Below are 72089 nucleotides of genomic sequence, written 5' to 3' on the forward strand. Positions count from 1 at the left end.
CCAACCCGAACCTAACTCGACCATAACCTAACCTACCCTAACCCAACCTAACCTAACCTTACCTAGCCCTAACCTAACCTAACCCGTCTCTTATCCGGATCCATGTCGTTGGGGGGCCTCGCTCCCCCCGGCCCCCTCCCACAGACCTTCTGGGTGGACACTGAGTTGTTCCCAGTGGATGGGAGGATGGAAGGGGGGGTTGAGGAAATCACAAGCCTTTCACTCACCGTTTGGTTTGCTTTAGGAAAAGATTCTGGTCTGGTTTTACATACAGAGCTTCATTACATGAGTTCAGTCTGTCGGATAATTATGCAGAGGAAAACCTTTCACTACATCTGCCCGATACTGACACCTCGCTGCATTTAAACCGACAACCTTCTGCATTGATTTGTTGTCACGAAAGATTGTGATGAAACAGCAGCAGATGAAGGTGCAGGAAATAAAACAGATGGAAATTATGGCTCATACCACTGACCTGCTGTGAAGAAATAAGCCTCATTGCTCAGAAAACAAACAGAGCTTCTTCCCAGGAAAGGCGCTCTCCGCCCTGTAATGGACACGGTTATTAGGGGAGCGGTGGCATCTTTCTGCAGCCTTCAGCCGAGCGCTCCGGAGGGAACTCGTCCCAGTCTGAGGGATGAGGAATGGCCTTAATGAAGTCAGACAAGCCGGAATACATGCATAAGAAAGATTTTAAATATTGATACGATGTCAGTACGCAGCTGCATAAACGGGTTACAGTGGATCAGTTAGCTCTTGATGGCCCTCGTCTAATACAGCAACACAAGGGGGATGATTAGGCTCATCAGAGGTGATTGTGTATTCTGTGGGAGGCGCAAACACACCATTTAAATCAAAGAGGCCTCCTGTCTTCCTGTGCAGCTCCAGTGGGCTGCACCGCCACCGGTTTAAATTCACACTTTAAATTATTCACGGGCACATGTAATTAATGGCTTGTGGATTTATATCATTCAGCTAAGCAAAGTATTAATGGGGATTTTATTAAAGGTCTTCATCAAGGTACAGGAGGCCTTTCAGAGGGGCTGGAATAAATGTTGCTGTGATTACTCAAAGAAGATGTGAACAATGTGGAGGGATGTTCTTTCAGCGATGCCGCGGGAGGCTCAGGCAGCACAGAAAAAAAAAAAATTGCATAAAACAGGCAACAAAAACACAGAAACAAAGTGTGAAAAGTGTCAGCGGTCCATCAGAGCAGATCTGAGATGATGGCGAGTCGCAAGAGGCAAGGAAAGGAGGTTATGTTCAACATTACATAAACATGAGGGGCACACTCAGCGTTTACTTTGAGCCCGCACAGTTAAAACAAATCTTAAAGGTCAAACTTCAGGCCCGTCCGCTCAAACGCGGGTCACTGTTAAATTATTCAGCCGGCGAGGGATGCAGAGACAGACCAGATCAAGCAAGTCGAGTGATGCGAGTAATCCGCCAGAGACCCGGCGTATACCCACTCCTCCACACTGTAAACACCATCCACTTCCAGGCCACAGACACTTGTTTATTCATTTACCAGCGACCAGCACAGAAAATATTTCTGCGCTACATGTTGACACGAGCGCGAAGAAGAGTGAAGCGTCTGAGCTCCACTTTGATCGCGCTGATCAGTCAGTCGGTTTGAATTTGATGGACGTCAGAGGTTCTGCGCGCCGGGTTGCTTGAGGAAACCATGCTGCTGCACGCTCAACTTTCAGCGCCGCGGCACAGAAACAAACATCTGTCTGACGTTAACGGGTCACGGGATCCGACTGCAGTTCTGGGACTTTAAGCTGTAAAGTGAAACAAAGACTTCAGACCTTTCACTTCTTGCATTTTTAAAGAGAAACATATTTATTTCCTGTTCATAGCTCGTAGATGAACCTCGAATACTAGTTTCAGGCATTTTGCTGAATTTATTCTCCCCTTAATTCTAACAGAGATCTGGCTTCTCCCCAAGAGGTGCTCCCATCACATGGTGCTGCCACCGCCGTGCTTTACTGTTGGTAGGCAACAATCATTTTCCTCATGTAACCAAGCAACCCGTCATGTGATCTGGACTCAGACTGGCTATCAACCATATGGAGCACACAGGCCTGCCGGACGTTAACATGGTCCTAGTATTAGCTGCAATTTTACACCCAAAGCAGCATGTTTTTTTTTACACCTGCTAAAACAAGCAGATTAAAGCCTGTTGAGGAAGTCCAGTACAACTCTACAGGTGACAGACGTACCACAGTGGCCGTAGATATCGTGGACATCGTCCCCAAACACCAGGACAGAGAGTCCGTTTTCTGCTAAGAAATAAATCAATCTCATCTGTTTTTGTTACTTTACAGTTAGCGTTCTTCACCTTTATGCTCAGTTTAGGATTGTCGTTCTTTACCCTCTATGCTTACTTTAGGGTTGTCGTTCTTTACCCTTTATGCTTACTTTAGGGTTGTCGTTCTTTACCCTTTATGCTTACTTTAGGGTTGTCGTTCTTTACCCTTTATGCTTACTTTAGGGTTGTCGTTCTTTTCCCTTTATGCTTACTTTAGGGTTGCCGTTCTTTGCCTTTTATGCTAAGTTTAGGGTTGTCGTTCTTCACCTTTATGCTAAGTTTAGGGTTGCCGTTCTTTACCTTTATGCTAAGTTTAGGGTTGCTGTTCTTTACCCTTTATGCTAAGTTTAGGGTTGCTGTTCTTTACGCTTTATGGTAAGTTTAGGGTTGTCGTTCTTCACCTTTATGCTAAGTTTAGGGTTGCTGTTCTTTACCTTTATGCTAAGTTTAGGGTTGCTGTTCTTTACCCTTTATGCTAAGTTTAGGGTTGCCGTTCTTCACCTTTATGCTAAGTTTAGGGTTGTTGTTCTTTACCTTTACTGTTGGTAGGCAACAATCATTTTCCTCATGTAACCAAGCAACCCGTCATGTGATCTAGACTGGCTGTCACCAATATGGAGCACGCAGGCCTGCCGGACGTTAACATGGTCCTCGTTCGTTTTTATGTGACTTCTGAACCTCTGTAGCTTCATTTTTACACCCAAAGCAGCATGTTTTTTTTTTTTACACCTGCTAAAACAAGCAGATTAAAGCCTGTTGAGGAAGTCCAGTACAACTCTACAGGTGACTGACGTGCCACTGTGGCACCGTTTACCGTTTCCAATAAGCATGGGTTTCTGAGATAATGAGCTAGTTTATTATTTTTTGACGAGACCGTGGACATTGTCCCCAAACACCAGGACAGAGAGTCCGTTTTCAGTGAAGAAATTAATCAATCTCATCCGTTTTTGTTGCTGCTGTGGGTTTATGTGAGATATTACAGTCGGTAGACATGTTCGTCTGTAGAGAAAGTCTGATCTTCGGCCACTCTGGTTGCCTAAACCACAGTGAAAATGAATGTTTGCACCCTGGGTTAGGGTCTAACCCTTCCTCAGCCAAGCTTCAGCCTACACTGCATAGGGATTTGCAAAAAGAGGCTTAAATGACAGTTGGATCATAAGTGTTCTGGCCTTTCACTCATTTCTTTTTAGGGCCAAAACTCTCTCCACAGTGTTGGGAACTCTGTAGCACCGATGGGAAAACGGCAGTTGTTGACTTATACTGTCAGATTGGCTCCTTATGACCTTGTAGTGTGCACAGTTTATTTGTAAGCCAATGGCAGACATTGCTTTAAAGACTTTAACAAACTTGTTTGCACATTTGTTTGCTCCGGGAATGGGTCAGAGTGAACAGTGGAGGCTCCACGAGTCCAAACAATGTGGAAGGAGATTTGACAGACAGCACTGTGTGAGCAGGAATTTCTTACCGTTTACTTATCTAAAAGGGAGAAAAACTCTGTGTGTGGACCAGGCATGAATTTCCATCTCATAGATCCTTTGGCTTCTGTGCTGTTTTCATGGGAATTATTTTATTCTCTTTATTCTGGAGGTTTGCAAAGAGAGTTCCTCAAACTTCATGACTCCTGTCGTTCAGTGTGAGCCAAGACTTACAGAATACAGAATTAAATGCAGGACAAGATCCATTTCACTCAAGTTATAGATACATCTCAAATACCTTTTCTTAAAAGATTAGATTAGATTAAAAGATAGATTGATGATCAGACAGAATTCGTCAGGTTTACCTTTATGTTTACTTTAGGGTTGCCGTTCTTTACCCTTTATGCTAAGTTTAGGGTTGCCGTTCTTTACCTTTATGCTAAGTTTAGGGTTGCCGTTCTTTACCTTTATGTTTACTTTAGGGTTGCCTTTCTTTAGCTTTATGCTTACTTTAGGGTTGCCTTTCTTTACCCTTTATGCTTACTTTAGGGTTGCCATTCTTTACCTTTATGCTAAGTTTAGGGTTGCCATTCTTTACCTTTATGCTTACTTTAGGGTTGCCATTCTTTACCTTTATGCTAAGTTTAGGGTTGCCATTCTTTACCTTTATGCTAAGTTTAGGGTTGCCGTTCTTTACCTTTATGTTTACTTTAGGGTTGCCTTTCTTTACCTTTATGCTTACTTTAGGGTTGCCTTTCTTTACCCTTTATGCTTACTTTAGGGTTGCCATTCTTTACCTTTATGCTAAGTTTAGGGTTGCCATTCTTTACCTTTATGCTTACTTTAGGGTTGCCATTCTTTACCTTTATGCTAAGTTTAGGGTTGCCATTCTTTACCTTTATGCTAAGTTTAGGGTTGCCTTTCTTTACCTTTATGCTTACTTTAGGGTTGCCGTTCTTTACCTTTATGCTTACTTTAGGGTTGCCGTTCTTTACCTTTATGCTTACTTTAGGGTTGCCGTTCTTTACCTTTATGCTTACTTTAGGGTTGCCGTTCTTCACCTTTATGCTAAGTTTAGGGTTGCCGTTCTTCACCTTTATGCTTACTTTAGGGTTGCCGTTCTTCACCTTTATGCTAAGTTTAGGGTTGCCGTTCTTTACCCTTTATGCTAAGTTTAGGGTTGCCGTTCTTTACCTTTCACAATAAATCTGTAAAGACTATAAAGTACAATGTGTGTCTTTATGGATTAGTTGATGTGGACTGAAACAGAAATGAATTTGAAACCAGATTTAGGACCCATTAGTTCACACAAAGCTCCGAACACTTGTCCAAACGGGACCAAAGGCCTCACAGTGTAGCCTGAATCCTTAACATCCATCCAGTTTCTGTGCCCGCTTCATCCAACTCGGGGTCGCAGGAGGCCGGAGCCTATCCCAGCATTCATTGGGCTAAAGGAGGAGGGGAACACCCGGACAGGTCATGCATGTTTTCGAACAAACAGCTAAATATTCTTTGGTTGCTTCTGCTGTTGCACCAACAAGAGCTTTTAATCAAACTTTAAAGTTCCTGAGAGGTACATGTTTTCTGGGAGATGGTTATTTACGCTGTTATACACGTCAGCTGAGTTAGCGAACAGACCGTTTTCAGTGTTCCAAAGTCTCCATATCAGTCGTGATATTCCTGGGCCGTGGTGAAGGCTGAGATCATTACATGCACTGAGAGATGGATGAATATTAACATACTTACAGAGCACATGTATGTGCAGTACTTATGGGATGCCAGGTCCATTTCCTGGCTCCCATAGCTGCTCGCCTCCTTGCATCAGTCCGCCTCATTAATCCCGACTGAGGAGTCCATTTCAATGAATACATCTTCCACGGCTTCTCCTTTTCACTGCAGTCACCCCTCCTGTTTCCAGGCACAGTCAGGGTTAACATGCTAATTCTATTTTATGAGCTCTGACTGAGCCCACTCTCCTACACTTACATGTGTTCAACAATTATTACATCGCTTTTTTGCCATAAAAAATTCAGCACCCCGAGTGTCATGCAGGCGAAAGCCGAAAATTTATGCAGTGAATAGAATGGTTAATTTCTCAAAGGGAAAAGGGAATGACCTAAAAATAGAGATTTGCTTTGAGATTCTGTATTTAAATGAGACGTACCTTGGTGATGTCCTGGCTGGGTAAAATAATGGACTGAGAAATCCATTTGAACATGAAGAAAAAGGTAAAATAATCTTCTGACACCGAAGATTATCCTAAAATAAATCATGAAACACTGTCACATATATCTTCAGAGCTCTTTTACGGAAACGTCGATCCATTTTGATACTGATGTTAGAAACTTAAACCATAAGAAAGAGCAGCAGTAGATCGTCTACAATGTGTTTTCTATCATTTACTGAGGTGCAACTAAAAGTTTAGTAAAAAGACTCATTTTGCTTCTCCTCAGAGTCATGGCTTCATCCAGCTGAGACTGATGAAGAAAGATGTGTGATGGTGGATTTCTCTGATGGACCTCTGTGACCCTGTAACATGTAAAAACTGCTTGTGAATCCATCAGATCTCATATTCTCCACTTGTCTTATACTGATGTTTGGCCATGAAACCATGAAACTGATCATTCCTCATGTTGGATGAGGACAAATATAGATAAGCTAATCCACAGTTGGAGGTTAAAGGGGTTAAAGGTGCAATCATCCAGAAATCGGGGGGCCTGTTCAGTGTGGGACTCTTGTTAAATTGAATTTATGTCACATTTTTTATTCAGTTGATTAACCAAACTTGTGATTGATGATCAGACAGAATTTGTCAGCTTTACCTTTATGCTTACTTTAGGGTTGCCGTTCTTCACCTTTATGCTTACTTTAGGGTTGCCGTTCTTTACCTTTATGCTTACTTTAGGGTTGCCGTTCTTTACCTTTATGCTAAGTTTAGGGTTGCCGTTCTTTACCTTTATGCTTACTTTAGGGTTGCCGTTCTTTACCTTTATGCTAAGTTTAGGGTTGCCGTTCTTCACCTTTATGCTTACTTTAGGGTTGCCGTTCTTCACCTTTATGCTTACTTTAGGGTTGCCGTTCTTTACCTTTATGCTAAGTTTAGGGTTGCCGTTCTTCACCTTTATGCTTACTTTAGGGTTGCCGTTCTTCACCTTTATGCTTACTTTAGGGTTGCCATTCTTTACCCTTTATGCTTACTTTAGGGTTGCCGTTCTTCACCTTTATGCTAAGTTTAGGGTTGCCGTTCTTTACCTTTATGCTAAGTTTAGGGTTGCCGTTCTTTACCTTTATGCTAAGTTTAGGGTTGCCGTTCTTTACCTTTATGCTAAGTTTAGGGTTGCCGTTCTTTACCTTTATGCTAAGTTTAGGGTTGCCGTTCTTTACCTTTATGCTAAGTTTAGGGTTGCCGTTCTTTACCTTTATGCTAAGTTTAGGGTTGCCGTTCTTCACCTTTATGCTAAGTTTAGGGTTGCCGTTCTTCACCTTTATGCTTACTTTAGGGTTGCCGTTCTTTACTCTTCATGCCTACTTTACGGTTGCTGTTCTCTGACAGAATCATGATGGTTTCTAACTTTTATCAACCAATGTTATTGTCTTAACCCAGAAAGGAAGTAATCAGTGTTTTAGTGGAGTGTTGTTGTGTTACTGCGAGCGTAATGTGTGAGGATCTCTAACTGACGTCACAGTTCAAAGTGCACCCTGAGCTACTCCATCCACCCCCTGGTCGGTCTCAATAACCCCACCCCCAGACTGACGTCAGTGGTTGTTTGCATCAAATATTGCTTGTCAGGTAAATTGAGAAGTTGTGCAGTAATAATGTCCTTTTATGTGGGACTATGACAGTGTTGACATCCCAACCCTCCACTTTGTCAGCCATAAACCCAGTTTTAGGCACCTCTGTTATTCTTTCCAGCGCTGATGGATCGTCCTCACACTTGGTTGAAGGCTCTGTGCGTCTTCCCTTTAAAAAGGGATTGGAGGGCAAATCTGAACAAGTGAATCTACTGAGGAGCATGGAGAGTTTGGTATATAAGTGGAAACGAGAAGCCACTAAACAGAAGAAATTTGTGCGATAAATCCTGTATAATGGTACGTTTAGCATGACCTGCACTGAGCGGTACAGATGGGTCATGCAGGTTTACTTTAACAGTCTCTAGTCTCTGATCTATTCATATTTATGGGTGCCGTGTCCATATGAAGTGTAAACAGCACTGCAGCTGCAGAGGATATAGAGACCAGGGTTTCAGCTGTTTTCAGCGGGGCGGCGAGCCCTGCCTGAGCCTCCTCATTAACATATACCTCAGTGTGAAAAATGTGTGAAATAATATGAAAGAAAATGTAAAGGCAGTCTAATATCCCTCCAAATGCAATTGCTGAGGTTTAATTGATGAATCTACTTTGTCATGTCCACGCAGGGAGACTGGCAGAGGAGCCACGATGACAGATATCTTTAATAAAGTTGCTCTTCACGTGTCACGATATATGATCATAATGGCCTGCCTGGGAATCATTTTCAAATCAGTATCTCCTGAGAAAGACGGGGTGGGGGGAGTAAAGACTTCCAGGATGTGGCTGGAAAGGGTGAAATATGAATATTATAATAGACCAAACGCAGTCCTAATCACAACAAACAGAAAAAGCCATCATCAAACTGGGTGAGAAATTGTTCTGTACTTTCAGATTTAATCAAATGAGCGTCCCACTGATGGGGGGAGGACACCTCGTCTGTATATACTGATCAGGATAATGGTCAGGGAGGAGGTCATGAATATCTGCCCACGGCCTAATGGGGGCTTTATTCAGATGAGGGCCACCTCATACCTACCCCCAACCTCTGAAAAAGAAATTCTCCTGAGTCCCTTCGCCTCCCCCCAAACTCCGCACACACCACCTCAACCTGACAGGCTGGAGGGATGACCCTGAGAATCGCATTATGTATATTTCCTTAGCGGTCGCCATGGATTTGCATGTAGAAGACAGTTAAAATAAGGCCATAAATCAGCGGGCAAACATAAAAATGGATTTGTAGTGAGATTGAAACCGCCGATGAGTCTCCTGAGCAAATATTTCAAGCCTTCCTCGTCACCGGGCTCAGAGATGTTGGGTGTCATTAACCAGCCCAGGCCTCTCTGACCACTCGCCTGGTATATTCGCTTCATTACATGACCGGGCTACGACTGCACGGCTGGCTGCCCCCAATAAATCTACCTGCATATTCTGATATGCGCTTTGACATCGGGGAAAAGTGAAGCTTTATCTTCTATCGCCAGTGGGTTGTTTGTGGAATGTTTGTTTGTAGGGTTGCCGTTCTTTACCCTTTATGCTAAGTTTAGGTTGCCGTTCTTTACCCTTTATGGTAAGTTTAGGGTTGCCGTTCTTTACCCTTTATGCTAAGTTTAGGTTGCCGTTCTTTACCTTTATGCTTACTTTAGGGTTGCCGTTCTTTACCCTTTATGCTAAGTTTAGGTTGCCGTTCTTTACCTTTATGCTTACTTTAGGGTTGCCGTTCTTTACCCTTTATGGTAAGTTTAGGGTTGCCGTTCTTTACCCTTTATGCTAAGTTTAGGGTTGCCGTTCTTCACTTTTTATGCTAAGTTTAGGGTTGCCGTTCTTCACCTTTTATGCTAAGGTTAGGGTTGCCGTTCTTTACCCTTTATGCTAAGTTTAGGGTTGCCGTTCTTTACCCTTTATGCTAAGTTTAGGGTTGCCGTTCTTTACCCTTTATGCTAAGGTTAGGGTTGCCGTTCTTCACCTTTTATGCTAAGTTTAGGGTTGCCGTTCTTCACCTTTTATGCTAAGGTTAGGGTTGCCGTTCTTTACCCTTTATGCTAAGTTTAGGGTTGCCGTTCTTTACCCTTTATGCTAAGTTTAGGGTTGCCGTTCTTTACCCTTTATGCTAAGGTTAGGGTTGCCGTTCTTCACCTTTTATGCTAAGGTTAGGGTTGCCGTTCTTAACTTTTTATGCTAAGTTTAGGGATGCCGTTCTTTACCCTTTATGCTAAGTTTAGGGTTGCCGTTCTTTACCCTTTATGCTAAGGTTAGGGTTGCCGTTCTTTACCCTTTATGGTTAGTTTATGGTTGCCGTTCTCCACCTTTTATGCTAAGTTTAGGGTTGCCGTTCTTTACCCTTTATGCTAAGTTTAGGGTTGCCGTTCTTTACCCTTTATGCTAAATTTAGGGTTGCCGTTCTTTACCCTTTATGTCAAGTTTAGGGTTGCCGTTCTTTACCCTTTATGCTAAGGTTAGGGTTGCCGTTCTTCACCTTTTATGCTAAGGTTAGGGTTGCCGTTCTTAACTTTTTATGCTAAGTTTAGGGTTGCCGTTCTTTACCCTTTATGCTAAGTTTAGGGTTGCCGTTCTTTACCCTTTATGCTAAGGTTAGGGTTGCCGTTCTTTACCCTTTATGGTAAGTTTATGGTTGCCGTTCTTTACCCTTTATGCTAAGGTTAGGGTTGCCGTTCTTTACCCTTTATGGTTAGTTTATGGTTGCCGTTCTCCACCTTTTATGCTAAGTTTAGGGTTGCCGTTCTTTACCCTTTATGCTAAGTTTAGGGTTGCCGTTCTTTACCCTTTATGCTAAATTTAGGGTTGCCGTTCTTTACCCTTTATGTCAAGTTTAGGGTTGCCGTTCTTTACCCTTTATGCTAAGGTTAGGGTTGCCGTTCTTCACCTTTTATGCTAAGGTTAGGGTTGCCGTTCTTAACTTTTTATGCTAAGTTTAGGGTTGCCGTTCTTTACCCTTTATGCTAAGTTTAGGGTTGCCGTTCTTTACCCTTTATGCTAAGGTTAGGGTTGCCGTTCTTTACCCTTTATGGTAAGTTTATGGTTGCCGTTCTTTACCCTTTATGCTAAGGTTAGGGTTGCCGTTCTTTACCCTTTATGGTAAGTTTATGGTTGCCGTTCTCCACCTTTTATGCTAAGTTTAGGGTTGCCGTTCTTTACCCTTTATGCTAAGTTTAGGGTTGCCGTTCTTTACCCTTTATGCTAAATTTAGGGTTGCCGTTCTTTACCCTTTATGTCAAGTTTAGGGTTGCCGTTCTTTACCCTAGATAGTCTCCTGAGCAAATATTTCAAGCCTTCCTCGTCACCGGGCTCAGAGACGTTGGGTGTCATTTACCAGCCCAGGCCTCTCTGACCACTCGCCTGGTATATTCGCTTCATTACATGACCGGGCTACGACTGCACGGCTGGCTGCCCCCAATAAATCTACCTGCATATTCTGATATGCGCTTTGACATCGGGGAAAAGTGAAGCTTTATCTTCTATCGCCAGTGGGTTGTTTGTGGAATGCAAAGGAGGCAGCGTGTCATCTGAACTCCACTCTCTGACCACGGACCAGCTGATTTAATTTGTGCGTGCTGTATATTCATCATCATCAGAGAATGTGAGCATGGCTACACTGGAGCTGCTCTGATATTTTCATCCCACACACCTCGTCCGTAAATCCCCGCGCTGCACTTTAAACTTGTCTATCGTCTCATATATATCATGTTTCATGCGTTTACCTTCATTTTATGCAGAATATATAAGTTTAACTGTTGTCTAAACTGTTCAGCGACACACAGCAAACATCGCTGAGCAGATGCAACATCCTGTCAGGCTCTGGTGAAGGTGCAGCTTCCACAGCTGAGCTGCAGAACACTGAAAATCAGGTTAATGAGCCTGACAAGTGCCCAACATGAGCGTACACAGTCATGACTGACAGCCGTGATCGACAGCAGATCTAAATAAAGTCGCTGTTCAGGCACCTCAGATCGAGACGGTTCTGAACCGTGTGATTCATCTATTTCAGAGCACAAAGAGTTCATCTGCAGCAAATGTTACAAACTGAGATCTGAAGGACCTTTGCGTCACGATTCTGCTCAAATAATCATGAGAAGAGGCGGTCAGAGTCTGTTTAATCCACATTAAGTCCTTTAGCAAAATATTCGCAGAAGCACCCTTAAAGAAAGAAAAGACAGAAAACCGTCCCATCCATGTAGAAGTCTGAACAGCCTTTGTTAATGTCTCTGTAACATATGTGTTTGCACCTTTTTATTGTTTTACATGATCAATATCAGTCGTCCACTTTTATTCTGCCTGAATGAAGCAATCCTAGAAGTCTGCACTGGAAAGTAAGAAAAACAACAAATAAAAGACGTTTTTTGCTTGAAATAAGCAAAAAAAATCTGCCAATGGAACTAGTGAAAATCGGCTTGTCAAGATTTCTTGAAATAAGATGTGATATGTAGGACTTTTGAGATAAAAGTGATCTTGAAATTAGCTTAAAAACCTCTTCAAATGAAAAAAAAAAGCTTATAATCAGAGAGACAGGAAGCAGGGAGCAGAGAGAGGGGGAACAACACGCAGCACAGGGCCGTCCGATGCGGGACTCGAACCAGGGCCAGCTACAGCGAGGACTATAGCCTCTGTACGTCAACCCACTTTATTATTGTAAAAGTCTGTTGCTCACAGGCTTTTATTTTGTTAAAGTCTGCTGCTCACAGGCTTTTATTTTGTAAAAGTCTGCTGCTCACAGGCTTTTATTCTGTAAAAGTCTGCTGCTCACAGGCTTTTATTTTGTAAAAGTCTGCTGCTGTCTGCTGTGGAACAGGAAAAGAAAGTAATCGGCGGATCCACCAAACATGGAGAAGGGTACGGAACTTTTACTCGGCCATTTTCATGTTAAAGTTCTTCCAGACGGCGGAGTCGACAGAACCAAAGTCATCTGTAAACTCTGCCAAGTTGAATTGTCTTCTCAGCGTAGTAGTTCCAGTCTAAAATATCACTTAAAGGCAAAACACACAACTGATAGCAGCAAGTCATTCAAGGAAACAGACAGTGGAGCGAGGCTTCTACATAAAAACTACAGAAAGATGCTGATGTTAAAAGTGTGTTTGCACAACAAATGTTATGGCACTTTCATTCATATGGCAGCACATTTAAAATAAAACTAAATGCTAAAAGCTATACGCTACTTTTGGATTCTGCGTACAAATGCGATTAATCGTGATTAATCAGGGAAATCATGTGATTAATTAGATTAAACATTTTAATCGTTGCCCAGCCCTAGTTTATTAGCAAACTCAGGAACATAAAGCAGCAGAAAGACAAATGTGATGAAGGAGTCTGAGAACAACGGGGAGAAAACTACATGCAACAGTGTGGCTCTGAACAAAGGAAAACCTGGAGGATATATGCTGAGGGAGGTGATAACAAACAGGGATCAGGTGTGGCAGTCAGTAACCGAAAAGCAGGTGTGAAACAGGAAGTAATCACCAGAGAATACGGGCGGAGGCAGAAAGAAAAGTGATGACCAGAAGGAAAAGCAGAACAGAGACAGAGAACATGATATAAAAACAGTTAAACACTTAAAATGAAGGTCAAAGACATTAAGGAACAGCTCATTTTGTGCTTGAAATAAAAAAAAAGATATGAGCTCTTCCCAACTTAAAGTTTTGTTAAATGACTTAATTGAATAAAATACAGCCACATCCTAAGGAAAGCTTAATCTCATTACCTTCATTTAACACCGCCCACACCCAGCGTTCATCACACTGAGCTCTGTGGAGCTGCAGAAACTCAGAGGATCAAACCTTTCAGAGCTGTTCCCAGCAGAAAATAAAAGTTAAGTAAATAAAGTCTTATATAAATCTGCATCTTAGAACTCCAGTTTAGGGATGCAAATTATCGATTCATTCATTAATCATTGAGTTGATTGACCTTATCGATCGATTAACGATTAACTGATGAGCGGCTTTTTTCCTGAGAATGTAAATTTCTCACGGTATCAATATTGTCTTTAACATAAAAAGCAAAATATTGCTTATTTACTGAATAAAAATGCATGTTTATATTGCACAATTGATGTTTTATTGTACCAGTTAGGATACTGTGCAGAAAATGGCGTTTATGTAGTTTAACAAAATAAATTATGAGCAGAAAGTTAAAATAGATAAAAAATAATTGTGCACTGGCTCACCTGTTGCATGTGAAACATTAAGCGAAATAAAATTAATTTTGACACCAGCAGCGAATCCGTCATTGACGGCCAGATTTAAAGTATGAGCAAAAACTGGGAAAAATCTAAATCTTACCAAGTATATTTGTCTCATTGAGTATCTCATTACACTTAATATCAGACACAACTGCCTAACAAGTTCTATTTCAGCCAGATATAGGGACGTGTTTTAATACAATACATCTGGAATATCTTGGTAAATGAAAAAGTCTTGAAAACAAATTGTTTTGAGTCATATTTCATATGAAACAAGCTTTTTTTTTTTACATTTGAAGAGGTTTTTAAGCTAATTTCAAGATCACTTTTAACTCAAAAGTCCCAAATATCACATTTTATTTCAAGAAATCTTGACAAGCCGATTTTCACTAGTTCCATTGGCAGATTTTTTTGGCTCATTTCAAGCAAAAACATCTTTTATTTGTTGTTTTTTACTTATTTTTGGAGGGGCATTTTTTACAGTGTACTCGCCTTCCCACCACAGCAGCGTTGTAGGTTGTGAAGGCGACAGAATGGCTACATGCGAGTTGTTCAGGTGGTGTCTTAATGAACTTGTAGAGCTGTTGAATTTCAATGTAGCGCCGCAGAGTTTGCATTGTGCGTCGTTTTCATCGTTAATTAATCTAAAATTGTTTTGAGTCGGATTTCATATGAAACAAGCTTTTTTTTTTACATTTGAAGAGGTTTTTAAGCTAATTTCAAGATCACTTTTATCTCAAAAGTCCTAAATATCACATCTTATTTCAAGAAATCTTGACAAGCCGATTTTCACTACTTCCATTGGCAGATTTTTTGCTTATTTCAAGCAAAAACGTCTTTTATTTGTTGTTTTTTTACTTATTTTTGCTGGGGCATTTTTTCCAGTGCAATCAGTCGACAATTAAATTAATTTGGACAATTCATCGATAGTCGATTAACCGTTTACATCCCTACTCGAGTTTCCTATTTTTAAACTTATTTATTTGACATTTTCTGCCTTTTTGTTACCCGTTTCTCGTCTTCAGTCAGTAACACGATGAGTGTGTGGATCAGAGCTTCTTCTGGGACTCAAACACTGCTCAAAACTTCCAGTTTTAGCACAACGCGGTGGATTGAAAGCTGCAGCGTGAAACTCCTGATGTCGGGATTGAGAGGAATCCGTGTCAGCTGAACCCGTGTAGGAACACTAATGGGGCTGCTTGTTCTCCCCGGCTCACAGATGCCTCCTTGTCATCGCGCAGCCGTCCAACGTGTCACGGCGGTCCAGCGCAGACTACGCGAGTCGTTCCAGAGCGTCAGCCGCCGAGGCCCAGATGTTCTCCAGCAGCTGACTGAAGGAAGTGTGACATGTCCAGTCAGAGAGGCAGCATCCCGCATGTTGGCCAACACCTGCCTTTACAGCTGCCACGCCTCAGGTTCCATCTCGCTGCGTCCACACAGCTTTGGAGGTGGTTGTTTGAATTCAGCCTCCACCGGAGAAGTTGTCAGGCTCACATATGGCTGCGGCATGAGACGAGGAGAAGATCTGAGCGTGATGGAGCTGCAGGGTGCTGTTAGTACCTGGCGCCGCTGACAAATAAGATGGAAATGCTACGTTTGGCGTGTGCACATCTGACTGCTGCAGTGGGGAAAGATGCCCCTCCAAAAATAAGTAAAAAAACAACAAATAAAAGACGTTTTTGATTGAAATAAGCAAAAAAAATCTGCCAATGGAACAAGTGAAAATCGGCTTGTCAAGATTTCTTGAAATAAAAGTGATATTTGGGACTTTTGAGATAAAAGTGGTCTTGAAATTAGCTTAAAAACCTCTGCAAATGTCAAAAAAAAGGTTGTTTCATGTGAAATATGACTCAAAACAATTTGTTTTCAAGACTTTTTCATTTAACAAGATATTCCAGATGTATTGTATTAAAACAAGTCCCTATATCTGGCTGAAATAGAACTTGTTAGGCAGTTGTGTCTCATATTAAGTGTAATGAGATATTTGGACTAGAAATGAGACAAATATACTTGTAAGACTTTGATTTTTTTCCAGTGTGCAGTGGTGGAAGATGCTGATTGTGCTCTGACTCACTGCTTACTCATTCATGTCTGATTTCACAGCATCCAGACTTTCTGATTCCCGAAGGTACGTGCACTGCAGATGTAGTTCATGTGAAATATCGCACATTATATTTACAGTCTCCTGCTCAAAAACCCCCAAAAAATGTCAAATGGAGGGTGTAAATGATCTGAAACGCTTGGGTGACGCCGTTCTTACAATGCCCAATGTGGGGTAAAAAGGGTGCCTCCAAATGAGCCAATTAAACGTCTCCGGCCCAGGTTTTGGGTTTGTGCTTTTAAGGGGATTCCATCTGACTGTTTAGGCAATGTGCAAATGGCTGGGTGGTCCCCGACGAGTCTGATCCAGCTCAAGGGATCGCACACTCTGAGCATGTGTGGTCAGGGGGCCGCCGACGTCAGAGCATTCATATATCTGAGGATCTGACAGAAGCTTCCTCTGCAGAGTCAGGCTGAGTCCAGGGTGTTTGGACCGGCTCTTAGTGGACCCATACATACTAACTTTCTGAGTTAGTATGTGAGTTTGAGTAAGCAGAAGTTCCCGGATGCATACTAGATTCTCCGAAATGTTGGGTATGCATCATGAGGTTACTACTCATACTCAAACTACCCAAGATGCAACGTAACGTGACGTCGCCGATCGTCATTTCCTGTCAAAACGGCAGTTTCAAGCTAGCTACAACGAGGGTAGGTTCACTTCCTGTTTTCAAAACAAAAGCACCAATTGTATGGTAATGGCTTTCCCTATGATAAAAGGCAACGGGTATTTTATTTTGTGAAAATAACCGGAAGTGTGTTAGCTCACTGCGGCTAGCTTTAGTAGCGCCGAATTCGTGGGAACAAAATTGTAAACAGCCGGTATTTTGTCAGGTTTTCAACACGTTGGGGATCTAAACGACTACTTTCTCACCTGAAAATGTTTCAAATGTTGCTAAAGTTTACAGAGTTTAGAGCTTAAGGGAAATCAGCTTCAGGCCGGCTGATTTCAGCTGGGGCAGGAGCGAAATGCATTGTGGGTAAACGCTCTGCATACTGTCTGATCGATGAGTATGCAGTATGGAAGTATGCAGTATGCAGTATGCAGGAACGACAGAAAATAGGGCCAAGAGATTGTGAGGTCTGACTTTTTCCTGGAGAACCATTTTATGATGCAAATGTATTACTCTGTTGAACGCATATTGTTTTGAGAAGCAAAACGCTTTATTTTTTAAACCCCAGCCAACTAGCCGGACTACCTTCATCAGCACCAAAACGAGGCTGGAACTCTGCTCACAGGACGCAGCAGGGGGTAAGAAGATGTTCAGAAATGATGTTGCTGATATGGGATGTTACACAGCTTCATGTCAGAAGAGGCGAACTGTCCCTTTAAACTGGCCCAATAGTTTAGAGATATTTCACACCAACGTCTCTGGACAGAGATGCTAAATAACTGCTGAGTAGTTCAGAAGGAGAAGTTTGCTGTTCTCAGTGTCTCCAGAGATCAATCCGCCTCTGTGTGATCACTTCAAGTCGCGAGGTTCAAGTCCAAGTTAAGTCGTGAGTCACAAAACGTTGAGTCTTCTCTCATTTTGTCAACTTGAGGCCTGGCCTCTGCAAAATATCCATTGGCACAAAATAAAGAGAAGGCGGCTAAGTGGCTGCTATCAGCGGTCCAATCCGTTTCAGGTCGGCAGGGCTGCAGAAAAACAACATTTAGCTTTAAATAAGCGTCTCTGCTAACACGCACGCGGCCTGCCGAGCAGCCGTCCTCCTGCGTTCGTCAGCGTTCGCCGCTCGTTGATTTGTGCTGAAACACGGACGAAAATACTTCACATTTGAATTAATATCAAAGAGGACAGAGGCGACGAGTCCTGACAGAGTAAACACAGAGACGATGCTGCCAGCGTCACAGCGCAGAATCCTCGTCACATTACATTAGAGAGCAGGGAGACGGGCCGCGCCGAGGTCAGCACGAAGTTGTGCCACGCCGCCGCGGCTCAGACGCCTGCTGCACCGGCATCCTGACCTGCTGCAGAACAACTTCAGCCACATCTGAACATTCTGCTAAAATAATCCAGAATTACTTTAAAAACAGTAGGTTGAGTTTTACTGAAACAGGAGGAAATTAGGCCCATGGCGGGACTACTTTCTGCAGCGTATTAATCCACTGCTGGCTTGCAGACACCTGAAAGTATTTTATCTGCACTCTTCACTTTTAAATTAATTAATTTATGATTATTTTTAATGGGTTTAAAAAAGTATTATTATTATTTTATTATTATTATTATTATTTATTTATTTTTTTTTTTCTTTTTAATGATTTTATTGCCTTCTTGTGATTTTATGTAGCTGTGAAGCACTTTGAATTGCCTTGTGTACGAATTGTGCTCTATAAATAAAATTGCCTTGCCTTGCTGGGTTAAAATAAACTAAAGTGCAACACAAAAATAACCCAGAATTACTTTAAAAACAGTTTGTTGAAGTTTTACTGAAACAGGAGGAAATTAGGCCCATGGCGGGACTACTTTCAGCGGCGTATTAATCCACTGCTGGCAGGAAGATGGGTTAAAATAAACTCATGTAAAAGTGTGGCAGGCGGAAAGCTTTAGACACCGGTGGAGCTCTGTGGCCGCGGGCTGCACATGTTTGATGTATTAACTCCGCTGACTGTTGCTTCTTCTCTGGTTTTTAATCCGTTATCAGACGCAGGTGTTACAACAAGCGTCTCACTTCAGGCGAGGCCTGCCGGGGAAGATGCTGACCACTCAGCAGAGGCCCCGAAAACACTTCACAGTCGTACAGTTGACCTGCTTTTCCCTCGATTTCAACTTTTCTCAGTTCAAGCCACTTAGTTAGGTTTAGTAATCGATCAGGGTCGGGGAGAACAGCATGGATTGGCATTTAAAATCCCAACTCTTCTGTTTGGCAGAGGTGAGGTGGCCTTTAGCTTCAGGGGATCCAGAATCTGTGGACCTTGGTAGGGCCAAGGCGAGGAACTGGTTCACCTGGTGCCACATACACACCTTTGGTTGATGAATGCAGCCGTAATCTGTGATTTTCAGATGTTTCTGGTGTCTGAACTGATCACAAAGTGGAATCTTGTTTTTTTTCTGTGTGTGAAAGTTGAACAAAAATATCAATTTATAGAAAAACAGACTCACTAAAGCTCAAAATGTCCAGTTTTTCAATTCAATTCAATTCAAAATGTATAAATCTAAAGCTCGAAAAAATGCCCCTCCAAAAATAAGTAAAAAAAATCTGCCAATGGAACTAGTGAAAATCAAGATTTCTTGAAATAAAATGTGATATTTAGGACTTTTGAAGTAAAAGTGATCTTGAAATTAGCTTAAAAACCTCTTCAAATGAAAAAAAAAAGCTTGTTTCATATGATATGTGACTCAAAACAATTTGTTTTCAAGACTTTTTCATTTAACAAGATATTCCAGATGTATTGTATTAAAACAAGTCCCTATATCTGGCTGAAATAGAACTTGTTAGGCAGTTGTGTCTCATATTAAGTGTTATGAGATACTCAATGAGACAAATATACTTGGTAAGATTTAGATTTTTTCCAGTGTACCTGCCACAGCAAATCTTAAAGCAGATCAGAACATTAGAAATATCTCCTTTTCTGCTTTAACGCTTCATAAAACTCACACCGTTTGCAAAAATATATCAATCTTCCACAAAAACTTAATTTAAAAACTGGTTTGGAGGTTCAAACCGTACAAATGAGATTAATCGTGATTAATCAGGGAAATCATGTGATTAATTAGATTAAACATTTTAATCGTTGCCCAGCCGTAGTTTTAAGTAATTGATTTTAATTGATCGATTTCTCCTTTTTTGAGTTTGAAAACCAACACGTCTGCTTTTCCTTCCGATGTGACAACAGAAAAACGGCCTCAGGTGTGTTTTTTTTTAGAAGAAGAAGAAGAATATTCCTCAGGCAGGCGAGTCCGTCCTTCTCCTCAACAAATGAAAATGCATCCTCTGCTGTGCGCGTTTGTGCTGCTATTACAATTATTACTGCACAATTTGGACACTCGACTGTTGGCGGCACAGGATGCACAATCGGTCCACTATATGTAATTGTCACGCATTTAAATGCGTTGCCTCCTCTTCGCAGACGGAGAGTTAATAGAGCACATGAACACTGTCCGAGACATGCAAATTGAGACGGTTGCAAATAGAATTTCTACAATATCAAGCCTTGTTAGAGCAGGAGCAGCAAAGCACTAAGGACAATCAAGACACCTTGTCACTTGCTTCTTTTTTTATCTCCTACTTCCTTGTGAAGAAAAAGCACTTTGAATCTGCTGGTTTTTTCCTGCATTTACATAACAAAGCCCCCCAAGAATAAGGTAGAGATGTGATGAAGCAGCTTCCTCTGCTGCTTCTGAACACTCATCAACATGCGTCAGACACGCGCACACCAACAAACACCGGGCGTGTGCACGTATCCACATGCATTGTCTCTTTCTTATCTCTCAGTAAAAGTATCTGACAGCCAAAACCCCAAAGATCTCCGATGCATGGCTTCACAGCGCGGCTACGCAGTCAGCAAAATAAATTGAAAGCATTATGAGAAAGTCAAAAAAAAAAAAAAAGTGAGAAACTGGAACAAAAAGAACGAAATATAAAAACAAAATAACCTCTCTGCACCAACAACCCCCCACAGCCACCTACATATAACCCCCACCAAACACCCCCAGCCCTCCCCCAGCCCAGCTCAGCTCCCCACTTGGAAAGAAACAGAATGAAATGACATTATGCATATGAAAATGTCCAGAAAGATGTTTGATTTATGTATGCATTAGATGCAAATTCTATTACGGGACACAAGGCGAGCCGCGAGATTTCCCACTGAACACTTGGCTGCCCTGATCAAACCCCATCTCATTAATTCAGACAAGGGGGAAAGATAGAAGGAGTGAAAGAGGAAGAATTGGAAGAAATTTACAACCCAGACATAGATTTCTCACAAAAAAAAAGAAAGAAAAAGCACCGGAGTGGGGTGTTGGTGGAGGGGCAAATTACCTTCCTCCCTCTGAGGCCACAGCTGACTGAAGCAGGGGAGGATTTTCCAACTAAGAGCCTGTCCAGTCCACATCAAAGGCGACACGATCAGAAAGAGGGCGAATGAAAAAACAATCCGACTTTATTCACACCGCGGCTTCTGAAACGCAGTTATCAGGTGTGTTAAATTAAAAGAAGCACATACTAACAGAGTATCATAAACCACAACAAACAACAACAAACAACAAACACGACTGCGAGAAAACTGTTGAAATAGGCTTTGAAAGTCACAAACTACGACCTAAAGTCACTCCTGAAGACGGAGAATCTCTGAATCCTCAGCAGGAACAGCTCAGGTGTGTCTGACTGAGCTGGAAAAGATGCCCCTCCAAAAATAAGTAAGAAAACAACAAATAAAAGACGTTTTTGCTTGAAATAAGCAAAAAAATCTGCCAATGGAACTAGTGAAAATCGGCTTGTTAAGATTTTTCTTGAAATAAAATGTGATATTTAGGACTTTTGAGATAAAAGTGATCTTGAAATTAGCTTAAAAACCTCTTCAAATGAAAAAAAAGCTTGTTTCATATGATATGTGACTCAAAACAATTTGTTTTCAAGACTTTTTCATTTAACAAGATATTCCAGATGTATTGTATTAAAACAAGTCCCTATATCTGGCTGAAATGGTGCTTGTTAGGCAGTTGTGTCTTATATTAAGTGTAATGAGATACTCAATGAGACAAATATACTTGGTAAGATTTTGACTTTTTTCCACTCCACACACTGGAAAAAATGTCCCTCCAAAAATAAGTAAGAAAAACAACAAATAAAAGACGTTTTTGCTTGAAATAAGCAAAAAAATCTGCCAATGGAACTAGTGAAAATCGGCTTGTTAAGATTTTTCTTGAAATAAGATGTGATATTTAGGACTTTTGAGATAAAAGTGATCTTGAAATTAGCTTAAAAACCTCTTCAAATGAAAAAAAAAAGCTTGTTTCATATGATATGTGACTCAAAACTATTTAACAAGATATTCCAGATGTATTGTCTTCAAACAAGTCCCTATATCTGGCTGAAACTTGTTAGTCAGTTGTGTCTCATATTAAGTGTAATGAGATATTTTGACTAGAAATTAGACAAATATACTTGGTAAGATTTTGATTTTTTCCAGTGTGAGGTGGAAACGGAGCCACCGGAGGACACTTCCACCAAACCAGCAGCAGAATATAAGGTGTGTGAATGTAATGCCTGAATACAGAAGAACGACAATCAGAGTCTGAAGTCCTGTCCATCAGAGGATAGACTTTAAAGTTCTGATGCTGCTCTATAAAGCTCTGAATGGTCCAGGACCAGAATGCATCAGTGACCTCCTGACCCAGTATGAACCTTCCAGACCCCTCAGGTCATCTGGATCCGGTCTTCTATCAGTTCCCAGAGTCAGAACCAGACATGGAGAAGCTGCATTCAGCTTCTATGCTCCACACGTCTGGAACAAACTCCCAGAAAGCCTCAGATCAGCTGAAACACTCAGTGTGTTTAAGTCCAGGCTGAAGACACACCTATTTTCAGCTGAATAAAGCTCAGAATCTGAAGCTCGAGTTTCAAAACTTAATCACATTTTAACTCCTGATTTTATCTATTGTTCTTATTTCTTTCTTTTTCGTTTAAAACTTTAATCATGCTTTTTATTTCGACTGTTTTAATGTCTCTTTAAAGCACTTTGAATCGCCTGGTTGTTAAATTGTGCCGTACATATAAACTTGCCTTGCCTATACCAGCTGTTGGTCTTCCTGAAAGACTCAGTTCTTATGAGTAAGATCTTGCAGTTAATCTCAACCTTTTCTAATAGTGATCCTGCCTTTAATGAGAATTCATATAAAGACCTAAAACTTTAAAGGTCAGAGGAGTAAAGAGACGTTTTAGAAAATAAAGAAATCGGCCTGAACAGGTTTTTAGAGGGCGATGTGTTTAAAGTTTTACATTTTACAGGAGGAGCACCTAAAGGACAGGTCAAAGGTTAAAGTTTGATCTAACAGGAAGTGTCAGTGGAGGAGTTAACTGAATGATCAGTTGATCAGGAGGAGGATCAATGAAACATCAGAGTGCTGAAACCAGCCACCCTAACCCTAATTAACCCAGGAAGGATGTTCAATTCAGCAGCAGAATGGAAACATTTGCTCTAGTTAACTCTAACCCATGTCTACAGTTAAACATCAGGAAACTACATGAATGTCTAAAGTTAAAGTGTCTCTAATAATAGTGGTTCCGCCCACCTGTTTTATTACTTATAAATATAACAAAGGGTTAGGGGTTATAACCGATCAGGTCTCGAAACGAGAAGCAACATCGACAGGGCAACGAGCACAGTTTCAACGGTAGGCTACAGCATTTGCAACACATTATCCATCCATTCATTTTCGATTACCCATTTAATCCAATTCAGGGTCTGTGGGGGCGGAGCCTACCCTAGATGCCATCGGGTGAAGAGTACACGCTGGACGGGTCGCCAGTCCATCGGGGGCTAACGCAGAGACAAACGAGACAAGCATTCACGCTCACTTTTTAGAGTCACCAATAAACTTAACATGCCCAGACGTGCACATGCAATAAGAGGTTAATCCAGAAACAACTGAGCCACAAACTAGGTTTGAGTAGAAGGCACGAGACTCTTGTTGACTGTGACATCGAATAAAAATGTGATCAAACTATTTTTGGATGCCGTAAAGTTTCGTGGTGTCCGAAAGTCACGGACTCTGTAAAACTGGACTCTGGAGCACAGCTGAAACCATTTAGCCACATTAGTCCTGAGTCTGGTAACACCGCCCAGAATGAGCTACAAGAACCTTCTGCAACGTGTGAACCAGAGACGGGGACTCGAGTCACTGTGACTTGGACTCGAGTCACTGTGACTTGGACTCGAGTCGACTCGAGTCGCTGTTTTGATGACTTGTGACTTGACTTGACAAAAAATAAAAGACTTGAGACTCGACTCGGACTTGGAAGTTAAAGACTCGGCACTTGACTTGACTTGAGAGACGATGACTTGAATGACTTGAGTGTTAAGCATCTAGCATAACTTTGAACTTTGTTCGTCATTTGAAGATCCATTCTGACCAGTAAGTGCTCGTCAAATTAGCTAATATTAGCCTGTTAGCTTAGTCGGTAGTTAGCTAACGTTAGCTTGATGTGATACGGGGTGGACAGGTTGGACACATTGGCCAATGATGTTTACTGACAGTTACTTATATCTTTGTGTTTTCACTTTATTAAGATCAGATTCTGCAGGTGAAACTGCAATAATAAGGTGACTTGACCACGAAAAAATTACTTGAGACTTGAAAGCTAAGACTTGAGACATGCACATGTGTGACTTGGTCCCATCTCTAGTGTGAATACAATCTTTCTCTATCCAAATCTGGCCTTTCTCTTTGGTTGGAGAGCAAACGAACCGTGCCAACCACATAACCTCCTTCACAGAGGAAGAAGACGCCTCTCATATTACATCAGTGAGCCTAAGAAGTGCTTCAAGTTCTTTGTTTTTAACAAATTTCCGGCCAGTATTAGTCCCGTCTGTCGCGTTAAAATCAGCTGGTTGCATAACTCTTTTTCTCAAAATGTCAACCTATTATTTCAAACATTATTTACGAGACTACGTGCACGAAGCAACTCTTTTTGTGTGTGTTTTTGAAGTTCAGATGAAGTCGACTCAACAAAGCTTCACGCCACCCGACGCCTAATTGTATTTAAAACACTCGCATCAATCTGCCAATCTCATGATTGAAAAGTTCATCGTGTTTAGCTTTTCCTCTCGGGATAATGCCAGATTTCTCAGTGAGTGGCTTAAAAGGAAAAAAGTTAAAGCTTCACATTTCCACAAATCTTCGTTTTCCATCAGTTTCATCTGACCAAATATCATAAGTGACACTCTGCCAGCTCTGCCTGTGAGCATCCTCAGCTGAGGGAATAAAGAGGAGGCGGGAGAAGGTGAGTCTGTGGCTGCAGGTGGTCCGAGTTCAAGTTTAACCAGAAAGTTAGAAGGTGCCATGGCATGAAAATAAATGGAGGCTTTTATATATTTTTATAGGCTTTAGTGTTCCCCTAAAACTGTATCTGAGTTTTTTTTCCCCAAAATTCTGCCTTGGTGCAGAATTATAGCCAGTCCCAAAAATTAGCTTTCCTTAGGATCCCCAGAACGAGCTGTTTATGGTCTGCAGCTTTAAATGCAAATTAGGAGGAGAAAGGCGGGGCAAAGATGCTAGCGACTAAAACTAGCGAAACCTGTTGAAATGAGCTTACTTTGACAATATGACGAACTAGTTAGTGAACAACTCTCCTAACACAGTCAAACATCAAGCAAGTGCTACACAAGGCAAAGCAAAAAAGGGGTGCGTGAAGGGGAAAGCAGGAGTGAGGATTTTGACATTCTCAGCTGATTGCTCTGGTTTGGAAAGATGCACGTAGCGCGAGTCATTTCAAGCAGGGGAAAGGCAGATATCGTGCGCGCCATAACACCAACAGCAGGACGGCTATCAAAACAACAAATAAGTACACAACACTCGCGTCACAGTAAATTAGGTGTCCACTCGCATACCTCATGCTATTTACCGTTACATTAGCGACAGTGACCGAGCTATTAGCTGCAGAGCTAACGGCACAGACAGACTGACCGTTTTGACTCTGGAACCATGAATGAATCATTATCCTGATGAAATGCACTGAATCTGCGGATTCATTGTTCTTCAGGAAACTTGAAGTAGGGGGTTTTAGTCTAAAATGAGCGAGCTAACCATCTCATGGGCATGCAAACACCTCCAACAGCCCAGTTGATGCTATTAGCTGCATAGCTAACGATACAGACACTTTCTTGTGGTAACAAGCTATGTAACTATACTGTACATCCAGGAAAGCCCGAGGTGAGGTCTGTAGTTTGGCCAAAGAGAGTTGGTACTGATCCAGGGTTCATTTTCAGACGTTCGGCAAGGCCAGCGCGGTATTGGCCCAAGTTCTGGAAACATTCGTCGGTGAAATATTTGGCGCACACACAAATCTCTTCGGTTCTGTCGTCACTTTCCCAGAAAAAACTAAATCTGTCCACTGGCTCTTTAGAGGTTCTGATGCAGGAGCTCTAAACAGATTTTTTACATCCATGTACAGAGCAATGAGCTGGCCAAAGAGCTGTGGGCGGGGAAAGGCAGTTTGGGCATAGCCATATATGGGCTCTGGGGGGAAACAACCTCCATGTCATAAGAGGCGGCTTTCCCGATCAGGCCATCTGCATGGTCACATTACCAGAGAGAATAATTTCCAGAGCATGGTTTAGGTCTATCGTCATTTTTAGCCACTGGGGGACCGCAGGCAGGCTAGAGGAACTCATATCACTTCCTCCATCACTTCCTCCATCACTGCCTCCATCACTTCCTCCATCACTTCCTCCATCACTTCCTCCATCACTTCCTCCATCACTGCCTCCATCACTTCCTCCATCACTTCCTCCATCACTGCCTCCATCACTGCCTCCATCACTTCCTCCATCACTCCCTCCATCACTTCCTCCATCACTTCCTCCATCACTGCCTCCATCACTTCCTCTATCACTGCCTCCATCACTGCCTCCATCACTGGCTCCATCACTTCCTCCATCACTTCCTCTATCACTGCCTCCATCACTGCCTCCATCACTTCCTCCATCACTTCCTCTATCACTGCCTCCATCACTGCCTCCATCACTTCCTCCATCACTTCCTCCATCACTGCCTCCATCACTGCCTCCATCACTTCCTCCATCACTGCCTCCATCACTTCCTCTATCACTGCCTCCATCACTGCCTCCATCACTGGCTCCATCACTTCCTCCATCACTTCCTCTATCACTGCCTCCATCACTTCCTCCATCACTGCCTCCATCACTGCCTCCATCACTGCCTCCATCACTTCCTCCATCACTTCCTCCATCACTGCCTCCATCACTTCCTCCATCACTGCCTCCATCACTGCCTCCATCACTTCCTCTATCACTGCATCACTGCCTCCATCACTTCCTCCATCACTGCCTCCATCACTGCCTCCATCACTTCCTCTATCACTGCCTCCATCACTGCCTCCATCACTGCCTCCATCACTTCCTCCATCACTGCCTCCATCACTGCCTCCATCACTTCCTCCATCACTGCCTCCATCACTGCCTCCATCAATTCCTCTATCACTGCATCACTGCCTCCATCACTTCCTCCATCACTGCCTCCATCACTGCCTCCATCACTGCCTCCATCACTTCCTCCATCACTGCCTCCATCACTCACTCCATCACTTCCTCCATCACTACCTTCATCACTGCCTCCATCACTTCCTCCTCCACTTCCTCCATCACTTCCTCCATCACTGCCTCCATCACTTCCTCCATCACTTCCTCCATCACTTCCTCCATCACTTCCTCCTCCACTTCCTCCATCACTTCCTCCATCACTTCCTCCATCACTTCCTCCTCCACTTCCTCCATCACTGCCTCCATCACTGCCTCCATCACTTCCTCCTCCACTTCCTCCTCCACTTCCTCCTCCACTTCCTCCATCACTGCCTCCATCACTTCCTCCTCCACTTCCTCCATCACTGCCTCCATCACTTCCTCCATCACTTCCTCCATCACTTCCTCCATCACTACCTCATCACTGCCTCCATCACTGCCTCCATCACTTCCTCCTCCACTTCCTCCTCCACTTCCTCCATCACTGCCTCCATCACTTCCTCCATCACTGCCTCCATCACTGCCTCCATCACTTCCTCCATCACTGCCTCCATCACTTCCTCCATCACTTCCTCCATCACTGCCTCCATCACTTCCTCCTCCACTTCCTCCTCCACTTCCTCCTCCACTTCCTCCATCACTGCCTCCATCACTGCCTCCATCACTTCCTCCATCACTGCCTCCATCACTTCCTCTATCACTCACTCCATCACTTCCTCCATCACTTCCTCCATCACTGCCTCCATCACTTCCTCCATCACTTCCTCCATCACTGCCTCCATCACTTCCTCCATCACTTCCTCCATCACTTCTTCCATCACTCACTCCATCACTCCCTCCATCACTTCCTCCTCCACTTCCTCCATCACTGCCTCCTCCACTTCCTCCATCACTGCCTCCATCACTTCCTCCATCACTCACTCCATCACTTCCTCCATCACTTCCTCCATCACTTCCTCTATCACTCACTCCATCACTTCCTCCATCACTTCCTCCTCCACTTCCTCCATCACTGCCTCCATCACTTCCTCCATCACTGCCTCCATCACTTCCTCCATCACTACCTCCATCACTGCCTCCATCACTTCCTCCATCACTGCCTCCATCACTTCCTCCTCCACTTCCTCCATCACTCACTCCATCACTTCCTCCATCACTGCCTCCATCACTTCCTCCTCCATTGCCTCCATCACTGCCTCCATCACTTCCTCCATCACTTCCTCCATCACTGCCTCCATCACTGCCTCCATCACTGCCTCCATCACTTCCTCCATCACTGCCTCCATCACTTCCTCTATGACTCACTCCATCACTTCCTCCATCACTTCCTCCATCACTGCCTCCATCACTTCCTCCATCACTTCCTCCATCACTTCCTCCATCACTGCCTCCATCACTGCCTCCATCACTTCCTCCATCACTTCCTCCATCACTTCCTCCATCACTGCCTCCATCACTGCCTCCATCACTGCCTCCTCCACTTCCTCCATCACTCACTCCATCACTTCCTCCATCACTTCCTCCTCCACTTCCTCCATCACTGCCTCCATCACTTCCTCCATCACTTCCTCCATCACTGCCTCCATCACTTCCTCCATCACTTCCTCCATCACCGCCTCCATCACTTCCTCCATCACTGCCTCCATCCCTTCCTCCATCACTTCCTCCATCACTTCCTCCTCCAGCCCTCTGGATGATTGAGGTCAGGCGGGGAATCCTTCCCCGGCCTAACTAATGTGATTGCATCAGAGCAATACCCTTAAACCCCATCCCAGCCCTGATCTGCATACTGATTGGCCTCGCTCCGTCCTTGACTCAGACCTTGGGAGGAAGAGGCCTTCGTTCCCCCCTCCAGGGTGAGTGAGGAGGGTTTGTGCATGTGTGTGTGGAAAAAAAGAAATACAGCGTCCATCCGTTGCTTACATTTCCACGCAAAGATGCCCCCGCTCTGCATAACCTCCTCCCACCCTGCCACATGGTACAGCGAACTCCCCCCGCGCCCTCCGCCACCCCTATCTCTTCTCTCTATGCATCAATGCAAATTATAACAATGGCCGAGGCTTTGCTGGGTGGGGGTAAGCCTGCGTGACCTTCTGTGACAGGGAGCAGCAGAGACAAAAGGCCGTTTTTCTCTGAATAAGCACACGGACAGCAGCATCTCCCCATCCGAGGCAGCGGAGGAGGAGGTGGAGAGGGGTGGAGGTGGCAGATAGGGGCCAAATCCCAAAAAAAAGAGGCAATTCTGAGGATTTTTAAAGCAAACGAGGGCAGGATGGAAATGAATGCAGAGCAGTGTGAAGGCTGGGGCAGCTTCTGGAGGCTGCAGTGGGGCTCCGTGGGTCTGAAGATGGGATTTAACCAGAAAGTTTAACCAGAGTTTAGATTTAACCAGAGAGTTTAACCAGAGTTTAGATTTAACCAGAAAGTTTAACCAGAGTTTAGATTTAACCAGAGAGTTTAACCAGAGATCTAAACGACTACTTTCTCGCCTGAAAGTTTTTCAAATGTTGCTAAAGTTTACAGAGTTTAGAGCTTAAGGGAAATCAGCTTCAGGCCGGCTGATTTTGAGCAGGCAGGAGCCAAATGCATTGTGGGTAAACGCTCTGCATACTGTCTGATCGAATGAGTATGTAGTATGTAGTATGCAGTATGTAGTATGCAGTATGTAGTATGCAGTATGCAGTATGCAGTATGTAGTATGTAGTATGCAGTATGTAGTATGCAGTATGTAGTATGCAGTATGTAGTATGCAGTATGCAGTATGCAGTATGCAGTATGTAGTATGCAGTATGTAGTATGCAGTATGTAGTATGCAGTATGTAGTATGCAGTATGCAGTATGTAGTATGCAGTATGTAGTATGTAGTATGTAGTATGCAGTATGTAGTATGCAGTATGTAGTATGCAGTATGTAGTATGTAGTATGTAGTATGCAGTATGTAGTATGCAGTATGTAGTATGCAGTATGTAGTATGTAGTATGCAGTATGTAGTATGCAGTATGTAGTATGCAGTATGTAGTATGCAGTATGCAGTATGTAGTATGTAGTATGTAGTATGCAGTATGTAGTATGCAGTATGTAGTATGCAGTATGCAGTATGCAGTATGTAGTATGTAGTATGCAGTATGTAGTATGCAGTATGTAGTATGCAGTATGTAGTATGTAGTATGTAGTATGCAGTATGTAGTATGCAGTATGTAGTATGCAGTATGCAGTATGCAGTATGTAGTATGTAGTATGCAGTATGTAGTATGCAGTATGTAGTATGCAGTATGTAGTATGCAGTATGTAGTATGTAGTATGCAGTATGTAGTATGCAGTATGTAGTATGTAGTATGCAGTATGTAGTATGCAGTATGTAGTATGCAGTATGTAGTATGTAGTATGTAGTATGCAGTATGTAGTATGCAGTATGTAGTATGCAGTATGCAGTATGTAGTATGCAGTATGTAGTATGCAGTATGTAGTATGCAGTATGCAGTATGTAGTATGTAGTATGCAGTATGTAGTATGCAGTATGTAGTATGCAGTATGCAGTATGTAGTATGTAGTATGCAGTATGTAGTATGCAGTATGTAGTATGCAGTATGTAGTATGTAGTATGTAGTATGCAGTATGTAGTATGCAGTATGTAGTATGCAGTATGCAGTATGCAGTATGTAGTATGCAGTATGTAGTATGTAGTAGGTAGTATGCAGTATGTAGTATGCAGTATGTAGTATGCAGTATGCAGTATGTAGTATGTAGTATGCAGTATGTAGTATGCAGTATGCAGTATGTAGTATGTAGGATGCAGTATGTAGTATGCAGTATGTAGTATGCAGTATGTAGTATGTAGTATGCAGTATGTAGTATGCAGTATGCAGTATGTAGTATGCAGTATGCAGTATGCAGTATGCAGTATGTAGTATGTAGTATGCAGAATGTAGTATGCAGTATGTAGTATGTAGTATGCAGTATGTAGTATGCAGTATGCAGTATGTAGTATGCAGTATGTAGTATGTAGTATGCAGTATTCAGTATGCAGTATGTAGTATGCAGTATGTAGTATGCAGTATGTAGTATGCAGTGTGTAGTATGCAGTACGTAGTATGCAGTATGCAGTATTCAGTATGCAGTATGCAGTATGTAGTATGTAGTATGTAGTACGCAGTATGCAGTATGCAGTATGTAGTATGCAGTATGCAGTATGCAGTATGTAGTATGCAGTATGCAGTATGTAGTATGCAGTATGCAGTATGTAGTATGCAGTATGCAGTATGCAGTATGCAGTATGCAGTATGTAGTATGCAGTATGCAGTATGCAGTATGTAGTATGTAGTATGCAGAATGTAGTATGCAGTATGTAGTATGTAGTATGCAGTATGTAGTATGCAGTATGCAGTATGTAGTATGTAGTATGCAGTATTCAGTATGCAGTATTTAGTATGCAGTATGTAGTATGTAGTATGCAGTATGTAGTATGCAGTATGCAGTATGTAGTATGTAGTATGCAGTATTCAGTATGCAGTATGCAGTATGCAGTATGTAGTATGCAGTATGCAGTATGTAGTATGCAGTGTGTAGTATGCAGTATGTAGTATGCAGTATGCAGTATTCAGTATGCAGTATGTAGTATGTAGTATGTAGTACGCAGTATGCAGTATGCAGTATGTAGTATGCAGTATGCAGTATGCAGTATGCAGTATGTAGTATGCAGTATGCAGTATGTAGTATGCAGTATGCAGTATGCAGTATGTAGTATGCAGTATGCAGTATGCAGTATGCAGTATGTAGTATGCAGTATGCAGTATGCAGTATGCAGTATGCAGTATGCAGTATGCAGTATGCAGTATGTAGTATGCAGTATGCAGTATGCAGTATGTGTTTCTCTCCACAGTCGCCTCAGGCACGCTCAGGCCGGGAGATTGGACCGAAAAACAAAAAGTTTTCAGTGTAATCTGTTGGTTTTCTTAGCTAGGAAATTGTTTTTGAATTGGCTCTATATGAACGAATTGGATTATTTTATGAATTATGATTATTATTAATTAATTGAATTCCAATTGGCTTGAATTGGACTTACTATCTAAGTGCCTTGAGATGACATTTGTTGTATTTGGCGCTATATAAATAAAAATGAATTGAATTGAATTGAATTAGTATGCGGTTTCGAACACAGTCTGGTCTCCTGGTCAAGACATTTAATTTGTGCCACTTAGTTTTCTGACTGCGTTGTGAGTTATTTGGGTGTCGACACCAGGATAAGAACCACGAAGAGGTTTAATTTCAAACTCTGAACGTGGTGTAATCATCATCAGTTTCCATGGTGACGTAGCAAATCCAAAGAGAGGCGTCCGCTCCACTTCTTGGTGCAATACCTAAATATGTGTTTTTTTTCTCTCATGCTTTCACCTGTTGCCCAGCATGTTAAATTTGAGTATATTTGAATGAATAAAAGGAAAAAAGAGACTTTTCTAACTCTTATCTTGGTATTAAAGGCTGTGAGCAGACTTTACATACAGTCCCGTCATGCTTTGGAACAGAAACAATGCATCTCTGGGTCTCCCTCTTACTTTTAATCCTTTCCTCTCTGGGTGTGAGCTGGCCTTCTGCAATTTTCCATTCATATAGGAAAACCACTTTTAGCACAAATAGACAGTAGCGCCACAGTTATCGGTGCATAAGAGAGGATTTCATAGGCGAGGTGTCGGACAACTTCTCTGCAACGCAGCGTTGAGGAATTTGCTCTGGCAGTGATTGTTCCTCTTCTGAGCTCTGCTGCTGAACGGTGTCCTCGGGTTAAAGCCGGCATGTGAATCTCACACTCGGTTAACAGGCGTGAGATTCTCCTTTTCCTGTCCAGGTGTTTCAGCTCCGCTGTGAGATGCGACAGCGTTTAGCAACAAGAGCAGCTTGTTCTGGCTGTTCTCTGCTTTAAAAAAAAAGACTTACCCCGCCATCAACACAACAACATATTATATTATTTGTATTATTTTATTATATATAATCTTGACCCTTTGTGCACTCTTAACATTCTGTTTACTCCCCTTGTCCTATCAGTCAAAAATAAAGCCCCAAGCCCCAAAATAAAGCAACTTAATTGAATTTTAAATACAAAATCTATTTTGCATGATGAAACCACCTGTTATTTATCTATTCAACTCAATTCAATACATTTTTTATCATGTATTTTTTGTTACACAATACAAAAAGACAATCACCAGTTTTCAGGATTACACTTTTGTTTTTTTGGTCAGTTGGACCAACAGTTTTCTTGTTTTCTCAGTTTTCTTTTACATAATAAAGGTTTATTATTGCTATTACATAAATGTGAAGTAATTACTTCTGAATTAATTATACTGAAAGGGAAAAAAACAGTGAACTTTTTTCTGGTGTTTAAATGTTTTTATAATTCACGGGTCAAAAATGACCCATAAGACAATCTTTGTACCCTTTAGGAAAAGGCATAACATTTCATGTTGGAAAAAGGTAGTTTAAGGTATTTTCTCTACAGCTAAACATGGTGGTGGCTCACTTTGGGCCCGCAGGACAACAGGAGGGTTAAATACTAAAAGGTACAAAAAGATGCCACATGTAGCTTACAAAATGCCATGTTAATGTATATTAGAAGTTATTTAAGTTCTTTAATTTAGCATATAGCTCATAACAATTCCTCGGGAACTAGGGACCACTGCCCTCGGGAACTAGGGACCACGGCCCTCAGGAACCAGGGACAACGGGCCTCGGGAACCAGGGACAACGGCCCACGGGAACCAGGGACCACGGCCCTCGGGAACTAGGGACCACGGCCCTCGGGAACTAGGGACCACGGCCCTCGGGAACCAGGGACAACGGGCCTCGGGAACCAGGGACAACGGCCCACGGGAACCAGGGACCACGGCCCTCGGGAACTAGGGACCATGGCCCTCGGGAACTAGGGACCACGGCCCTCAGGAACTAGGGACCACAGCCTTCAGGAACTAGGGACCACGGCCTTCAGAAACTAGGGACCACAGCCCTCAGGAACTAGGGACCACTGCCCTCAGGAACTAGGGACCACGGCCCTCAGGAACTAGGGACCACAGCTCTCAGGAACTAGGGACCACGGCCTTCAGGAACTAGGGACCAATGCCCTCACGAACTAGGGACCACGGCCTTCAGGAACTAGGGACCACTGCCCTCGGGAACTAGGGACCACGGCCCTCGGGAACTAGGGACCACGGCCCTCGGGAACTAGGGACCACGGCCCTCGGGAACTAGGGACCACGGCCCTCGGGAACTAGGCACCACTGCCCTCAGGAACTAGGGACCACGGCCTTCAGGAACTAGGGACCACGGACCTCAGGAACTAGGGACCACGGCCCTCAGGAACTAGGGACCACGGCCCTCAGGAACTAGGGACCACAGCCTTCAGGAACTAGGGACCATGGCCCTCAGGAACTAGGGACCACGGCTCTCAGGAACTAGGGACCACTGCCCTCAGGAACTAGGGACCACGGCCCTCAGGAACTAGGGACAAATGCTCTCATGAACTAGGGACCACTGCCCTCAGGAACTAGGGACCACAGCTCTCAGGAACTAGGGACCACTGCCCTCAGGAACTAGGGACCAATGCTCTCAGGAACTAGGGACCACGGCTCTCAGGAACTAGGGACCACAGCCCTCAGGAACTAGGGACCACGGCCCTCAGGAACTAGGGACCATGGCCCTCAGGAACTAGGGACCACAGCCTTCAGGAACTAGGGACCATGGCCCTCAGGAACTAGGGACCACGGCTCTCAGGAACTAGGGACCACTGCCCTCAGGAACTAGGGACCACGGCCCTCAGGAACTAGGGACCAATGCTCTCATGAACTAGGGACCACTGCCCTCAGGAACTAGGGACCACAGCTCTCAGGAACTAGGGACCACTGCCCTCAGGAACTAGGGACCAATGCTCTCAGGAACTAGGGACCACGGCCCTCAGGAACTAGGGACCACGGCCCTCAGGAACTAGGGACCAATGCTCTCAGGGACTAGGGACCACTGCCCTCAGGAACTAGGGACCACGGCTCTCAGGAACTAGGGACCACGGCCCTCAGGAACTAGGGACCAATGCTCTCAGGAACTAGGGACCAATGCTCTCAGGAACTAGGGACCAATGCCCTCACGAACTAGGGACCACGGCTCTCAGGAACTAGGGACCACAGCCCTCAGGAACTAGGGACCACTGCCCTCAGGAACTAGGGACCAATGCTTTCAGGAACTAGGGACCAATGCTCTCAGGAACTAGGGACCAATGCCCTCACGAACTAGGGACTTCGGCCTTCAGGAACTAGGGACCTTCTCCCTCGGGAACTAGGGACCACGGCCCTCAGGAACTAGGGACCTTCTCTCTCAGGAACTAGGGACCACGGCCCTCAGGAACTAGGGACCTTCTCCCTCAGGAACTAGGGACCACTGCCCTCAGGAACTAGGGACCACGGCCCTCAGTTCCTGGAACCATTTCAGCTCCTTCTCCTCAGCTGGGTCTGTTCTGGTTTCCAGAGGAACACATCTGGCGGAGGTGTTTGGTGGTCGGTAGCTCCGCCCCTTGTCATGTTGTCAGGCTGAAATGTTTCCTCATACGACACGGACACAACCTTGGCGTGTTTAATAAGTTCTTGGTGGTGTTTTCTTCTTCTCTCCTTACTTTTACGGGTTTTGTTTTGTTCTGTTTTGTTGTTGAATGTGGCGCTAAAGTAGCACGTCGCTGTCGCAGACGGTTACGTCGCATCAGTCCCCATCAGGTCCGACTCATGTGGCAATGCAGACTGAAACAGTTCCCCTGGGGAAGGGCAGTTATTAGAACTGCTCTGTCCGAAGGCGGCTATAGAGTTTGCCCTGGGCGGTCGCCCACAGCACAAACTGGCCCTGTCTCCGTGTTTTTTATTAAATGGGAAAAATGCAAAAAGAGATGGTTTTGCTGCTCCAAGTGGGATTTAGCTTTTTGTCTCTCCAGCTGTTTTCATCTGAATCATTTTGCCTGAGAGCTCAGCAGGTTTAATCTAGCTCAGATAATTTCACCACGCCTCGTAATGGGGTCCCTGAAGACGAAAAAAAAAACCTGCGCCTGTTTTCACAGAGTTGGAAAAAAATCAGGAACCTTTTAACCGACGCCCCATCCTGTGCCGAGCGGGAGCTATTTTAGCATCCCGCCCGCCGCCCCTGGGACCAGGCATTACACACTCACACAAACACACCTAGGGCCCCCGTGCACTTCCCCTTAATGTCTGGCAATTTGCCAGGTTGTCATTGAAAAGGTAAGTGTTGATTTCAGTGGCAACAACAGGCAAGAGGAGCAAAAGCAAAAAAACTTCAGAACAATGAAACGCTCCTTTGGAGTTTTTTTCCTTGCCTCTGTTCTTCCTCACCTCCTCCTCCTCCTCTGGAAAAGGAGAAAGGTGTCAGGTTTGTGACAAGCGAATTGTTTTTCCTCCCCCCCGCGCTGTGAAGGCGGAGACGGCGGAAAGTTTGCGAGGTGCGTTCTTTGCAGATAGTTTGACCTACTTAGGTTAACGCTGCACACCTCGCCTGAAGATTCCAGCCCAATGAGGTGTTTTATATGGAAATGCTGTTCTGTTTCACACCTTTTCCATTTGATTTCCCCCCGAATAGTTTTTAATTCTGTGTTATTAGCTCTGTATTAGCTTCTGCACTGGTAAAAAATCAAAGTCTTACCAAGTATATTCGTCTCATTTCTAGTCCAAATATCTCATTACACTTAATATAAGACACAACTGCCTAATAAGTACCATTTCAGCCAGATATAGGGACTTGTTTGAAGACAATACATCTGGAATATCTTGTTAAATGAAAAAGTCTTGAAAACAAATTGTTTTGAGTCACATATCATATGAAACAAGTTTTTTTTTTCATTTGAAGAGGTTTTTAAGCTAATTTCAAGATCACTTTTATCTCAAAAGTCCTAAATATCACATCTTATTTCAAGAAATCTGGACAAGCCAATTTTCACTAGTTCCATTGGCAGATTTTTTTGCTTATTTCAAGCAAAAACGTCTTTTATTTGTTGTTTTTCTTACTTATTTATGGAGGGGCATTTTTTCCAGTGTGAAGCAGCAGGATTTGGTTTCTTTTAACTTGAGGATTTCCTGACGGCTGTTTTTTTTCTTCTCTTTTGTGACCTTTCAGCACTTTTTATGCTATTTATATCTTTAACGTATATAGGTTTAACACGTAATTATCCTGATTGCCTTGTGTGGACAGTTGCCAGTCCCCGTACTGTTTTAATGTTGTCGGAGTCTCAGCAGATGGCTGCTCTGACCTCCATTGCTTCTAATATCGCGCTTCATTAAAGGTGCTGTGTGAAGTTTTTCTAGTAAACAAACAAGAGTTAAATTAACAGCTTTGTTTCTGGCCATGTGCTTCATGCGTATCATTTTAATCGGTTTCCTTCTTTGTAAAACATCTGCAGAGCAAACTTTATTAATTGTTTTATTAATGCATCGTTTACAAGCTGTTAAAGTTATTATTTTTACTTCTTTGTTGCTGTCTGCGGACATCTTACTGTTGTTTGAATAAATGTGGCACGCCGTAGAGGATTACATAGTGTGCTCAAAGGCTCCACAGCCCCCCCCCTTCGCATTCTTAAAGATTTAAATGGATCAGAAGTGGCCAAATTCTGCATTTAAAGGCTGACGGAATACATATTTATACATATTTTTGGAGGGACATTTTTTCCAGTGTGAGCTTTAAGTTTGGCCTCATTTTTTCAAGTACCTTGAGCTTAGAAGCTTTGTTAAAACAAATCAAAATAATTTACTTACTAGACCCCCAGATTCATCCTTGGAGGAAATTATGATAAAGAATAGTTTAAGGAGGGGTATTATATCGGAAGCCGTTAGCATGCTAAAGACCGCTAACAGCTGTGAGCATTTTCGGATGTAAGCGTAAAACTGCCAACGACTGCTGAGAATAAATGCACGAGTACATGGCCGATGTAATTATGAGCATTAGTGTCAGAGTTAATTCAAGTCCTACAGCTGCACACTTCTGTTCCATCCCCTCTGTAATTAACAGCTAACGGCGCTTTTGTCTGATGACGAATTAGCATAGCGTTAGCATGAACAACCAACACTTAGCCTTGTTTTAGTGTCACTCAAGTTAAAGAATGTTTGACAAGTTCATTTCAAAACCAACAATTGTTCCATTATTTACTTTGAACAAACTTTCTTTGCTGCTGAGGAGTGTTTAAAGTTCTCCGATGTAAATGTATTTAAATGCTGATGCTAGTTCAGAGCCGCTGGTAAACCAGAATGCTAAAGATGAATCCCACAACAGGAGCAAAAGCTGGAAAAACTGACCCAAAAAAGATCTTGAACTTATGTCGACACAAACCAGTAAAAGAGTGACTGAAAATATTCAGACTGCATTTTCAAATTTATTCAAACTTCTGATTCAGAGACTCGTTGAAGTTCAACACATTAAGGTCAACAAGTTTCCTCTCAGCATCCGTGAACTCAGTGGTAATAAATTCCTCAGGAAAAGCTTTGCCAGAAATCTACAACGATGGTAACTTCAGTAACGACCTTTTTTTTTGTCTAATAAATTAGACAGAAAAACTGAAAAAAATTACCCCGCAAAACAAACCAAAAAGTAAATTAGACAGAAAAACAGAAAAAAATTACCCCGCAAAACAAACCAAAAAGTAAATTAGACAGAAAAACATAGAAAAATTACCCTGCAAAACAAACCAAAAAGTAAATTAGACAGAAAAACAGAGAAAAATTACCCTGCAAAACAAACCAAAAAGTAAATTAGACAGAAAAACAGAAAAAAATTACCCTGCAAAACAAACCAAAAAGTAAATTAGACAGAAAAACATAGAAAAATTACCCTGCAAAACAAACCAAAAAGTAAATTAGACAGAAAAACAGAGAAAAATTACCCCGCAAAACAAACCAAAAAGTAAATTAGACAGAAAAACAGAAAAAAATTACCCTGCAAAACAAACCAAAAAGTAAATTAGACAGAAAAACAGAGAAAAATTACCCCGCAAAACAAACCAAAAAGTAAATTAGACAGAAAAACAGAGAAAAATTACCCCGCAAAACAAACCAAAAAGTAAATTAGACAGAAAAACATAGAAAAATTACCCTGCAAAACAAACCAAAAAGTAAATTAGACAGAAAAACATAGAAAAATTACCCTGCAAAACAAACCAAAAAGTAAATTAGACAGAAAAACAGAGAAAAATTACCCTGCAAAACAAACCAAAAAGTAAATTAGACAGAAAAACAGAGAAAAATTACCCCGCAAAACAAACCAAAAAGTAAATTAGACAGAAAAACTGAAAAAAATTACCTCGAAAAACAAACCAAAAAGTAAATTAGATAGAAAACTTTGCCAGAAATCTACAACGACGGTGACTTCAGTAACAACCTTTTGGTCAAACCCAGCTTGACTTTAGGGAACTTAAATACTTTAAAAATGGTTCTTTCCTCGTGAAGTACCTGGATTAATCTCTTTACTTTTTAAACTGCACAAACGGAAGAGGTCGCTCCACAGATGCTGTTAATTAAAAAACAAGTCTTTTAAATGAGAATGTGGAGCCATTTAATCATTTTATTTTCCGCCTCAGGCTGTTTTGACCCAAACTTGTCAGAGCTCATCTTCTTTATGCTTTGCAGAAGTTGTGAAAAGTCCCGGCTCAACACAAACAGACACTGGAAACATTTAATAAATTCATAATAATAATAATAATAAATTCACATATTTCAAACCGGAGAGGCTGCACAGACATTTCATTTTTTTAGTTTGACACCTCGGACTCACTCTGAGTCAGAACAGACTCTTTTAACATCTTAATGAACATCTGTTCACTCATTAATAACTGGGCTGACTGTGTGTATTTTACAGATTTAAACAGTTATGATGCATATTTATGGTTTAAACTACTAAATGAAGAGGGCATGTCGACTCAGAAAATGAGCTCTAAACTCTGTAAACTTTAGCAACATTTGAAACATTTTCAGGAGAGAAAGTAGTCGTTTAGATCCCCAACGTGTTGAAAACCTGACAAAATACCGGCTGTTTACCATTTTGTTCCCACGAATTCAGCGCTACTAAAGCTAGCCGCAGTGAGCTAACGCACTTCCGGTTATTTTCACAAAATAAAATACCCGTTGCCTTTTATCATAGGGAAAGCCATTACCATACAATTGGTGCTCTTGTTTTGAAAACAGGAAGTGAACCTACCCTCGTTGTAGCTAGCTTGAAACGGCCGTTTTGACAGGAAATGACGATCGGCGACGTCACGTTACGTTGCATCTTGGGTAGTTTGAGTATGAGTAGTAACCTCATGATGCATACCCAACATTTAGGAGAATCTAGTATGCATCCGGGAACTTCTGCTTACTCAAACTCGCATATTTACTCAAAAAGTTAGTATGAGTAGTAGGATAAATAGGAGAAGTTTGCGGTTTTGAACACAGCCTTTGTCTCTTAAACCTTTCTTAACATTGGGTTAGGTTTAGGAAAATGTTTCGGTTTAAACAGACACCCTCATATCGTACGGCACAGAATCTCCTTTCTGTGGCTTTCCTGGAGTCCCTGGAAAGCCTCATGAGTAGTAACCTCATGATGCATACCCAACATTTCGGAGAATCTAGTATGCATCCGGGAACTTAAAAAAAGTTAAAGTTAGTGGGAGTAGTAGGAGAAGTAGGCGGTTTCGAACACATGCCTAAATGTGCAGAAACAGAAGAAAAATAGCTCGGCTGAACAAGATGTCGTCGTTCTGAAGGTGGAAGGGTCACATGGAGCCGTGTGGTGACGAGCGCCCGATAACGCGTCTCTCTGGTTTGTTTGAGCGGACCTCTGATCACTTCTGAGCGCGTCGGCGAGGACGCGAAGCCGCTCTTCTTCTCTGTTTGTGTTGGCGCGGCGCTCGTCCTCCTCCACCGGCGGCAGGTTTGATGTCCCATTAAAGAGGCCTCGCACACATCAGACCAGTCACTCAGAAACAGAAAGTGGGACTCAGGGGACGCTCCTGATGCTCATCATTTGAATTTGGTGCCATTCACTCGACTCGGAAATAAAAATATATATATATATTAAACAAAAAACAAAAAAAAACAAGTTGAGAAATCTTTTGGTGGGAAAAGGGAGGACGGGGTGAGGCTCAAAGGGAAGGGTGGGGATGGGAGGGTGGAGGCAGAGGGGGGTGCACTAAGAGATATTTAAAAGCAGAGGAGATGGGCTTTGTTAAAGATGCGAGTCCCCTGGGTTCTCCTCCCCGAGTCGAAGGGATCTGATAGCGAGACGCTCCTGTTCCAGCAGCTCCTGAGCTGGGGGGAGATAGTGTGGTTGTAATTATACTGCCAGGGCTTTCAGGCGCTGACATACCTGTCACCTGGGAAGACATCTGCATACCTTTCACTTCTCACTTCAGAATATGGAAACTTGTCCGTTCTCATTTGTGTTTTTCTTTCTTTCTTTACCCCCCCCCACCATCCTCCTTCCACTCGCTCGGTTTGGAAGTCGCTTCTCGGCTCTTCGTTTCATGACTTTCAGGATAGAAAAAGAAAAGAAAAAGTGGAAGCAAAGTGTTTGCTTTTGATTTTTAGAAAGGGTTCCTAATGAGAGGAGATCATCATTGTGAGAGTTGTCACCGATTCAAATGCCGTTTGAACGCATTCATTTCATCTTTTGCACAATAACAAATTGAAATTAATAAGTGACGGTGATAATCAGACATCAAGCGCGATAAAGAAGAAGCAGTAAGAGACGGATGAAGTGAGCAGGACAGCGCGTCTCTGCAGATTAACATCAAAGTTGGTGTTTATTTTATAGAGTTCATTAGATGATGAATCAATCTCACAAAAGTCTCCAAACTGAAAAAAAACAACTCATAAGATTTACTTAAAAAACCCTTTGTACACTGGAAAAAATCTAAATCTTACCAAGTATATTTGTCTCATTGAGTATCTTGTTACACTTCATGAGACACAACTGCCTAACAAGTTCTATTTCAGCCAGATATAGGGACTTGTTTTAATACAATACATCTGGAATATCTTGTTAAGTGAAAAAGTCTTGAAAACAAATTGTTTATGAGTCACATATCATATGAAACAAGCTTTTTAAGCTAATTTCAAGATCACTTTTAACTCAAAAGTCCTAAATATCACATTTTATTTCAAGAAATCCTGACAGGCCGATTTTCACTAGTTCCATTGGCAGATTTTTTTGCTTATGTGTGAGCCAAAAAAACAAAAAACAAACCAAAAAATTAATTAGACAGAAAAACCAGAGGTTTTTTTTTTAAGTGAATGCAATACGCTTCTGTAATAATTAGTAAAAGAGTACTAAAAGACAGATGAAGTGAGCAGGACAGCGCGTCTCTGTAGATTTACATCAAAGTTGGTGATTATTTTATAGAGTTCATTAGCTGATGAATCAGTCTCGCTAAAGTCTCCAAACATCGCTACATATCAAACAGAGAAATGCTGCATTTGAAGGCGTCTTTTTCCTGGTGAGCTCCATGTTTTCCACCTCGGAGTAAACCCTGTTTCCCCGAGTCGCCTGCTTTGGAGGGCGTGAGGCAGACGGAGGTCACCCAGAATCATCGGCGGCGGCGGCGGCGGCGGCTTTGTGCAGGCGGCTAACAGACGAGTGGACCTCGGCACGCTCTCTTTCATGCCTAACAGCAGGGTGGAAATGTTAAATCGTAGCAGCCTCTCTTTACACGTTCAAAAAAAATGTCCTGAACAAGATTCTTATCTTAATAGATGAAGTAGAAGCGAAAAGAACTATAATTTTAATCAAATCTGGGCCTCGCCGGTGTGGTGCCGCTGAGTGCCATTGAAGCCTGAAATGCGTGTTGTTGGGGGCTTGGAGAAAGGGACTCAGCGGGTGGCGTCTCACAGTGTAATTATCCCTCACTTACAGGTATTTCTGTTGCCACAGTCATTATCTTCCCTTGTAAAGAGGAAATCAATTTGTACAGATGTATATGAGGAGTGGGAGACTGCCCAGAGGAGGAGAAGAAAGGAAAAGAAAGGCCTTCTCATGAAAGAGGGAGAGTGAAAATTGAGGATGGATGACTTGTTATTGGTCTGCGTGCGGGGCTTGTTTGTTTGTTCGCCTGATTGGCTGCAGTTAGGGTGGTGGTGCGTTCGGCGGAGCAGCACAATGAAAAATGTGTCTTTGAATTCGACTCATTATTAAGTTTTATTACTGTGTTCCAAACAAGAGCCCAAGAATCTCCTTTACTGACTCTATAAAAGTGCTTTCTGAGTCGCCGCCGTGAAGTAAATTCCAAATCTGAATCTTTTTCACCAGATTATAAATGTAAAAACTTGTGAAATTTGTCTTTAACAAACTCACTCAGAATCGTTTCTATCCAGAAAATACACAAGAGTTGATGGCTGGAAGAATTCTGGCAGCTTAATTTTAGGGCTGGGCAACGATTAAAATGTTTAATCTAATTAATCACATGATTTCCCTGATTAATCACGATTAATCTCATTTGTACGCAGAATCCTAAAATGAATCCAAAAGTAGTGTATAGCTTTTAGCATTTAGCTTTATTTTAAATGTGCTGCCATATGAATGAAAGTGCCATAACATTTGTTGTGCAAACACACTTTTAACATCAGCATCTTTCTGTAGTTTTTATGTAGAAGCCTCGCTCCACTGTCTGTTTCCTTGAATGACTTGCTGCTATCAGTTGTGTGTTTTGCCTTTAAGTGATATTTTAGACTGGAACTACTACGCTGAGAAGACAATTCAACTTGGCAGTGTTTACAGATGACTTTGGTTCTGTCGACTCCGCCGTCTGGAAGAACTTTAACATGAAAATGGCCGAGTAAAAGTTCCGTACCCTTCTCCATGTTTGGTGGATCCGCCGATTACTTTCTTTTCCTGTTCCACAGCAGACAGCAGCAGACTTTTACAAAATAAAATAAATAATAAAAGCCTGCGTTACCTGAGTAACAGATTATGAGTATGACATGCAGATATTAGAAGTTTAAACAGAAATTCTCCCTCTGCTGCAGTATTTAATTCGTTAGAAAGAAGAATCGAACATCCTGATCACACGTGTTGTGGCTCCGCTCATAAAACAGCCGTTTCTGTGTGTGAGTTCTACAGGTTTTACAGATGTTTTATCCCTTAAACATCACAGTCGGTAGATTTAAGGTGGACATGTTTTAAAAGCTCCTCGGCGGCTTTTCACTCAGATAGTTAAGAGACTTTCTGGATCAGAAGTAGCTGTTCAGGATCTGTGTGTGCCCAGGATGTCCAACATTTCCATTTCTGTGATCCCTGATCATCTGGATCAGCCTGTTCGTCTGCTCTGACTCATTAGCTCCTCTTTTCTTGGCCCTGGGCAGCGTATCTGGAGCAGTCTCGTGATTGGAGGGCAGACGATGTGGTAACGGATGGCTACGGTCCGGCCGGGGAGTCGTACAGTATGGCTTACTAACTTAATTACTACAATTAAGGTCAGCCAACGTCGTGGTCAGGAGAGATAACGTCACCCTTACACCATTACTGTCAGTCTGTAAATGAGCTGTCCTGATCAGTCAGGGCTCATTGCTAATTAAACCACAGCTTTTTCCAACCATATTTTGTGGACGTTGGATGACTTGGATGCCCCGTCTCAGAGGATTCAGCACCGTCCCTCTGCAGCCGGCCCAATTAGTCCCATTACACGGCGGCCCGTCTGGAGGAGGCGAGGGGCCAGCTCCTGGTAGTCGGGGTCAGGCGGTGTCGCTCTTACACACCATGCAGTGTTGATCATCATGTTGTGTCCAGCTGCTGGCATGTGAAGGCTGGACACCCCCCCCACCCCCCGCCCTCACCGCCTGGCTGCTTCCCCGCCGCGGACACGTCCTCTGAAATGACCAGCGGCGAACTGACACCTCGCACGGCTCTCTGGAGGCTAAAGAGGCGTCCGAGGCGTGGACGGAGAGTCGTGAGACGTCTGTCCGGCCGCTCTGAGGTCCGTTCCCATCACATCTGGGATAATGAGGAGAAGCACGCGCCTGATGCTGCACTCACACACAAAAGGCCGAGCGCAGGGCCGTCTGCTCATGGCCGGAGCTGATGTTACTCAGCAGGCCGTCGCATTGTCGGGAGAGGAAAACGTCAAAATATTAGACAAAAACCTTCCTGCACTGGAAAAAATGCCCCTCCAAAAATAAGTTTAAAAAAAACAACAAATAAAAGACGTTTCTGCTTGAAATAAGCAACAAAATCTGCCAATGAAACTAGTGAAAATCGTCTTGTCAAGATTTCTTGAAATAAGATGCAGAGATGGGGACTCGAGTCGCTGTGACTTGGACTCGAGTCGCTGTTTTGATGACTTGTGACTTGACTTGACAAAAAATAAAAGACTCGAGACTCGACTCGGACTTGGAAGTTAAAGACTCGGCACTTGACTTGAGATTCGATGACTTGAATGACTTGAGTGTTATTCAGTTCATGTTTTCAGTTTGAATATAAAATTAATAAATCAATTAAATAAATAACATGGATTACCCGGTAGGAGCGCAGGCTGAGAATGGCGTCATGATTGGATCCCTACCCTGTCAGTCAGCCATGCCCTCTCTGCATACCTTAGTGTTTACTGGAGAGAATAAACTCATATCAGATACGCATCAACATGTCAGCGGGACCGAGAGTCGTTGTCTTCGGCTTTCGTAATCACCATTTTGACGGCAAAAGACGAACAGCTCAGTGCAAGACATGCGGCATCAACATCTCAGACAGCCAGACGACAACTTCCAACTTTGTTCGTCATCTGAAGATCCATTCTGACCAGTAAGTGCTCGTCAAATTAGCTAATATTATCCTGTTAGCCTAGCCGGTAGTTAGCTAACGTTAGCTTGATATGATACGGGGTGGACAGGTTGGACACATTGGCCAATGATGTTTACTGACAGTTACTTATATCTTTGTGTTTTCACTTTATTAAGATCAGATTCTGCAGGTAAAACTGCAATAATAAGGTGACTTTGACTTGACCAAGAAAAAATTACTTGAGACTTGCACATGTGTGACTTGGTCCCATCTCTGATAAGATGTGATATTTAAAACTTTTGAGATAAAAGTGATCTTGAAATTAGCTTAAAAACCTCTTCAAATGTCAAAAAAAGCTTGCTTCATATGATATGGGACAAGATATTCCAGATGTATTGTCTTAAGTCCCTATATCTGGCTGAAATAGAACTTGTTAGGCAGTTGTGTCTCATATTAAGTGTAATGAGATATTTTGACTAGAAATGAGACAAATATACTTGGTAAGACTTGGTATACTTTTCCAGTGTAATACGCGATAAAATATTTATCGGCGTCAACTAATTAACGAGTTAACTCTTCCAGCCCTTGGTAGGGGACCGCTGGGTGAGGACTGGATGTCTTCAGGAACAGAAACACTCGGGAGCACAAAGTTAAACTTTTCCTGCCTCTCACTGACCTAATTACAGCAGCTCAGCGGCTGCTTCTGCAGCATTTTACCTTTGGAGTCCGACACACTCTCACATTCCTGAGTTATTCTCAACACAGCAATATGTATATATATATATATATATATATATATATATATATATATATTTGAAATATTCCTCTTTGTTTTGCTGGCTCGGTTGCGGCCCTCTGGGGACGCCGCTCGCGGTAGCAGTTGGAGGAGGCTGTTCTTTCTTCACTTTGGTTTGTAAAGAGAATAAAAATAACTCCTGCCAAGGCTTTCATTCACTTCAGCTGTGGAGACACGATTTAACTGAGCAGAACAAGGCTGTGTTCGAAACTACATACTGCATACTACATACTGCATACTGCATACTACATACTCATCGATCAGACAGTATGCAGAGCGTTTACCCACAATGCATCTCGCTCCTGCCCGAGCCGAAATCAGCCGGCCTGAAGCTGATTTCCCTTAAGCTCTAAACTCTGTAAACTTTAGCAACATTTGAAACATTTTCAGGAGAGAAAGTAGTCGTTTAGATCCCCAACGTGTTGAAAACCTGACAAAATACCGGCTGTTTACAATTTTGTTCCCACGAATTCGGCGCTACTAAAGCTAGCCGCAGTGAGCAACGCACTTCCGGTTATTTTCACAAAATAAAATACCCGTTGCCTTTTATCATAGGGAAAGCCATTACCATACAATTGGTGCTTTTGTTTTGAAAACAGGAAGTGAACCTGCCCTCGTTGTAGCTAGCTTGAAACTGCCGTTTTGACAGGAAATGACGATCGGCGACGTCACGTTACGTTGCATCTTGGGTAGTTTGAGTATGAGTAGTGACCTCATGATGCATACCCAACATTTCGGAGAATCTAGGATGCATCCGGGAAAAAAGTCAGTTTGAGTATAATGAGTAGTATGCGGTTTCGAACACAGCCGATGTCTGCTGAAGCCACGACGTGTTCGCATATCACATCTTATTTCATAAAATCTTGACAAGCCGATTTTCACTAGTTCCATTGGCAGATTTTCTTGCTTATTTCAAGCAAAAACGTCTTTTATTTGTTGTTTTTTTTACTTATTTTTGGAGGGGCATTTTTTACAGTGTGTCGGGTTGTGTCTTTAACCACCAACACTTAAAGACATCAATCATATGTGAAGGTTGCTTTTTACCCAGAATCAGCACAGAATGACTTAAAGCTGTTCATTTAACTTTGGTCTGAAAGGTTATAACAGAAAGTCATTTACACACGAGTAATATTTAAAGGGATAATTTGCCTCTTTCTGACCTGGGCCTCTTCAAACCTACTTATTTAGGATGGCTTTTAATACCCAGTAGCATGATAACACTTTTATCTTTTTCGATTTTGTTGTATTTTATTGCTTTCACTGTTCTTTTATTGTTTTTATTTGTTTTTACTTATTCTTCTCTTTATTTATTACCTACTGTAAAGCACTTTGGTACACCGTAATGATTGTTTGTAAAGGGCTGTATAAATAAAATACATTTACATTTTGACATGAAGCTGTATGAGGTGGCATAAGGGATATTGACAAGCAAACACTGAGGAAACCTGGAAACTAAATACTGACTGAGCGCAGCTGAGGGGAAAAACACAGGTGAAGTGAATGAAGGTGATGGCCGAGCAACAGAAACTATGGGGAAATGACGATCGGCGACGTCACGTTACGTTGCATCTTGGGTAGTTTGAGTATGAGTAGTAACCTCATGATGCATACCCAACATTTCAGAGAATCTAGTATGCATCCGGGAAAAAAGTCAGTATGAGTATAATGAGAAGTATGCGGTTCCGAACACAGCCGATGTCTGCAGAAGCCACGACGTGTTCGCAGCCTCGGCGTCGTCGGAGCTGAGGTCCACCACCAGAGTGAGACTTCACCTGTGAGCTCGCTCTGCATGAATTACAGCTCCGCCTCCCGGCCGCTGAAGGGCCTCTGTGGTCCTCCTGCACCAACATCATCACTCACACTCGCAGACATAATGGACACGCACTCTCAGAACTGACTGCAGTCCTGGAGGATGCTCCTGTTTGCCAGCACAAGGCCCCAAATCTGAGATAATCTGCGTCATTCATATTGTGGCGGCTGACGCAAATGATCTGATAATTCACATGTGAAGTGAATTAACATCTGTTGTTTGAATGGGCCTAATGTCTAGCCATTCATCAATTTCACAGGATTATGCTGTTGACCGAGGTGTGTGTGTGTGTGTGTGTGTGTGTGTCGCAGCTTGTTAGAAACACGCCGTTTTCTGCTGGATTTGGAGTCCGTGCACACAAAGCGTGGCGGTGGAATGCAGCAGGACTGTCTTAGTCACGGGGTCTCACAGGTGGGATACGTCTCCCCGATGGCTGAGCTCTGAAATCCACTCCGAGCGGCGAGCGGAGGCCTCTGGGTGTGCGTTTCACTGCGGTGAGCGTGGAGTCTGCTCTCAGGACGCGGCTGCAGCCAGATGCTAATTAGCTAGATGCTAATTAGCATCCCCCTTCACCAACATTTGTGTAAGAAGTGAACATGCACTGGAAAAAATATCTGATTACACTTAATATCAGACACAACTGCCTAACAAGTACTACACTGGAAAAAATGCCCCTCCAAAAATAAGTAAAGAAACAACCAATAAAAGACGTTTTTGCTTGAAATAAGCAAAAAATCTGCCAATGGAACTAGTGAAAATCAAGATTTCTTGAAATAAGATGTGATATTTAGGACTTTTGAGATAAAAGTGATCTTGAAATTAGCTTAAAAACTTCTTCAAATGTAAAAGAAAAAGCTTGTTTCATATGAAATCCGACTCAAAACAATTTATTTTCAAGAATTTTTCATTTAACAAGATATTCCAGATGTATTGTCTTCAAACAAGTCCCTATATCTGGCTGAAATGGAACTTGTTAGGCAGTTGTGTCTTATATTAAGTGTAATGAGATATTTTGACTAGAAATGAGACAAATATACTTGGTAAGACTTTGATTTTTTCAGTGTAAGAAGTGACAAACAAGGTTTTTTTTACATTTGAAGAGGTTTTTAAGCTAATTTCAAGATCACTTTTATCTCAAAAGTCCTAAATATCACATCTTTTCACTAGCCACTAGTTCCATTGGCAGATTTGTTTGCTTATTTCAAGCAAAAGCGTCTTTTATTTGTTGTTTTTCTTACTTATTTTTTTTCCAGTGTGTACGTCACATCAGGCAGGGGCAGAGCATGATTTCCTGGAGTGAGAGGCTGTCTGGCGTTCCTGCAGCTGAGAAAAAAGGCGAGGGGAGGAAGTGGAAGAGGAAGCCGGAGAAAGAAACCCAGAAGGTGACGGGAATATTCATTCACACAGAAATATTCAGCAGCAAATCTGCTCGATTCAATCAAGCTTGATTCTGTGTTGGTAATTGTGGGTGCCGGGCGTCTGGGCCCGGCTCTGCGGGGAGGCTGGGACTCGTGCACGAGGCTGACAATGAGACGGGGCAACAACAGCTGCTGGATGGCGGCTCAGCTCGTGTACCTCGACGCTAAAGTCTTGTCAGTCACATTTCCCCTAATTAACGAACATCTGCTTTCCATTTTCGGTTACACTGCTTCGCCAGCTTGTCTCATATGAATCACCGACTTCTGACCTCCCCCGAGGAAGGCTCGCGCTGTCACGAGTACCCGGCCGGCGCGGGCTACCTTTTCCCTTTTTTCTTTTACCTCAGAGGCCTCCAGCCCACCGCAGGGAGAAGGAGGCGGAGGAGGAGGAGGCGGTGGTGGCGCTCTCAGACGGCTCTTCACACGTTCCTTTGGGGACGGGCCGACGCAGGAAGTGCGGTGTTTGTGCTCCGCTGCGATTGGCTGAGGGGTCCTCCTGTGGTGGCAGCCGGCTTTTATCCGTGAAGGACCCGGAGTCTTCCTCCCACCTTCAGAGCACCGACCTATTCCCAAACTCACCTGCCCAACAGGTGTGTGTGTGTGTGTGTGTGTGTGTGTGTGTGTGTGTGTGTGTGTGTGTGTGTGTGTGTGTGTGTGTGTGTGTGTGTGTGTGTGTGTGTGTGTGTGTGTGTGGGAGGCTTGGTGAGCTTTTTAGCATGAAAACATCGTCTTTAAATGATGGTGAATGATTCTGCAGCTGCTGACTATCAGAGATCAGAGCTGAACTCATGGCTGCACTGGAAAAAATCAAAGTCTCACCCAGTATATTTGTCTCATTTCTAGTCAAAATATCTCATTACACTTAATATGAGACACAACTGCCTAACAAGTTCTATTTCAGCCAGATATAGGGACTTGTTTGAAGACGATACATCTGGAATATCTTGTTAAATGAAGGTGATGGCAGAGCAACAGAAACTAAGGGGAAAACATGACTAAACTAAGAACTAAACAGGAACTGAAAACTTCACTTTGTTAACATGCACTGACTTCTGCTTATGGGTTGACTCGGCGTGGATTTTTCACCCGAACCACAAGTTTGACCCGAACTCAGAGGCTGTGTTCGAAACCGCATGCTGCATACTACATACTGCATACTTCCATACTGCATACTGCATACTGCATACTGCATACTACATACTGCATACTGCATACTTCCATACTGCATACTGCATACTGCATACTACATACTGCATACTACATACTACATACTGCATACTACATACTGCATACTTCCATACTGCATACTGCATACTGCATACTGCATACTGCATACTACATACTGCATACTTCCATACTGCATACTGAATACTACATACTGCATACTGCATACTTCCATACTGCATACTGCATACTGCATCCTGAATACTACATACTGCATACTGCATACTGCATACTACATACTGCATACTACATACTACATACTGCATACTGAATACTACATACTGCATACTACATACTGCATACTACATACTGCATACTTCCATACTGCATACTACATACTGCATACTGAATACTACATACTGCATACTGCATACTGCATACTGCATACTACATACTACATACTGCATACTGCATACTACATACTGCATACTACATACTGCATACTGCATACTGCATACTGCATACTGCATACTACATACTGCATACTCATCGATCAGACAGTATGTGGAGCGTTTACACACAATGCATTTCGCCCGAGCTGAAATCAGCCGGCCTGAAGCTGATTTCCCTTAAGCTCTAAACTCTGTAAACTTTAGCAACATTTGAAACATTTTCAGGAGAGAAAGTAGTCGTTTAGATCCCCAACGTGTTGAAAACCTGACAAAATACCGGCTGTTTACAACTTTGTTCCCACGAATTCGGCGCTGCTAAAGCTAGCCGCAGTGAGCAACGCACTTCCGGTTATTTTCACAAAATAAAATACCCGTTGCCTTTTATCATAGGGAAAGCCATTACCATACAATTGGTGCTTTTGTTTTGAAAACAGGAAGTGAACCTACCCTCGTTGTAGCTAGCTTGAAACTGCCGTTTTGACAGGAAATGACGATCGGCGACGTCACGTTACGTTGCATCTTGGGTAGTTTGAGTATGAGTAGTAACCTCATGATGCATACCCAACATTTAGGAGAATCTAGTATGCATCCGGGAACTTCTCGCTTACTCAAACTCACATACTAACTCAAAAAGTTAGTAGGAGTAGTATGCAGTTTCGAACACAGCCTGACTCAACATGTGGTAAAGTGATGCAGATTCTCACCGGATGAACGACCTGATTCAACCTTTGCTCCTCTGTAACGCCCGTTTATCCCTCAGCGGGCTTTCCCACCTGTGGATGCAGCCGGTCTGAACTCCCCGCTGCGTTTTCCCCGGTTTGTATGTCGTGCTTTTGCTGTGATGATGCAGCATTTAAAGTTAGAATAAGAAGCTCTTATTGGCTGATTCTGCTGATCACAGACACGAATATTCCCACAGCTCTTCGGTAACGCTTGTCATTATGAATGCCGATACTCGTCCGTTAATGAGTAACAGTTTCTGCCGTGTTCCTGATGTTTCCAGCTGACAGGAGTCGTACGGACCCCCCCCCCCCCGGCAGGATGCTGCCCACCCTGCACATCACTGAGTGACAGTCCATGGAAGTGAGGAGTGCTCCAAACCAAAAAAAACATCTTTCATCTCGTCCCACATTTCAGACGTTTTTTCGCTGTTAAAACGTTTAGCAGCGAGTCCCTTACCTCCTCACTTGGGTTGGAAGGGAGGGGAATCTCAGTGGGTTACAAAACAAAAGGGTAAATGATTACGTTTAAAAATAATTAACAGATGGGCACAGGCTGGGGAGGGAAAAAAATACGATTCTCTACAAATGATTGCGTTCACTCTCCCCTTTGGTGTGAAAAGTAGATTCAAGAACACTTTTAAATAATTTGTTCAATTTGTTCCACAGCCAAAGAAATGCAGCTTGCTGGAAATTCAGATTCATTAAAACTTAATTAATATGCATCATTATGTAAATGAGGTTGCAGTTAATGAGTTCTTAAAAGAAGCCTTCCTTAATTAGTTCACTTTTAATGGCATCATCATTTATCTTTTTCTTTGAAGCAGAATGACGGAAGTGGCCGCTCCCAAAAGTACGCGGAATTTTTTTTTCTGCATTTTTTTAAATTATTCTTATTTTGTTCATTTTTAAAATGATTAAGAATACATTTAGGATGGCGAATAAATGAGGGAAAACTTGAGCTCCTGCGTTTAATCTGAAGAAAAGCAGCCGCTTTGTGAACATACATGCAGCCAGCATCAAAACTCAGCTTTTTTCTTAACAATCCAGGATTTCTCGTTTGACATTATGCAACATCTGGGCCCGTGCATCTCTGACATCAGCATATGGACGGGCAGCGCATCTTCCCGGCAGCGAAGGTGAGGGCCACGCCGGCGAGGGCCCCGCGCTGTTTCATGTTGTCAGGAGCGTACCTCCACTCCTAATTGATAACCGCTGGCATTTGATCTGAAGGCGTTCAAACAGCCAGTCTATCTTTGTGCTTCCAATAAGACGAACCATCTGTTGTTGCCCAGCCCGTCGTTCATTAAATCTAATTTTCCACAGCAGAAATCAGGTTTTAATTGTACATCTCACATGCAGGTGGAGAGTAATGGCTTTCTTAGTGAGATGGGAGGGCTGCAGAATGCGAGCGGGATGCGGGGGGGGGGGGGAGATGAATGGACGGACACTTGATGCAGATTGTGGAAATCGGTTTCACTCACGGAGGCGGTTTTTCACCGGGGAACGTGCACATCCAGACAATGTGCGGCGGCAGAGTCGCACTGGCAGGTGACAAAGAAGAAGGCCCGACTTTAAAAAGCGAGGAAGAGATTTACATCAGCATTCGCTGCGACTTCAGTGAGTCCTCACTTATCTGAGAAATTCCCATTTCAAACCGAACATCGTGATCCACGCAGGCCTGCAGCGTCCAACGGGGACATCATGAAGAAGTCTTTGACCTGCCAGTGAAAAAACTTTTAAACGCCATCATGAGGAAATGCAGATTTAAAGTTTGAGTCCTCGCTAAGATGAAGATTTACACCCCAAATGCACTGGAAAAAATCAAAGTCTTACCAAGTATATTCGTCTCATTTCTAGTCCAAATATCTCATTACACTTAATATGAGACACAACTGCCTAACAAGTTCTATTTCAGCCAGATATAGGGACTTGTTTGAAGACAATACATCTGGAATATCTTGTCCTGCACATTTGTGATAATTGAGACTGATTTAGCTCCATATTCCTTAAGCTTCCTTAAGGTTGTGGGGGGGTGCAGGAGACCACCGGGACATATGTGATCAGACGCTGTCATGGACACAGTCAACAGCAGGTGAAATGACTGTCTAAAGATATTTTTAACCAATCCTGAAACATTTTGCTCAGATAATGAAACGACTGACTGCAGACAGTGAAGCTGGAGTATTTTTACGTGTTTGGAGCCACTATAAATGAAGACCAGCAGCTCCTTCTGGACCTCAGTCTTAATGGTTTATTTTGGATGCACAGTAGCATCTAATGTTAAGTATGGAGAGGTTGTGGGTACGTGCAGATGACACGAGGCCATCCGCGATGTGATTCCACCCACCACATTCTTCTATCTGCCAGCACCTTGAAACAGCTCCAACAAACAGATATAAATATGACTTCCACTTGCTACCCGTCTCGTTTCCCCGGCCAACTTCACTTCTACTATTTCTTTTTTATAACACTTTTTTCAACCACTACGAGCCGAGCAGAGGGTGCCGTCTTCTTTTGTGATAATAGTTGTTTGCAAGACCCTGAGTGGTGAGTTTAGCGAGCTGTTTCAACTGCCATCTGTGCGTGAAACGTACCTGAAGCGGTCACCAGTGAAACAACCCTCAGTTAGCTCACATGAGTAACATTTGCTCTGGTAAAGATAAGAATAAATAACCAAATACTCAGCGTGCTCACCAGAAGCCTCTCAGTGATGCAGAGATATGTCATCATGCGTCAAACTGGGGCCAAACTGGTTTCAGAGTCCCAACAACACAATGAAGTGTACATTAGGAGTATAATTATGACACCAAATGGGAACAAAATTTTACAAAACAACAAGTTGATGAGTCAATTCTGTTGGGTAGGAAGCCACGAATGCCGAATTTTGTGCAAAATACCCCCAAACATGATTTCTGCTGCCTGGAGCTCTCTTTCTTTAAACGTAAAACGGGCTTCTTACACATCCGATAAAAACAAAACAAACTAATGTAACGTCATTTCACCTTTTACCCGCTAACAGAACCAACAGAACATTTTCCCAGCAGGACAGGAGACGCTTTATGAAACAATACTGTGCAGATATCACTCAGTGGGGTCACATGGCACTGAAAGGATCGGATTATTGGCTAAATTACAATCAGACTGAGTTATTAAAGGGGAACTCCGGGGCATTTGAAGCGTGTTTCCATTGCTAGAGGTTGTCAAATAATGATAGTAGGACACAGAGAGGTGCGTATCTGCGCTCCCTGTGTGGAGATCGCGCTGTCCGCACAGCATGTCATGCGAGGCTAATACGTGGTGGCTAAGGGGCAAGCGCTAACCCTTCCACGTAAAACAACAACTTGCACACTGCAGAAACGTCACACCACTTTATAAACCATCCGACAATAAAGTCACAAGCCTTACCATCAAAACCATATGCATGGTTCTCACATTACTGGCATGGGGACATTACAAAACAACTTTATAAACAGCATGTAACTCACCGGCTGGTTGTAGGCTCGCGCATGTGAAAGCCCAAAAGAGTCGATGGACGATAATCCCATATACAAAACAATTATATTCTCTAGAAAAACTGCGTTCAAGTATTTAAAACATTACAACAATACATGCCCAGTAATATTCTTGTAATGTTTTAAATACTTGAACGTTATTGTCGGATGGTTTATAAAGTGGTGTGACGTTTCTGCAGTGTGCAAGTTGTTGTTTTACGTGGAAGGGTTAGCGCTTGCCCCTTAGCCACCACGTATTAGCCTCGCATGACATGCTGTGCGGACAGAGCGATCTTCACACAGGGAGCGCAGATGTGCACCTCTCTGTGTCCTACTATCATTATTTGACAACCTCTAGCAATGGGATTGTGCTTCAAATGCCCCGGAGTTCCCCTTTAAGTGCATGTAGACACCTTAATCGGACTAAGAATTGGATCGGATTAAGACCCCGAGATAACTTGAAAGTAAAAATAAATCTGCTTGTAGACGCTGAAGCTCGTGGTGAATCAGACTTTGCGTTCTGCGCATGCTCCAGATGTTTTCCCGGGGTCGTGACCCGGAAGTCAAAGGAGACGATATTCCTGTTGTTGTCGCTGTCAAAAAGAAACAGGCTGTGTTCAAAACCACATACTGCATACTGCATACTACAGACTACATACTTCCATACTACATACTCATCAATCAGACAGTATGCAGAGCGTTTACCCACAATGCATTTCGCTCCTGCCCGAGCCGAAATCAGCCGGCCTGAAGCTGATTTCCCTTAAGCTCTAAACTCTGTAAACTTTAGCAACATTTGAAACATTTTCAGGTGAGAAAGTAGTCGTTTAGATCCCCAACGTGTTGAAAACCTGACTAAATACCGGCTGTTTACAATTTTGTTCTTACGAATTCGGCGCTACTAAAGCTAGCCGCAATGAGCTAACGCACTTCTGGTTATTTTCACAAAATAAAATACCCGTTGCCTTTTATCATAGGGAAAGCCATTACCATACAATTGGTGCTTTTGTTTTGAAAACAGGAAGTGAACCTACCCTCGTTGTAGCTAGCTTGAAACTGCCGTTTTGACAGGAAATGACGATCGGCGACGTCACGTTACGTTGCATCTTGGGTAGTTTGAGTATGAGTAGTAACCTCATGATGCATACCCAACATTTAGGAGAATCTAGTATGCATCCGGGAACTTCTCACGTACTCAAACTCGCATACTAACTGGAATCAATTGGATTATAGCTATAGTTGGGTTATCCTCCTTATTTGAGCAAGGGTAATTCTCCTCGGATATCTGGCGGTGAATGAATGGGATCAGAGGCACAAAGCGTGTCATACCCCGGTATGATAGGTGGCGCTGTACCCATTCCAGCTGTTGCTAATAGAGCCACTTCCTGTTGACCTCTTCACCACCAACAACAACAACAAACTCAGGCATTGGAGAAAGATGGAGAACGCAGAGCCAGATGAAGCTACGTCCCTCTACATTTGGTCTGTGATGAGCTGCTTGTTGCACAAACTCGATGCCCAACGGAGCATTCTCCATCGCGTTGTTTGTGGCTGTGTTCCAAACCGCATACTACTCCTACTACTCCTACTACATAACTAATCTTGTCCTGCGCACGAAATCCACGAAATGTACGAAAGGTCACAAAGTTTCCACGAAACGACCAGCAGAGACGAGGACGACATACACGATCGGAATGGCTGGAAAAGGTACTCAGAAGGAGGCAAAAGCTCCAAAACACACGAGATAATAATCTTCAGAAGGTAAAACAGGAAGTGATACGGACGCCACCTGGAGCAGCAAAAACTTTGCAGACGGTGAAATGAGTGAGTTTCAGTGTGAGGTTGTTTAAAAGGAGAATGCAGGAGGATGATAAGCGTCTGTGGCAGTGGGTTATTTTTATGGTTAAGATTGTTTTACTGGTGCACAATTATTAAATAAATAAGTAATTCAGTACATTTATATCTGTTTATTTGTTTTTAAAAAAATAGGAAAGAAACGTTGAAGTCAAGTCTGATGTAGCCTTCCACAAAAGAACGATCCCAGTCTTTTCCGCACAATGAAACGTACCGTTTGTTACCATAATTCCGCGCTGTTTTTCTGTATCGTATCGGCCGACACTAAACCTCAGATATATCGGTATCGGAGGTGAAAAAAGCGGATCGGTGCATCCCCAGTCTGAATGTTTGCAGTTAGCAGGAAAATAAACCGAAGCTAATGAGAGAATCCGGGTTAAATAAAGAGAATAAAATCCACGAAAAGTCCGAAAGGTCACAGAGTTTTCACGAAACGACCAGCAGAGATGAGGACGACATACACGATCAAAAAGGCTGGAAAAGGTACTCAGTTGGAGTACAACAATCTTCAAAAGGTAAAACGGGAAGTGATACGGACGCCACCTGGAGCAGCAAAAACTTTGCAGACGGTGAAATGAGTGAGTTTCAGTGTGAGGTTGTTCAAAAGGAGAATGCAGGAGGATGATGAGCGTCTGTGGCAGTGGGTGTTGGACTCATTCAGGGTTACACAGATGTAATGTAATTACGCTCTGAAACCTTGTCTTCGTGGACTTACAGCAGAAGAAGGAAAAGTGACCTGTTTATGTGCATTTCATTAAAATCAATGTGATGCAGTCGGAGAAAAGCCCTGCAGCTCGCGGGCCGTAATGTGACGTGAGCGCCGGGGCCGCGGCGCGCCTCACGTCCACAGATGGATGCAGATTGGCAGAGATGTCCGTTTAGCGCGCGGCGCCTGATCCGTCTGCGTCTCCGCCGCTCGGACGGATGTAAACAGAGGTGACACGCTGCCCCGGAGAGGAAGACACAAACAGAGCGTGGAGGAAGAGGTGTAGCCTGTCCCGGGGAGGGTGGCTGCAGCCCCACCCGCCCTCAGCCCCCCGAGCGGGGGAGGCGGGCCCTGGAGCCGGCGAGGCGGCTGGAGGGGAGGCGTGCCGATGCTTCCTGACAGCCGGGGTGTCCACAGTTTGGCCGGCCGTTTACCGCCGCCGCCCTGCATTAGCAGCGGGACGGACAGGCTGAGATGATGGACTGTAGCATGTTGTTGCTCTGCTGCATCCTCCCGGCTGACGTGGCGCTGCCGGGTGTTTTAAACGCGCCTTTTCATTCAAGTTTCACCCACTCCAATGTGGAATTTTTTGAGGTATTTTCCTCTGAGAGTTACGTTTTACAGACAGTCCAACGGCAGTTCTGCACTGGAACAAAATCAAAGTCTTACCAAGTATATTTGTCTCATTGAGTATCTCATTACACTTACTATAAGACACAACTGCCTAACAAGTTCTATTTCAGCCAGATATAGGGACTTGTTTTAATACAATACATCTGGAATATCTTGTTAAATGAAAAAGTCTTGAAAACAAATAGTTTTGAGTCGGATTTCATTTGAAACAAGCTTTTTTTTTTACATTTGAAGAGGTTTTTAAGCTAATTTCAAGATCACCTTTATCTCAAAAGTCCTAAATATCACATTTTATTTCAAGAAATCTTGACAAGCCGATTTTCACTAGTTCCAATGGCAGATTTTTTTGCTTATTTCAAGCAAAAACGTCTTTTATTTGTTGTTTTTTTTACTTATTTTTGGAGGGGCATCTTTTCCATTGTGGGGACAGGATGGGGATTTATTCTTCACAATCCTTAAGAACACTGTTTATGTCACGCCCATGGGATTTTCCCCATGTTTTTGGTTTTGTTTTATCATGTTTTAGGTCAGTGTTTCCCAACCCTGGTCCTCAAGGCACACTGCCCTGCATGTTTTCCATGTTTTCCTGCTCCAGCACACCTGATTCAAATAATTGGGTCAGGTCTTAAAGCTCTCCAGAAGGCTGAGGACGACCCATTCATTTAAATGCTCATTAGTTTCACTCACATCACCTGTTCATTGTCCCCAGCTGCACTCATTCACAATCACCCAGTTCCCCATTTAGTTTCCAGGCTCCCCTGTCCTTCTGTGAGATCTTTACCTGAGTTTCACACCTCATGCCTCGACGCCACATATTCAAGTTGTTTTCGTTAGTCATAGCCATGTTTATGTCTTTTGTCCCACAGTTTAGTTTTTGGTCATCCGGCTTTTTGTTTAATAATTGTTTTTTTGTGAATAAAAACCCAGTTTTTTGGCCTTTTACGTCCTCTGAGTCCGCATCCGTGTCCTGCCAACCTACCCCTACCTGACAGTTTACAGGTTAAAAGGCAGTGAATGAAATCCTAAAACTGGCTCCCAGTCACCTGGCAACGTCTCCCACGTCTCAGAGGAGCAGAAATGTTGCTCCTCAGCCCAGCCAACATCTAAATTGTTCTTTTCTGCAAATGTTTGGGATCAGCAGCTGAAATCAGACGCATTTAGCGATCCTGTGGCCTTGGTGTCAGTACCTGATGTTAACTGGCGTAAAACCATCCCACCAACGCCTCAGCGTCTCCTCCGGTCCGACCTGCAGCTTGGACACGTTTCTCTGCCGTCAGACCATCGTAACCTGAACATCGGACCTGAACCAATGAACTGAACCGGTGACCTGAACTGAACCGGTGACCTGAACCGGTGACCTGAACCAGTGACCTGAACCAATGAACTGAACCGGTGACCTGAACTGAACCGGTGACCTGAACCGGTGACCTGAACCAGTGACCTGAACCAATGAACTGAACCGGTGACCTGAACCAGTGACCTGAACCAATGAACTGAACCGGTGACCTGAACTGAACCGGTGACCTGAACCGGTGACCTGAACCGGTGACCTGAACAGAACAGGTGGCCTGAACCGGTGACCTGAACTGAACCGGTGACCTGAACCGGTGACCTGAACCGGTGACCTGAACCGGTGACCTGAACCACTGACCTGAACCAATGAACTGAACCGGTGACCTGAACCGGTGACCTGAACCGGTGACCTGAACCGGTGACCTGAACCAATGAACTGAACCGGTGACCTGAACCAGTGACCTGAACCAATGAACTGAACCGGTGACCTGAACCAGTGACCTGAACCAATGAACTGAACCGGTGACCTGAACCAGTGACCTGAACCAATGAACTGAACCGGTGACCTGAACTGAACCGGTGACCTGAACCGGTGACCTGAACCGGTGACCTGAACCACTGACCTGAACCAATGACCTGAACCAATGAACTGAACCGGTGACCTGAACCAGTGACCTGAACCAATGAACTGAACCGGTGACCTGAACCAGTGACCTGAACCAATGAACTGAACTGAACCGGTGACCTGAACCGGTGACCTGAACCGGTGACCTGAACCGGTGACCTGAACAGAACAGGTGGCCTGAACTGGTGACCTGAACCGGTGACCTGAACTGAACCGGTGACCTGAACCAATGAACTGAACCGGTGACCTGAACCGGTGACCTGAACCACTGACCTGAACCAATGAACTGAACCGGTGACCTGAACCGGTGACCTGAACCACTGACCTGAACCAATGAACTGAACCGGTGACCTGAACCAGTGACCTGAACCAATGAACTGAACCGGTGACCTGAACCAGTGACCTGAACCAATGAACTGAACCGGTGACCTGAACTGAACCGGTGACCTGAACAGAACAGGTGACCTGAACTGGTGACCTGAACCAGTGGCCTGAACTGGTGACCTGAACCGGTGACCTGAACAGAACCGGTGGCCTGAACCGGTGACCTGATCCGGTGGCCTGAACCGGTGACCTGAACCGGTGACCTGAACCGGTGACCTGAACCGGTGACCTGAACCGATGACCTGAACGGTGACCTGAACCGGTGACCTGAACCGGTGACCTGAACCAATGACCTGAACGGTGACCTGAACCAATGAACTGAACCGGTGACCTGAACCAGTGACCTGAACAGAACAGGTGACCTGAACTGGTGACCTGAACCGGTGACCTGAACCGGTGACCTGAACCGGTGACCTGATCCGGTGGCCTGAACCGGTGACCTGAACCGGTGGCCTGAACTGGTGACCTGAACAGGTGACCTGAACCAATGACCTGAACCGGTGACCTGAACAGAACAGGTGACCTGAACCGGTGACCTGAACTGGTGACCTGAACTGGTGACCTGAACCGGTGACCTGAACAGAACAGGTGACCTGAACTGGTGACCTGAACCGGTGACCTGAACCGATGACCTGAACAGAACTGGTGACCTGAACCGGTGACCTGAACCGGTGACCTGAACCGATGACCTGAACAGAACCGGTGGCCTGAACCGGTGACCTGATCCAGTGGCCTGAACCGGTGACCTGAACAGAACAGGTGGCCTGAACCGGTGACCTGAACTGGTGACCTGAACAGAACCGGTGACCTGAACCGGTGACCTGAACAGAACAGGTGACCTGAACTGGTGACCTGAACCGGTGACCTGAACCGATGACCTGAACAGAACTGGTGACCTGAACCGGTGACCTGAACCGGTGACCTGAACCAATGACCTGAACAGAACCGGTGGCCTGAACCGGTGACCTGATCCAGTGGCCTGAACCGGTGACCTGAACAGAACAGGTGACCTGAACCGGTGACCTGAACAGAACCGGTGGCCTGAACCGGTGACCTGAACTGGTGACCTGAACAGAACCGGTGACCTGAACAGAACAGGTGACCTGAACCGGTGACCTGAACAGAACCGGTGGCCTGAAGCGGTGACCTGAAGCGGTGACCTGAACCGGTGACCTGAACCGGTGACCTGAACGGTGACCTGAACAGAACCGGTGACCTGAACAGAACCGGTGACCTGAACCGGTGACCTGAACGGTGACCTGAACAGAACCGGTGACCTGAACAGAACCGGTGACCTGAACCGGTGACCTGAACCGGTGACCTGAACAGAACCGGTGACCTGAATTGGTGACCTGAACAGAACCGGTGACCTGAACCAGTGACCTGAACCAGTGACCTGAACAGAACCGGTGACCTGAACCGGTGACCTGAACAGAACAGGTGACCTGAACTGGTGACCTGAACCGGTGACCTGAACCGATGACCTGAACAGAACTGGTGACCTGAACCGGTGACCTGAACCGGTGACCTGAACCGATGACCTGAACAGAACCGGTGGCCTGAACCGGTGACCTGATCCAGTGGCCTGAACCGGTGACCTGAACAGAACAGGTGACCTGAACCGGTGACCTGAACAGAACCGGTGGCCTGAACCGGTGACCTGAACTGGTGACCTGAACAGAACCGGTGACCTGAACAGAACAGGTGACCTGAACCGGTGACCTGAACAGAACCGGTGGCCTGAAGCGGTGACCTGAAGCGGTGACCTGAACCGGTGACCTGAACCGGTGACCTGAACGGTGACCTGAACAGAACCGGTGACCTGAACAGAACCGGTGACCTGAACCGGTGACCTGAACAGAACCGGTGACCTGAATTGGTGACCTGAACAGAACCGGTGACCTGAACCAGTGACCTGAACCAGTGACCTGAACAGAACCGGTGACCTGAACCGGTGACCTGAACAGAACCGGTGACCTGAACAGAACCGGTGACCTGAATCGGTGACCTGAACAGAACCGGTGACCTAAACGTTCCAACGTTATGGAAGTTAGATCATTAATGGAAGCAAAACATCAGGAATGTGACATCAGAGCAACTTTTCTGGTGAACAGGTTCTCTGAACCAGTTTCTGGAACCCTCTGGTTTCATGTGGCAGGTCTGCGTGTGAAAGGCCTTCAGCACAGTAACGTTTCCTCTCAGAGAAACCGTTTCGTACCCCCGACACACATGCTTAAATTCCCATAATTTTCCTTTTAGTCCTTTTCTAAATGTATTTTGGGGTCCAATCATTTGAGTAAACCCAGCTGCTCTGTTGTATTTTAGATAAGTTTTTAGATATCATTCAGCTTTTACCCACTCAATTACACCATACGCCACAGCCCCTCTTAGGGTTAATGAGACTTGAGGGTCTCGGACATCAAAGAGGAAATCCTTTCCAGGGTTAGTGGCTGAATACCATCTCATTACCCCTCCATCATCCTGTGGGGACGCCTATTCTTCCAATGATGACGAAATGTTTTGGTGTCTCCAACCACCAAGTTGTTCAGCCAAAAGAAAAGAGGAAAGAAAGAAAAAAATTGTATTAAATGTTAATTATTATCTAAAGTCTTAAAAGGTTTTATATCTTAACGTCTTCTCCCACCAGCTCACAATGATTCTGCATACTACATACTACATACTACATACTGCATACTACTTACTACATACTTCCATACTGCATACTCATCGATCAGACAGTATGCAGAGCGTTTACCCACAATGCATCTCGCTCCTGCCCGAGCCGAAATCAGCCGGCCTGAAGCTGATTTCTCTTAAGCTCTAAACTCTGTAAACTTTAGCAACATTTGAAACATTTTCAGGTGAGAAAGTAGTCGTTTAGATCCCCAACGTGTTGAAAACCTGACAAAATACCGGCTGTTTACAATTTTGTTCCCACGAATTCGGCGCTACTAAAGCTAGCCGCAGTGAGCAACGCACTTCCTGTTATTTTCACAAAATAAAATACCCGTTGCCTTTTATCATAGGGAAAGCCATTACGGTACAATTGGTGCTTTTGTTTTGAAAACAGGAAGTGAACCTACCCTCGTTGTAGCTAGCTTGAAACTGCCGTTTTGACAGGAAATGACGATCGGCGACGTCACGTTACGTTGCATCTTGGGTAGTTTGAGTATGAGTAGTAACCTCATGATGCATACCCAACATTTCGGAGAATCTAGTATGCATCCGGGAACTTCTCGCTTACTCAAACTCACATACTAACTCAAAAAGTTAGTAGGAGTAGTAGGAGAAGTATGCGGTTTCAAACACAGCCAAAGACTGTTGTTGGAGTTGGAGCTTGTTGATATTGAAATCCAAATAATTTTGACCAAATGTTGACCGGCCACACGATAAACTCTTTCAAAAATGGCGGTGTTGTTGTTCTGAGAGGAAGGAGCTGAACCGGAAAAGTGATTCCGCCGGAAATTATGTTGTCAGCTGACCAATCACAACCCTTGCGGTTTCTGCGAGTCTCCATCGCCTCAACGGCTAGATAGGAATTTTCCTATCCCGGAGAGCGTCTCCGGGAGGGTTTCCGTAGCCTTTCCCGGACGACCATAAATCAGGCTCAAGGCTGAGCTGTGCCAAAGGACACAAGAAGTGGGCTGAAAATCAGTGGCAGCAGGTCTGATGGAGGGATGAATCCTCCCCAGAGCCCGGAGCTCAACATTACTGAAGCAGTGTGGGATCATGTTGGCAGAGAACGCAACAAAAGGCAGCCCACATCCAAAGAAGAGCTTTGGGATGTCCTTCAAGAAGCCTGGAGAATAGGGAATTGGAATTGACAACCGGTTCCCAGTGTTTCAATTCCTTGGAATCGTTTGGCGCTGTTGCAAACGATTCCCTTATCGATTCCAGTGGGCGCGAATGATGTCACCACGCAATGTTGCGTGGCGAGTCCAGCGCAGCCAGCAGCCAACAGTAAACATGGCGCCCAAGCGGTACAAACGCTCGAAAGATTGGTTACACATCCCTAAAAAAGACGACAACAGGGCAACTTGCAAAGTGAATATTTCACCAAAGGGAGGAAATACTACCAACATGCAATAACTATGAATGAATGTCGTGTTTTCGATCCGCTCCGGACTAACGTTGGTGAATCTGAACCCAGCAACGTTAGCAACGTTAGCATGTCCTCGGCTAACACTGCAGGTAACTAACTAACTAACAAACACTGCCTATCATGTTAGCACCATTTGCCTCATTGTAAAAGCTGCTGTTAGTAACGGTTAAGGTTAAATGAATGCCTTCTCAGGCATTACATTTAGATGAAATCATGAGAGACAGAGCCTGACTGGCTCAGAGCCAGAGGCTGGTGGTACTACCCCCAGTTCACCTCTACCTCCAGCTTCTCCTTTCACCAGAGCAGGAAGAGTTCAATTACCCAGGCCAGGATAGACCAATGTGGACCTCAGCGTTGTTGGGTTTGTGAGGTCATGACTCGTGTTACTTCTAAACTAAACAAAGTTGATGCTAATCGACCGCTTTGTTGTCCTTTTTCTCCAAATGAGAATCGATAAGGGAACCGACAAAGAACCGAATCGTTAAGCAGAATCGAAAATGGAATTGGAATCGTAAAAATCTTATCAATTCCCATCCCTACTGGAGAACTCGTCTTCATGACCTTTACACAGTTCTGTATGCGAGCAGCGAACCTCCACAAAGGTTCGGATACTCCCACCCCGCCGAAACTCCTACCAAACCACCCGATCCGGCACGGAAACCCGTCTGAACTGCACGAGTCCCACTTGCTGCCTTCACCCCTCCAGCTCCCTCGCTCACATTTTAAACGGCGGCATCTAAACACGACGGCGTGTGGAGCAGTTGGCTGGGGCATGTTGCAGGCTGTATTTAGAGCAGCCGAGCGGACCGGCCCCCCCTTTGTTCCGAGCTTGATGAGGAGGAAACCCTGCTAGGCTGCGACGAGTTCCCATCATCACCCTGCATCTCTGCCAAGCTGCTCGGCCCGGCGCAGAGCCGCGGAGGAGGCGAGCCGCTGATTGACAGGATAAGAAGACGCCTCGGCGGGGAGAGGGAGGCAGAGAGAGATCTCTATCCTCGGCGAAACTTCGCCTCCGTCGCTGCTCGGCTTGGAAGGGAGAGGACTTCTGGGAGGAGAGGAAGCGGGTCGGCATCATTAAGGAAAGGGTTGATTTACTTCTGCGCTGATAAATACACGTGCACCCAGCAGACGCTCCAAACTGGGTTTTAATGTGCTCAGAAAGACCACCGAGGGTCCGACTTCAGGCAGTGCTGCAGGCTTAAAGCAGGGATGGAGGAAAGATTTAAGTTTTTAACAGCAAAATTCAGCTTAAACGGTGGAAATAAATGTCATAATGTTGTATAATCTATAATAGATTTACTCAAATCATTCATCTAATTGTATGTCAAGAATATTTGATCAAACACGTGTTTTTATGTAAGCTGATTATTCATAAGATCAGATGATAATTTATGGTAAAATGCTTTAATATTTAAGTTTTAAACTAAAATAAAGAAGAGAACAAAGCTAAAATGTGTGCAAAGTGTCACATGTGCTGTAAATAATCTAAACGAGCTCATTTCTATTTATCTGTTTTTCTTTGTTGGGTTTAAATTCCGCATTCCAACACGATTGGGACGTTATTCTCTTTTTAGCTGATAATACACAAACTGAGCAACTTTCCATTTAATATATCAGCAATTAAAATAAATATAAGGAGTGAATTATAACTGTTTCTTTACCAAAAAATACCCAAACACGTTAATTAATGAGTCAAATGTTGTATTAATGTTATTATTAAGGAAGAAATAAATCAAATGTTCTCGGTTTTATTCACTTCTCTGTGATACGAGCCATGAGTGCAGGACTGCCTGCACCTTTCACCACATTCATGGCTCCTCTTATGTGTGAAATAATGAGAGGTGTCAGGAGGACTTGGCTTTAATGTGCCGGGATGGGAGGGAGGAACGTCTTTATGATGCGAGGCTGAGAAGCTCTGCAGCTTTTCCACCAACGCTCCTCATGTTCGTGCACTCTGGATTCCTCCAGCAGGTCCGATCATGTGTTCTGACGCTGCATTTTCCAGTGAAAATGAAAAAAAAATTAACCTTCTTTATGACGTCAGCACTGGACAAATGCCCCTCCAAAAATAAGTCAGAAAAACAACAAATAAAAGACGTTTTTGCTTGAAATAAGCAAAAAAATCTGCCAATGGAACTGGTGAAAATCGGCTTGTCCAGATTTCTTGAAATAAGATGTGATATTTAGGACTTTTGAGATAAAAGTGATCTTGAAATTAGCTTAAAAACCTCTTCAAATGAAAAAAAAAAAAGCTTGTTTCATATGATATGTGACTCAAAACAATTTGTTTTCAAGACTTTTTCATTTAACAAGATATTCCAGATGTATTGTCTTCAAACAAGTCCCTATATCTGGCTGAAATAGAACTTGTTAGGCAGTTGTGTCTCATATTAAGTGTTATGAGATATTTTGAATAGAAATGAGACAAATATACTTGGTAAGACTTTGATTTTTCCCAGTGAGAATACCGAAATATTCGGTGGAAAAAAAAGAGACAAATCTGCCGGTCAACATCACAAAGTTTCAGACTCGTTTTGTTGTTTTCTTCAGTTCTGCTGAAAAGTTGTGAAAGTAAAAACAAGAGAGAACCTGCATCCACGGTCGATGTCGAACCGATGTTTTTTTTTTTTTTTTGCTCTCGACATGGTTCTGCACCAACAAAGCAATTTGTTTCCCCGGAGTGTGCTAATTTCCAGATTTCACAGTGCCAGGTGTTACGGCTGCCAGTCATTACAGAAAAATCAGCAAAACCTTAAACACGCCCGGCTGAACTCCCTCTGATTCGGGGGGGTGAGGATGGGGGAGACGGAGGGGAGGAGGTTAAGTTCCTAAAGGTGTGTTTTACTTTTGGGACGTAAAAAAAGCTTCAGCCTGATTCCACGCTCGGCTGAGTGTTCCTCGTGTTGTTTGTTGGCTTTTTCACTGGAAAAAATCAAAGTCTTACCAAGTATATTTGTCTCATTTCTAGTCCAAATATCTCATTACACTTAATATGAGACACAACTGCCTAACAAGTTCCATTTCAGCCAGATATAGGGACTTGTTTGAAGACAATACATCAATACAAGACAAGACGATTTTCACGATTTTTTTGCTTATTTCAAGCAAAAACGTCTTTTATTTGTTGTTTTTCTTACTTATTTTTGGAAAAAAGATGCCCCTCCAAAAATAAGTAAAAAAAACAACAAATAAAAGACGTTTTTGCTTGAAATAAGCTAAAAAATCTGCCAATGGAACTAGTGAAAATCGGCTTGTTGAGATTTCTTGAAATAAGATGTGATATTTAGGACTTTTGAGATAAAAGTGATCTTGAAATTAGCTTAAAAACCTCTTCAAATGTAAAAAAAAAAAGCTTGTTTCATATGACATGTGACTCAAAACAATTTGTTTCCAAGATTTTTTCATTTAACAAGATATTCCAGATGTATTGTCTTGAAACAAGTCCCTATATCTGGCTGAAATAGTACTTGTTAGGCAGTTGTGTCTCATATTAAGTGTAATGAGATACTCAATGAGACAAATATACTTGGTAAGATTTAGATTTCAGCCAGATATAGGGACTTGTTTGAAGACAACACATCTGGAATATCTTGTTAAATTAAAAAGTCTTGAAAACAAATTGTTTTGAGTCACATATCATATGAAACAAGCTTTTTTTTTTACATTTGAAGAGGTTTTTAAGCTAATTTCAAGATCACTTTTATCTCAAAAGTCCTAAATATCACATTTTATTTCAAGAAATCTTGACAAGCCGATTTTCACTAGTTCCATTGGCAGATTTTTTTGCTTATTTCAAGCAAAAACGTCTTTTATTTGTTGTTTTTTTACTTATTTTTGGAGGGGCATTTTTTCCAGTGTTCCTGTGAGATAAGACCCTCAGGTGGGTCTCAGGTGGGTTTCTCAGGTCTGACCCACAGACTTGAGCTGCTTCTAAACGTCCAGCTGACAGCAGGTCAGACCCAACATCTGCATCTGCTCCCAAACAGCTGTAAACATCTGCTTTCACTGCCTTTTCTTTTCAAATATTTACTTCCACTCTGATCAGGGTTTGTTTTTATCTGGTAAAATGTATAATTCTTTAAAAACAGCCCGATTACACGCAGATAAATATTGTATTTTTCAGATGTGTCTGCATGAATTATTGATTTTCACTGGTGTGTTTTTGGAGTGTCGGATTTCTTTCTGACACACGGCATTCTGTGATTAACATAAGGAGCTGAATGTGTGCTCAGGATGTGCAGAGATATATTTAGAGTTGTTAATATGTGGCATTAATTATGCACATGTATGTAGAATTAATTAAATCAATCAGCAGCAGACATAACTGAAGAAGAGCAACCCAACGTGCGCGCGTGTGCGTGCACGTTTGCCGCAGGGCTGCACTTCCTGTGTTTTCAGATGTCACGTCTTTTCTAACACTTTCTGATTTAGTGACTTATTAAATCTGCTTTCATTTCACACAAAGAGGAGAACACAATTAAAGTTGCTTCTGATTAAAGAAAATTACTGTTTTCTTCCACATTATTCACAGATAAGTGAAACCAAAACGCTCATTATTATTATACAGTTTATTATTATTATATGGTTTGTTATTATTATAGTTATTATTATTATTATTATTATATGGTTTATTGTTATTATTATTATCATTATTTTTATTATTATATACAAAAGTGTTTTAAGGAAATCCACACTTGATAAATTATTTAGGGCTGATGGGATCATCAGTGTGTGTGTGTGTGTGTGTGCATGTGTGTGTGTGTGTGTGCACGCATGCGTGTGTGTATATATATGTGTGCACGTGTATGTATATATGTGTGTGCACGTTTGTGTGTGTGTGTGTGCATGTGTGAGGCCAGAGTCGTGCACAGATCCTCTGATATGAATAAAACGATGCAGCTGAAACTTCCCGACACTCAGACTCTGTTGATGTTGTTTACAGTGATCTTAATTAGGCAGAAAACATCACACGTGCACACACACACACACTCACACACACACACGCCCACACACACACACGCCCTAAAGAAGAGGCTCTTAGGCATGTTTCCATAGGTGGCCCCAGAATGATGAATGGGCCCCAAACAGCCGACATCTGCTCCACGTTTGCTTTCTTATTTCACATTTAATCCTTTTTAATTCCACAATAAATTCCCACAAATGAAAGTGGATCCTCATGTCTAACAGAGACAGAGTTCTTCTTGTTTTAAGCCGAACTCTAACTCTGCTATGAACAGTTTCTCTGATCTGTGGTGGAAGCTGAGCGGCTTCTTCCTGTCAGCACCTTCCTCTCCTCGCTCTGACTGTTTCCCCTCCGGTGGCCACGCCTCAAAGTGGGCGAGGCAGGCCGCCGCCGCTCAGGAAACAGGAAGCCGTGAGACTCTGAGAGGAAGCCGTGAGGCTGAAGGCGGCCGCCGAGTGCCAGAGCTGCCACCCTGAGTGACGGAGGCTGAAAGCGTCCCACTTACCTCTCACAAACAAAGGAGGGAGTTCTGCCACATTGGGGGCACAGCTCTGCTTCACGCCACCGCCCCCCCCCCCCCTCTCTGCCATCAGATTAGAGGCGTTCAAACGCCGCAGCCCTGCTATGACAGCACAAGGTGTCACTCATGAAAGGCGGCGTCCCAGCTGAATACGAGGCCGGCAGAACTCGGGTTCACACCCTGCTTCTTGTCTTCTTGTTTGTTTGAAGCTGACGGCTGCCTGCTCCTCGGAGGCGGCAGGAGAAGCTGAGCGCTCTGCTGATGTGAGGCAGAGCGTCTGTTCGGGCTCCGCTTCACTTCGGTTTCACCGCACGTCCGACTGAAGTCACCAAACTTTCCCTTTATGGCATTAAAGCTGCGTTTCCATCGTTTGTTGTTCTGCAGAAAAGAGGAAAATACCAGAGATGGGGACTCGAGTCGCTGTGACTTGGACTCGAGTCGACTCGAGTCGCTGTTTTGATGACTTGTGACTTGACAAAAAAGAAAAGACTTGAGACTCAACTCGGACTTGGAAGTTAAAGACTCGACACGATGACTTGAATGACTTGAGTGTTAAGCATCTAGCATAACTTCCAACTTTGTTCGTCATCTGAAGATCCATTCTGACCAGTAAGTGCTTGTTAAATTAGCTAATATTATCCTGTTAGCCTAGCCGGTAGTTAGCTAACGTTAGCTTGATATGATACGGGGTGGACAGGTTGGACACATTGGCCAATGATGTTTACTGACAGTTACTTATATCTTTGTGTTTTCACTTTATTAAGATCAGATTCTGCAGGTAAAACTGCAATAATAAGGGGACTTGACTTGAATTAACCAAGAAAAAATTACTTTGGACTTGTTTCAACATGAAAGCACGTATTTAAAAAATAAATGTAAAAAAAACCTCCTGCATTTTCAGCCAAGTTGAATTGTCTTCTCAGCGTAGTAGTTCCAGTCTAAAATATCACTTAAAGGCAAAACACACAACTGATAGCAGCAAGTCATTCAAGGAAACAGACAGTGGAGCGAGGCTTCTACATAAAAACTACAGAAAGATGCTGATGTTAAAAGTGTGTTTGCACAACAAATGTTATGGCACTTTCATTCATATGGCAGCACATTTAAAATAAAGCTAAATGCTAAAAGCTATACACTACTTTTGGATTCATTTTTGGATTCTGCGTACAAATGCGATTAATCGTGATTAATCAAGGAAATCATGTGATTAATTAGATTAAACATTTTAATCGTCCCCCAGCCCTAGTTAAAAGTAGACAGAAGACAAATAAGCAGAACACTGAATCATGTTTAAGCGCTTTCAAACGGATGTTTCAAGCTTTTCCGAGTGAAAAAAACTGGATCCAAGTACGGAACCCTGTGGAACTCCAAAGGCATTCAAACCAG

This window comes from Odontesthes bonariensis, chromosome 17 (genome assembly GCF_027942865.1).
Source record: "Odontesthes bonariensis isolate fOdoBon6 chromosome 17, fOdoBon6.hap1, whole genome shotgun sequence".
NCBI lineage: Eukaryota > Metazoa > Chordata > Actinopteri > Atheriniformes > Atherinopsidae > Odontesthes > Odontesthes bonariensis.